Source organism: Crinia signifera, chromosome 2, assembly GCF_055691185.1.
Source record: "Crinia signifera chromosome 2, ASM5569118v1, whole genome shotgun sequence".
In the NCBI taxonomy this organism is placed as follows: domain Eukaryota; kingdom Metazoa; phylum Chordata; class Amphibia; order Anura; family Myobatrachidae; genus Crinia; species Crinia signifera.
Window position 1 is genome coordinate 367323762 of NC_139218.1, and position 72089 is coordinate 367395850.

The 72089-nt window shown below is 45.8% G+C and overlaps 1 protein-coding gene across 1 annotated transcript; it reads left to right on the plus strand.

Annotated features, from left to right (window-relative positions):
* Positions 1 to 13693: 13693 nt before the first annotated feature.
* LOC146059211 (thread biopolymer filament subunit alpha-like) lies at positions 13694 to 36068 on the plus strand. Its single transcript, XM_083171325.1, has 10 exons — positions 13694 to 14609; positions 18824 to 19035; positions 20240 to 20300; positions 21209 to 21304; positions 22195 to 22371; positions 23387 to 23512; positions 25089 to 25202; positions 26458 to 26564; positions 33835 to 34175; positions 35342 to 36068. Exons 1-10 carry the CDS (start codon positions 13995 to 13997, stop codon positions 35362 to 35364), a joined length of 1872 nt encoding a protein of 623 aa, XP_083027451.1. The 5' UTR covers positions 13694 to 13994; the 3' UTR covers positions 35365 to 36068.
* The last annotated feature ends 36021 nt before the right edge of the window (positions 36069 to 72089 follow it).

Consider the following 72089-nt stretch of genomic DNA (forward strand, 5'->3'; position numbering starts at 1 on the left):
TAGGGGGCAATACTATGTAGCGTAACATGAATAAGGTGCCCTACTGTGTGATGTGTTTAGGGGGCAATACTATGTAGCATAACATGAATAAGGTGCACTACTGTGTGATGTGTTTAGGGGGCAATACTATGTAGCGTAACATGAATAAGGTGCACTACTGTGTGATGTGTTTAGGGGGCAATACTATGTAGCGTAACATGAATAAGGTGCACTACTGTGTGATGTAATGTGACTAAGCTACACTACTTTGTGGTGTAATATGAGCTGGGGCACTTTATGTAATCTAATGTGAATAGGATTGTGTTAGTGTGCAGCATAATTTAAATTGGTACTATTGTGTGGCCATGTCCCCTTGTTTGTGAGACTAAACCCTTTTTTGCGATGGGGGGGGGGGGGGGGGGGGGGGGGGGGTGGAACACCTGTATATAGGTAAACAACTGGCCCTGTATATACTGTAGGTAAAAATCTACTACCTACTGTCTTCTGTTTCACATGTAACAAACAAATTAAGCAGGAAATGCCCTGAATATGTAAGAAATTCATTTGCTATACACACTTGGGGATGCGGTCATTTGGTCTACTGCATTATGGTCGACAGTCATTAGGTCGAATCCATTAGGTCAACATGCTAAAAGGTCGACATGACTCTAGGTCGACATGGGAAAAGGTCGACATGATTCTAGTTCGAAAGGTCATTAGTTCGACAGGTCATTAGTTCGACAAGGTCATTAGTTCGACATTGTCTATGTCGACATTCACAAGGTCGACATGGAGTTTTTCACTGTTTTTTGAGCCAACATGTGCCGACAGGCGGTATTTCATGCCCTACCATCCACTAGGGCGTGGTGGGAGAATAAAATAGTGTGCCGAGCGCAGCGAGGCACCGTGCCCGACGCATCGCGAGCGCAGCGAGCGATGCGAGGGGATGCAGTGCACTTTAAACTGTGTCCATGTCGACTGTGTTGACATTCAGGTAAAAAAACCAGTGAAAAACCCCATGTCGACCTTGTGAATGTCGACATAGACAATGTCGAACTAATGACCTTGTCGAACTAATGACCTGTCGAACTAATGACCTTTCGACCTAGAATCATGTCGACCTTTTCCCATGTCGACCTAGAGTCATGTCGACCTTTTAGCATGTCGACCTAATGGATTCGACCTAATGACTTTCGACCATAATGCAATAGACCAAATGATCCCAACCCCTGTGGTCTTCAAACATTGACCAAGAACCATTACTGAACTGAAGGCTGCTATACGCAAAGATAATATAATATCATTTTCAAAACCAATTGAAAAGAAACTGTATTCCATGCACTTTCAGATGTAAGAAGTACAGACAGCAGCAGTTTTGCAAGGTAGAATGCTCTTTATTCGCTCACAGCTGCATATCAAGGACAACCAGTTGGTATCTTTATGGTTACTGCTACCTCAGATCCTATTGTCTAGGCCTACTAGCACCCTGAGTGAGATTTTTTAAGCCCACCCCCCCCCCTAAATGTGGCGACCGTGCTCCATTATACATATGCCACACACCTTGATGCCCATTATACATATGCCACACACCGTGGTGCCCATTATACATATGCCAGACACCATGATGCTCATTATACATATTCCACACATCATAATGCCCATTATACATATGCCACACACCATGATGCCCATTATACATATGCCACACACCGTGATGCCCATTATACATATGCCACACACCGTGATGCCCATTATACATATGCCACACACCATGATGCCCATTATACATATGTCAAACACCATGATGCCCATTATACATATGTCCCACACTGTGAAGCCCATTATACATATTCCACACATTATGATGCCCATTATACATATGCCACACCGTGATGCCCATTATACATATGCCACACACTGTGATGTCCATTACACATATGCCACACACCGTGATGCCCATTATACATATGCCTCACACCTTGATGCCCATTATACATATGCCGCACACCCTGATGCCCATTATACATATGCCACACACACCGTTATGCCTATTACACATATGCCACACACTGTGATGCCCATTATACATATGCCACACACTGTGATGCCCATTACACATAAGCCACACACCATGATGCCCATTATACATATGCCTCACACCTTGATGCCCATTATACATATGCCACACACCATGTTGCCCATTATACATATCCCACACACCGTGATGCCCATTATACATATGCCACATATATATTCGTTGCCAAGGGGGTTTACATTGCTCCATGCCACAGGGAAGCAGTCTGACAGCCAGGCAGATAGCGGTGGGCTGCCCGTCTGTCTTCAGAGGGGATCCGCGGCTGTTTGAAATCTCATGCCAGGTTGCCAGCCAATAGGCGCTTTTGGCCTGGCAGCCAATCAGGAGTGGCAGTGGTGGTTACTATGAGCTGGTGACCCAGCGCAAAATTTCAAATTGTTGCAGACCGCTCTGAAGACAGCCAGGCCACCCACCACTCTCTGTCTGGCTGCCAGACAGCTTCAGATCTGCTGCAGACTGGGCCGGCTCCAGCACACCCTTTAATGCCTTCTGATTGAACGTGCCTGGTGCCGGCTCTGCCTATTGTTCACCTTGCTTGGCAAGGGTACCCTAACGCTAGCTTTCCATGGCCTATAGCCATTATCTGTTCCCAGAAACAGAGGGGATGGGGCCATGCCTCTCGAGCAGCGGAATGGAGGTGCAGCCTTTTGGGAGTTACACGGTTTGCAGACCACCATTGGCATCTGTTGCATCCCCTCAGCCACCCTCACTCATCCCCATTCCCCTAAAGTAACATTTTATTACATTTCTGCAATGCAATGGCTGCATCTGTTATCTATTGCTAAAATGAACCCCATAACCAACCTTTTTTTCTTTTATCACCAAATATTTGTCTCTGAGTCACCAGGTGTATAAAATAGAGCCCTGTGCAGAAAGAATTAGATGTGGTTGAATTATTTTGTTTCTGTGCAGGGTAAATACTGACTGCTTTATTTTTACACTGCAATATAGATCTCACTTTAAAGTAAAACTACACCCAAATCTAATTCTCTCCGCACAAGTTACATCTGCCCCACCAGCAGTGCACAAGGAATTTGTGCATAGCATAGCTCCCAACTGTCCCGATTACAGCTGGGCACTCCCACTAATTGGAGACTGTGCCGCTGTCCCTCCCATGGGTGCCAGTATCCCGTGGGTGGCAACATCGGAATCCCGACTGGGGGTGAGCGCAAAGAAGCCCCTTGCAGGCTCGCTGCGCTGCGGGCTTGGTGGGTGGCTTCGCTCGCCACAGGTTCTATTCTCCCTCTGTGGGGGTTGTGAACCCCCACGAGGGAGAATAGACCCCTGTCAGTTGGGATCCCGACTGTCAGGCATTTAAACAGTTGGGATTCCGATGTTGGAGTACTGACCTTAATTCCCATACTCACTAGGCGATTAAATGAGTGATATCGCACACTTTAGCACTCCTGAGCATTATCGTTCATTATGTCGCCCAATGTATACGGCTCCAACAGCATAGGGATGGCCATCAACCATCGATGTTTGAAGTGTCGTATAGTTTGACATTGAAGGGGGAGAACTAGATGGCTTCCCACCATCGATGTCAAGCTTAATTGAATAGCTTCGGTTTTCTTTTTTCATTAAGGGGCCGGGACACAGAGCATAGCTCTGCCCCCAACAGCCATGAAGCCCCACCCCGTATTTTGATTGGCCCACAGGCCAATCTTTCAAACCAAATGGATGACCATCGCTATGTAAAAACATTGATGGTCATCCACACCATCGATGGCCAGTTGCACTTTTGCCATCGATGGCAAAGGCAATGATGGCCATCCCTACAACAGCACAGATTGATAACGACCCCCTCCTTCATCTGTGCATGTCTAGATGAGGAAGCGGATTGGTGACAAGGGCCATGCTACCCCCAGCCCCCCATTCCCCCACCTCCGACATCGGCAAATGTGTATGCACTTGCTAATGTTGGCCCGCTGCCTGTGTGATCAAGCTCCGGCGAAACGCGCGTCACAACAGATCCGACCACATGTGCACACATGACCGGCAGAGCGCTCTCCTGCACGAAATTTAAAACTACCCGATTGCGGCTTCAGGAGACCTCACCATAACTTACAGGATCGGTAACGAGGGACCCCCTCCCTGTGGAGCTTCACTGTCTCGGCCATTTGGCCTGGCTCCTTATACAGGGCAGAGGTCCTTCATTTTTACTCATTTATTTACTATGTGGATATTTTGATCATAGTTTGTTTTCTTCCCTTGTGTGCTAATTGGGGCATTAGCTCTCTCGTCACTACTAGCAAAGCGGCAATACGTGTAGTAATATAACTGACAGGTGGTTGCCCCATTCTTTGCTCTCTCTCTCTTCCGTGTTAGAGAAACACAGTGCTGCAGACACTTACGGTGGTTGGTGTATCTGAACCCGCATTACTGCTGCTCATTTGATATGCAATGTGTCTTAGTGTTTGGGGGTTACCCAATCTGGTGCAATATTCATCTTCACTCAGCATAACGGTTTGTTGGTGCATCTTAACCCGCATTTGTCGCTGATTATTGATATGCAGTGTGTCTTTATGTTTTTTGTTTGGGGGCAACCCAATCAGGTGTAACATTCATCTTCACTCAGCATAACGGATGGTCTGAGCGTTAACAAATGCGCAGACTGATTTTTTTGAATGGCTGCGTAGCATTGTGAGAACTACATTTGGTTATATTTGAGGGTGATTGCTTGAACTTATTGGACTATCATTAAGCAGTTCTGTTCTTTATCTACATCCAAGTGTGTATGCTAGTGTGTGAATCGCACCATAGGCAATTTGTGAATGCTCTTCATCTGCATCCAAGTGTGTATGTTAGTGTGTGAACCGCACTATAGGTAATTGGTACATGCTCTATGATAAAATTACACAAACATATGTGCTTCTGATTTACTAGCACTCCAAGCCTGTGAGTTTGTATTACAACTAGGGCAATTAACCTTTGAACCCTTCTATTTATAAAATAAAATCTTTGCTACAATGTATGTCAGCAGATCTGCTATATAGCTGATTTGTTGCCATTTCAAGGCCACAGAGCAAATGCATTAATAATTGTACTATAAATAGCGGCCAAGGGAGAAAATAAAACAAAAAACTAAAAAATTAAAAGTTAAAACTGTACACATGTAAATGATTTTTGATATGCGTATTTAAGAAAGTTATTATTATTTATCTGCTTTTTCTGAAATTTTGAGTTATGCTGATCAATGATTATAATCCTTATCTCAAAATTAATTGAGACTAAACCGACAATGCCTCTTGGTTAAAGGCAATAAGGATATATGATGGTCAGCTTTTATAACCCAATGTATATTTACGCATACCAATCAGATGGATTCCTGTAAAAATCGAATAAATCGCCAGGATAGATTAAAAATTATTAATTATTAATTAATGATTAATTATTGATTAACTTTCTGGTTATTATTATTAATTAAGTTTTGGTTATTATAAACACTCAGCAATATATTTAAAAAAAAAAACACAACAAAAATGTATTAAAATTCTTAAAGTATTTTATTGAGTAACTTTGAGATTGGGGTATCAAGAGTGCACCCCACCCGAGTTTCTTTCTCTTTTTGATTTCCTTTTTAATGTTGGCCCCCACCTGGGGATCGTACAGTGTGGAATCAGGGGGAAAGCTCAGAAATGTGGTTATAGTTATATACTCTCCTCAAAGGTGAGGGAGACTCCCAATTTTTTGAACAGTCCCCCATACGCCTGAAAGAGTGGGTGGATCTCCTTCCTCCCACACACTTTGAATGTGAAGTCAACAGAATGGACAGATAATGCAGTATTAAGGGGGCAGAGTTACAATTATGCAAAATGTATTGGTTTTATCCCCACCTCCTTACCGCAGAACTGTGATTCGTCATGATAGGGGCGGGACCAGGTTCTCCAATCATTGCTCCAAAGTTGTCTGCTGCATCTTTATTTGAAAGAAGATAAGTGTGCTTTGTGGGCATTCAGGAAGTACAGTGAATACTGGATAGATTTTTTAATAACAGTTTGTGGTGATCTCACTAATGTGAAAATCAACTTTTTTCATCAGGAGGCAAATAGAGAGGAAAAGGTCATTGCCTCCCATTTATGTTCCACAAGAACACAGCCTAGTCTCCACGCAGCAGACATTCCAATATCATCTGAAAGAAGGTTTTGAAACGTGAGCATATTGAAATTCCCCTTCTTATATATTTATGGAGCGTAGAGTATAACTGAATTCAGGAAAATTAGCTTTCTAGCCCATAAACAACTCTGAACAGATTAAACGGCCTCCTAATGTATTTCGATCTATTTTAAATTCCGTTCAGCGATGAATTTGCAAATTGAAAGCAGATAATGAAGCATGTGCACTGAAACATAATGATTTGTAAGGTGAGAAGTTATGTGTGGAACAAGACAATTAATTCTCATACAATAGTTATCATGCAGTTGCTGGAGTGCTTTTCCTGTAATTGGAGCAGCTTGCGTAGCGGAGGCTGGATCAGTAGCAGGGCAGATGTGAATGACGACAGCATATATTCCCCGCGTTAGATATTAATGTATCTCTTGGTTATTGCCGTATTCTTTGATTTCGCTTTTTTTTCCTCTCTCCTGTTTGGATAACGTTACTGCATTTGCAGTTGTAGCCTAAGACATTGGGGGTTATTCTGGTTGAATTCGCAGGCTTGCAAGTCCACCAAACCCCGCCTTGCGAATGGTGGGCTGGCCACAGTGGCGTAACTATAGCTCCGCAGCCCCCACGGTGGCGGGGGGGGGGGGGGGGGGGTGCAGAGAAATTGGGGGCTGCGGGGGGGGGGGGGGGGCTGCGGGGCTATAGTTACCCGTGGTCTGCGTCTCGCCCGGCTCTCTGCCGGGACCTGCCTGACGTCACGGTCCCGGCCGGTTCCTGCTGCAATGAAAACTGACAGTTAGAGTCAGTTTTCATTGTAGCAGCAGGAGCCGGACGGGACCGTGACGGTCAGGCTGGTCCCGGCAGAGAGCAGGACAGGTACGGGTAAGAAGGGGGGGGGGGGGTGCCGAAAAAACTACGAAAAAAATGCGAAATAGTTAGTTACGCCCCTGGCTGGCCACCATCCATTCACACCCACTGGCTCCAAATGGATGTTTTACATAAACATCTGTTCGCAGCCTGTGGGGGAATACCCAAATAATTTGATGGTCGCCGACCATCGAATGATGTGGAGGGCACACGCACGCCTGAGGTTTCGAGGTGCGTGTGCACTCTGAAGGAAGTAGGCGGGCCTCTGACATCCGGTGATGTCATCTGCCCGCCCTCCTGCACCCGCCGCGTCATTGGCCCATTAGCATGAGAATGTCTAGGGTTGTCATGGGAACGCCCATGAAACCCTGGGCTTTCCCATATGCAAATGGCCCAACCTGCAGCCCCCCGCCCCTCTCCGCCCTGCCGCCTGCACACTTGGGAGCATGCACCTGGCAAACACCCTGTTTGCTGTGTATGCACGAACAGGCTGTTTGCACATGTGCAGAAATGACCCTGCGCGTACGCCCACCATTCATTCCCTTGCCGAGATTCTGGTCCGTGCAAGAATAAGGACCATTATCACTGATGAAAAAATGTAGTATTTAAATCACGGGAACGGGTCATAGGGTCGGTGGTAATTAGGTTGACCACTATAGGTCGACAGGCAATCGGTCGACACATAAAATTGCTTGACATGCACTGGGTCTACAAGGTCACTTTTATAAGCGTGTGCGTTCTCGCGGAAATCTGAGGATTTTCTCAGCTTATATCTGATGATGTCAGCTGCCCGCCCCGGGGCCCGCTTCACTGGGCCATTACCATGGGAATGCCCAATGTTTTAATGGAAACGCCCATGAAAGGCTGGGCATTCCCATTGGCGAGTATCTCTGCCCGCCACCCCACGCCCACTGGCCATAAGGTTGGGTGCGTGCACCCGGCGAACAGTCTGTTTGCTGTGGCTGCATGCCCCAAGCACATACGCAAAAATGTGCATGCACATTGAGAAAACATCGGCCCCACTAGCGAATGGACCAGAATAAGGGCCTATGACCACTTGCATAGTAAAGTATGAAAAGACACCTTTAAAAAAAAAAATGCATACAGTAAGAAACTCATGTCGATCTTTTCCATATCGACCTAATGCTTGTGTTGACCTAATGACCACGTCAACATAAAGCATGTCAACCTATTTCATGTGTAGTAAACCTAGTGACTGTTACTAGTGGTGGCCATAATGTCTTTCAAGCTAATGCTTGTAGGTCTATTGAGTGCGGCCCTAGGTCAGGAAATCTGAAGTTGCACAAAAAAGGTCACGGCATTATTGATGAAACTATAAGTTGTTTTTTTTATTTTTCATTTATTCTCTTGTGATATCTTAATGTACATAGAAACATAGAATTTGACGGCAGATAAGAACCACTTGGCCCATCTAGTCTGCCCCTTTTTTACCTCAAACCATATTTGATCCTTATTTCTTTGTAAGGATATCAATATGCCTATCCCAAGCATGCTCTTCACTGGCTCCCCATTCCTTTCCGAGTTCTCTTTAAACTCCTCACCACCACCTACAAGGCTCTCTCCTCCTCCACAGCTCCCTACCTCTCTTCACTGATCTCTATCCACACTCCCTCCCGTCCTCTTCGCTCCATCGCTGACCGCCGACTGACCTCTCACCTAATCACCTCCTCCCACTCCCGTGTCCAAGATTTCTCTCGCGCTGCCCCCCTGCACTGGAACAACCTCCCGCCACCCATCAGGCTATCTGATTCCCTTACCTCCTTCAAGCGCTCCCTCAAAACCCACTTTTTTCGACTAGCCTATCCCTCCTCCTAACCTCTTTTGATCCTCCTATCCTGCCTCCGTTCCCCTCCGTTCCTACTTATCCTATTGTATTTCGTTCGTCCACCCACCTATTTTTAGTATGTTAACTCTTATGAGCAGGGCCCTCCTTCCTCACATACTCACCCTACCTCATTACCTCACCTGTGCTCCTGTCCTGTTCTTCCCTTCCTCTACTTCATCTTCGGTCTCCTTGACTATTTTGACACCTACTTCTGAACTGATGCTGATTTTAGTTCTACCAGCTATACCCCTATTTATACTGTATCTTTCTACACACCCTGTACGTTACCTTGTAATTTGTTTTTTTTGTTTGCTATGTACGGCGCTGCGGACACTTTGTGGCGCCTTATAAATAAACGTACTACTACTACTACTACTACTGTACCACCTCTGATGGGAGGCTATTCCACTTAAGAGTAGTAGATAAGTGGAATAGCCTCCCATCAGAGGTGGTAGAGGCAAATACATTGGTACAATTTATACATGCTTGGGATAGGTATAGTGATATCCCTACAAAGAAATAAGGATCAAATATGGTTTGAGGTAAAAAAAGGGGTAGACTAGATGGGCCAAGTGGTTCTTATCTGCCATCAAATTCTAGGTTTCTATGTTTCTATGTTTTATACTTCAACTATATAGTGCCCTAACATTATATATCAAGAGAGAAGAAATGAAAAATAAAAAAAACAACTTATAGTTTTGTCAATAAAGCCGTGACCTTTTTTTGTGCAACTTCAGATTTCCTGACCTAGGGCCACGCTCAATAGATCTACAAGCATTAGTTTGACAGACATTAGGTCCATAGATGTTTCCAAAATGGGTCCAACAGCCCCATACTGCCCCCATACACCCACATATACACCCAAATCCGTGGCAGCGTCTCTGCACTGCAGACACAAGTCACTTGGAAATCACAGCTGTTTCCTAGTGAGGTTTCTCTGGGTGCCATGTTCCCGGAGACCTGCTCATGTGCATAATACAAGACTGTACTCCCCGTCAGAGAGGAAAGGGCCTGCGGGCCCTGTTTTGATGGTAATAGTTTTATCATTCGATATTTGAGCTGCCTGCATGCTTAAAGCAGGGCACAAAAGTAGAGGACGGCACCTAGAGGAACCTGGCGGTACTGCAGCCAGCAATTCTCAAGTATACACCTGGCCGCCAGCTCCTTAGATTTGTCCTCTGGTCGGAGATGCAGAGAGCGTTTCTGATGGCCAGCACTGATCAGCAAGGGGGGGTCTGGGTACTCATACTGTACCCTGGGCACTCCTTTGTCAGGGGGCCTTCCAGCTAGAGCACACTAACATCATTAGCTGTCCCTCTTATGCAGCAGCAAAACCAGGCAATCAGTAGGACTGTATGCAGTGCAGGCAGAGGAAAAAATTATGAAGGTTTCAGGTGCTCCTGACAGAGCTTTCCAACCAGAGAGATAGGTCAGGAGATAGGACCTATTCCAGGAGGTAAAACATGCTCTCAACCTGGATTTATTTCTTAAGTTATAATTCCCTTCACTTTTGGTAACACCTTTCTTATCACATTATATAGTTCAACCCAGGTGACACCAATAACACAGTAAGAGAGAAGTCCATGTACTGTAGACCATTTGTCCCTCCTGAAATGGGTCATTTTGGGAGGTAAGTACAATCTAATACCCCCCCCCTCCACACACACACACTTTTCAACAGGGCCCCCTGTCTTAAGTGCACCCCCAAGCCTTAATCTGCCACTGATTGTTTGGATGTCTCCTGGGACAGACAAATTGACTCTGCAACAGCAAGTGCTCTACATGACACTGTGAACCACACAGGTGCTGCTGTATGTACAGGTACTGCTGTACGTGCAGATGCTCGGAGGTAAGCATCTACATTGCCTCTGGGAGTAAACAGGTAACTTTTGGGTAGATGTATGAAGCAGTGATAAGGGAGGAGAAGTGATAAAGTGCCTGGTACTTGATCACCGACCAATCAGCTTCTTACTGTCCCTTTTTAAACCCTATGGAAATTAAGTGGCAGACACCAAAAGGTAACTGTCACTTTAAGAAGCGCGATCCTGCTCAGTAATTCAATGTCCATACGTTTATAATGAAAAAGTATAAATCAATTTATTAAAACAATATAATAAATAATATTATTATCCCCCAAAAACACAATTCATGAATTGCAATTACACAAAACAGATAGGACAAGGACAGACAACACATAACATATAGTATAAAAGCTGGGTAATAGCTGGGATTGGCCGATTGGTTCAGTCACTGGATAAATGAGGCTTTATGTAGAATATATCTAGAGGCAATTTTAGAACTTTCAATATAGTTACCAGTCCTGTACATTTGGTTCCAAGGCGATGCGCTGATAGTAGTGGTATTTAACCCTCAGGTCAGTCTCTCCATCTGTTTATTTACCAGAGATTGATCCGGAATTGCTGCAATGGGGACCTTTCCTGCTGGACCGGCCAGCTGGGTGGTTAAGATATTTGTAATCCACATATACTTGCGCTGAACAGGAACACTGCACATATACGACCAGCGGTGGGTATGGGCTCAAAAACGCGTTTCTCCGCCTGTCACTGGAGTCGGCGGCTTCCTCAGGAAGCCGCCGACTCCAGTGACAGGCGGAGAAACGCGTTTTTGAGCCCATACCCACCGCTGGTCGTATATGTGCAGTGTTCCTGTTCAGCGCAAGTATATGTGGATTACAAATATCTTAACCACCCAGCTGGCCGGTCCAGCAGGAAAGGTCCCCATTGCAGCAATTCCGGATCAATCTCTGGTAAATAAACAGATGGAGAGACTGACCTGAGGGTTAAATACCACTACTATCAGCGCATCGCCTTGGAACCAAATGTACAGGACTGGTAACTATATTGAAAGTTCTAAAATTGCCTCTAGATATATTCTACATAAAGCCTCATTTATCCAGTGACTGAACCAATCGGCCAATCCCAGCTATTACCCAGCTTTTATACTATATGTTATGTGTTGTCTGTCCTTGTCCTATCTGTTTTGTGTAATTGCAATTCATGAATTGTGTTTTTGGGGGATAATAATATTATTTATTATATTGTTTTAATAAATTGATTTATACTTTTTCATTATAAACGTATGGACATTGAATTACTGAGCAGGATCGCGCTTCTTAAAGTGACAGTTACCTTTTGGTGTCTGCCACTTAATTTCCATATTGTCTCTTAAAAGGGATCAGCACTCCCTGTGTAAGAAGCAGCGATACTCCTGCACAGCTAACTGAGAATAATTCTTTATATATATTTTTCTTTATATTGTTTTCTTTTTGCTGCTATTATTTTGGAGAATACTGTCCTTTAACTCTGTCTGCAAATACAGATCTAGCACGACTAGCGCTACAGAGTGGCCCTAGGGTCACTAACTCTCTTCTGGTTTTTGGTCCTTTTTAAACCCAGCCAGTTACTAAACAGTCAGGAGCTGATTGGCCAGTGAGAAAGGGCCTTATTCTAGTCCACTCTTTCTGACAAAATCCTTCTTAGATGGACAAAACCATGTGCACTGCAGGGGGGAAGATGTAAAATGTGCAGAGATAATTAGATTTGGGTGAGTTATTTTGTTTCTGTGCAGGGAAAATACTGACTGCTTTATTTTTACACTGCAATATACTGTAGATCTCACTTTAAAATAAAACCCCACCCAAGTCTAATTCTCTCTGCACAAGTAACATCTGCCCCACCTGCAGTGCACATGGTTTTGTCCATCTAAGAAGGATTTTGTCAGAAAGAGTGAACTAGAATAAGGCCCAAAGTACCAGGCACCTTATCACTTCTCCATCCCTTATCACTGCTTCATACATCTACCCCCTGGTTTCTCTGACCTGGGACCCGTTTACAGTATGGGGAGAACCGCTTTCCCAATGCAAAGTCTTGACATCATCTCAAACTGTCAGCACTGCAAAGTGCTATTCCCAGATCTGTGCTGCTTTGGGAATGGGGCTGTTCCGTGTGACCTGGTTTGAAACTGTGGAGGCTATTCTAAACTGGGGGCGGGCAGCAATGCAAACAGCGGGCAGCTTAAAATCCCACGCAGTGCTGCGTGTGAACCAGAATAAGTTCCTGTGTTCCAAAACTCGAGTCAAACCTGGGGATTCATCGTGCCTATTTTAGCTCTGTTGTATTCTATACAGTATATACAGTATGCCATCAAAGCCATTTCATTGCCAAATAATATGGAGCTGCAAAGTTATGCTGGATTTTAGTAACAACTTTATTTAAAGTGGGGGTAAGGGGGCTTTCCATAGGTAAACGAATGAAGCTCTGGCCCATAGCAAGGTTCCACCTGTTAAGTGTAGTTCAGAATTAGAAATAAATGTAGAACACCAATGCATTAGAGCCAGACCCAGATCAGGGGTAGCAACAATCTGTATTACTTTGGACAACAGGTATATATACACACACATACCATTGCACTTTTGTAAATCTAGCCCATGCAAATGTATTCATTTTCTTTATACCTACTCCAAATCAGCACCACTGTCACTCAAAGAAACCCTGCAAGTCCCTATCACAGGGGTACCATTGTCTTGTGCTGTAACATAAAAACGTTACAGTTACTAAAACTTTCTGAGCTGGAAACAAACTACTGTATCCCCTACGTGGCAACATCTCTCCGTGCCTCTGATCTAGTCATTACTGTAGCTGAACCCTGGACACTGTTTGGATGCGTGCTGTATACTATACAGTGTAAAAAAAAAACCTCGGGAACAGCCGGCTGAGGATGATGATTCTTTGCATATGAAATAATGTAGAATTACAAGTTAAAACAATTTCGAGCCTTGGAGCAGGTGGAAGGCAACGCTAGCCTTTGGCCATAAGCTTACATTCTGACACTGTAAAATGATTCACTCTGCAGCTTGCTCCTCTCCTGAGCTTGATAATTAAACCACCCCCCGGGCTACACGTTCTCTCTCTTGGGGAGTTTTCATTCCATTTTTTTGATGATTCGTAGTAAATGGAGAGTTGCCCAATGGGGAGCAGCGGTTGTGCGTCCCACCTGACACCAAGCAGCAGTATATAACTGCAGAGGGGCTCAGGTGGAACTTTGCTCTACAAGGTTCGGTCTTGGATACATCAAGTTCTCAGGATGACGGTGGAGAAGCAAGTGAAAGTCAGCAGCTCTGCTGTGCGTTATGGAGCATCCTATGGAGGGAACAAGCTCTTCTCAGCGGGCAGGAGCAGCGTTAGGGCCGGAGGTGGAGGTGGATTTGGGGGTGGATTTGGTGGTGGCTTTGGAGGAGGGATTGGTCTCTCTAGAGCGGCTGGGCTAGGAGCAGCAGGTGGATTGAGAGGTGGCTTTGGTCTGGGTGGTGGTGGTGGAGGCTTTGGGCTTGGCGGAGGAGCAGGCTTCGGAGGGGGCGCAGGAGCTGGGTTTGGGTTAGGTGGTGGCATTGGAGGAGCAGGAGGTAGGCTTGGAGGAGGAGCATCGGGGATCCTGAGGAGCCGCCTAGGGGGTAGAGGTTTCAAAATAGGCAGCTATGGCTTAAGCCCTGGGCTCTTGCTCGGCGGTGGTAAACCAGGAGGATTTGGGGGTCTTGGTGGTCTTGGGGGTTATGGAGGGCCAGGAGGTGCTCCAGGCGGTTATGACATCCCATCCATTGACCCATCCCTGCCCTCTGTGGACACCGTCCAAGTCACCCGCCTGAAGGAGAAGGCGGAACTCCAGAACCTCAACAACAAGTTCGCCTCATTCATTGACAAGGTACTTCCATGGCTGAACCTAACTCGACCATATAACGTGGATGTACAGTAACATGTGGTTTGAATCGGATCCTAATAACCAAGTACAGGTCATAAACGCAATTGACTTCCACACTGTTTTTTCTTGATTGAATTGTCGTTATTATGATAACTAGATCTGACTTTTTGATTACTTGTTTGTATATAATGAATGCCTAAAGGTGGAGCCACAACAGGTTGCTGCTTTATTTGGTTTTTCACTTCTTGTGGTCCATTGAATGTATGATACTGACTTCACAGCATAACACATAAAGCATTAATCCTGCATTGTCCTGTAATGATTACAGCTCTCCCAATCGGCAAATGGTTATTTATAAATAGATAACATTCAGCACGTTGCCAGGTTAATGCCATTGTAGTTAAACCACCGAATAGGACAGCACATGATTATTCTGTACACCCATGGACTGATACAGTATAATGATAACTAATTAAGGCGGACATAGGTTACATGTATGGTTTGGGGACCACAGCACCAGCAAGAAGAACGAATAATCATTTTATTTAAGGTTCTACTATTTCTGGGAATAGAATGGCACAGATACTGCTACCATTCAAGTGATATATTAAAACTTTAAAAATACACAATTCATCATACATACCCTAGATACAATACATTATACACACACTACACAAAATACATCCTACACATGCTAAACACAATACATAATATATACAGTATACTAAACACAAGACATCATACAGTACATACATTATACTAAACACAATACATCACACAAATGTGAAACACAATACATCCTACACATGCTAAACACAATACACCATACATACATTATACTAAACATAATACATCATACATACATTATACTAAACACAATACATTATACATACCCTAGATACAATACATTATACACACACTACACACAATACATCCTACACATACTAAACACAATATATACAGTATACTAAACACAATACATAATATATACAGTATACTAAACACAAGACATCATACAGTACATACATTATACTAAACACAATACATCACACAAATATGAAACACAATACATCCTACACATGCAATACACCATACATACATTATACTAAACACAATACATCATACATACCCTATATACAATACATCATACACACACTGCACGCAATACATGTTATATACCATAGATACAATACATCATACACATGCTAAACACAATACATCATACATACTGTACAGTATACTAAACACAATACATCATACATACTGTACAGTATACTAAACACAATACATCATACATACTGTACAGTATACTAAACACAATACATCATACATACTGTACAGTATACTAAACACAATACATCATACATACTGTACAGTATACTAAACACAATACATCATACATACTGTACAGTATACTAAACACAATACATCATACATACTGTACAGTATACTAAACACAATACATCATACATACTGTACAGTATACTAAACACAATACATCATACATACTGTACAGTATACCAAACACAATACATCATACATACTGTACAGTATACTAAACACAATACATCATACATACTGTACAGTATACTAAACACAATACATCATACATACTGTACAGTATACTAAACACAATACATCATACATACTGTACAGTATACGAAACACAATACATCATACATACTGTACAGTATACTAAACACAATACATCATACATACTGTACAGTATACTAAACACAATACATCATACATACTGTACAGTATACTAAACACAATACATCATACATACTGTACAGTATACTAAACACAATACATCCTACATGTGATAAACACAATAAATAATACAGATGCTAAACGCAATACACCCTACATATCCTAGATACAATACATCATACACATATTACACACAGTGCTTCCTAGATACTGTATGCTAAACACAATACATATTACAAATCCTAGATACTGTACAATACATCATACACATGCTAAACACAATACATATTACAAATCCTAGATACTGTACAATACATCATACACATGCTAAACACAATACATATTACAAATCCTAGATACTGTACAATACATCATACACATGCTAGATACAATACATATTACAGATGCTAAACACAATACATCCCATATGCAAAGTTCAATGCATCCTACATTTCGTAAACCACCATACAGTACTGTACAGTTTGCTAGCATTAAATAGATTCACAGAAAAATACTAACGTTTTAAGTACTTTGTTTGTTGTCAGTAGTGTTCTTATCTGGAATTTTAATTGGTACCCTACATGTTTTCTTTCTAGTCTTTATTACCAAGAATATATTGCATATTAGCATATTGTGCTGTCTCATAGGACTATAATTACAGATAGAATCTACAGTTTCCATAGGGCTGTGAGCTACACAATAACCATCCTTGCAGTTAGAGAAATGATTAGCCAGACTTGTACAACGGAGGCATGGCACTTTCTATTGTAAAACTTTTTACATAGTGTTTCTGCGACAACTTGGCCCATACAAAGTCAATGGGGAACTGTTTGTTGAGTACCCTTCTGGTATCAGTACAGTTCAAAATCACTGTGTCCAGATAATGTATAATCATAAGGTTTGAGCTGTATAGGTGATGAATTAAATATAATGATATCTGTTAATTATTCATGAATAAATGGATATATATATATATATATATATAGTGGGGCAAAAAAGTATTTGGACAGCCACCGGTTGTGCAAGTTGACCCACTTAAAAAGATGAGAGAGGTCTGTAATTTCCATCATAGGTACACTTCAACTGTGAGAGACAGAATGTGGGAAAAATTAACAGGAAATCACATTGTATGATTTTGAAACAATTTATTTGTATATTCTTGTGTAAAATTAATATTTGGACTCCCACCAAGCAACAAGATTTCTGGCTCTCACAGACCTGTTCCTTCCTCTTTAAGAAGCTCTTCTGTCCTCCACACGTTACTTGTATTAATGGCACCTGTTTGAACTTGTTATCTGTATAAAAGACACCTGTCCACACCCTCAAACAGTCAGACTGCAACCTCTCCACCATGGCCAAGACCAGAGAGCTGTCTAAGGACACCAGGGACAATATTGTAGAGCTGCAAAAGGCTGGGATGAGCTACTCCACAATATGCAAGCAGCTCGTGAGAAGAGATCAACTATTGACCCAATTTTTAAAAAATGTAAGAAAGACAAGATTACTGACAATCTCCCTCGACCTGGGGCTCCATGCAAGATCTCACCTCGTGGGGTATCAATGATCTTGAGTACGGTGAGGAATCAGCACAGAACTACATTGGGGGACCTGGTCAATGACCTCAAGAGAACTGGGACCACAGTCACAAAGGTTACCATTAGTAACGCACTACGTCATCATGGATCCAAATCCTGCAGCGCCGGAAAGGTCCCCCGGCTTTAAGCCAACACATGTCCAGGCCCGTCTAAAGTTTGCCAGTGACCATCTGGATGATCCAGAGGAGGAGTGGGAGAATGTCATGTGGTCACATGAGAGCAAAATAGAACTTTTTGGTATAAACTCCACTCGCCATATTTGGAGGGTGAATGATGAGTGGCATCCCAAAAACCATCCCAAAGCATGGGGGTGGAAACATCATGCTTTGGGGCTGATTTTCCTCAAAGGGGGACAGGACGACTGATCCATATTAAGGAGAGGATGAATGGGGCCATGGATCGTGAGATTTAGGGTAAAAACCTCCTTCCCTCAGTAAGAGTATTGAGTTTAACTTTTTGATTGTCCAAATATTTATTTTCCGCAAGAATATACAAACTAATTGTTTAAAAATCATACACTGTTTTTTCCCCCACATTCTGTCTCTCACAGTTGAAGCGTAACTATGATGGAAATTACAGACCATCTTTTTACGTGGGTCAACTTGCACAATCGGTGGCTGTCCAAATACTTTTTTGTCCCACTGTATAAACAGGTGATGTCCGGCACAGCCACTTGGGTAAACTGCTTGCTGGGTGCCCCCACTAAGAAGCTAGATACATGGATCCAATTTCTTTTCAATAAACTTTAATGTAACGTTTCGATGCTTAGAGCAGCATCGTCATCGGGCATACACCGTATGCCTAATATCAATGCTGCTATAAGCATCGAAATGTTACATTAAAGTTTATTGAAAAGAAATTGGAGTGCCGCACACCCTGTATAACATGGCTCTTCCTCTTTTTTTTCAGGTCCGCAGTCTGGAACAGCAAAACACCATTCTCAAAGCTCAAATCAACCTGTACAACCGCACCGATGGAAGCGGACCAGCCAACTCCTCCGTGGTCTCCACCACTGCCGTTGCTGGATACAAAGCCTACATTGAAACACTAACACAAACCAAAGCAGCATATCTGGCTGAAATTGATTACTACAAGCAAGTGATTGAAGAAGTGCAAGCAAAGTAAGTCAAGCAGAGGGTGTCAGCAGTATTCTCCAGTATGGTAAAAGAGTTCCTACGGTATATAGTCACCTAGCTCCCTAGCCATACACAACTTCATACACACACACCGGCTCCCATAAGCCCAATTTCTAAGTGGACAATTGATTATCAACTCAATGAACATGGCTCAGTTGCCAACTGGAACATATAGCAGGCACACCCTGTCATTAAATCTACACAAGTAAACAAGGCCATCTTAATGTATAGGAATACTGGGCAGCTGCCAAAGCTCTATTTTTCTAGGGCCTTCCAACAGGGATGGGCTGGTGTCCCCAGAACGTCATGGAAGACAGAAAATGCTATATAGAGCCAGGCAGCATTCTCTCAACCTCCCAGCCTGCAGTCCGGCAGCGAATGACTGTCAGTATACTGATTGGTGTATGGCTGAAGCAATGCACCAATCAGAGTCCAGTATTCTCTACCCGCCTCCCATCCTGCAGCCCGACAGTGTATGCCTGTCAGCATACTCACTGGTGCATGGCTGGAGCTATTCACTGATCAGAGTGCTGATAGCCATCCACTAAGCTTTAAGGATGTGGAGAAATGGTACTGGACTACTGGACGTAAATAAGTGAGATGCGGCTCCTATGACATTGGGGTAGATGTATGAAGCAGTTATAAGGGAGGAGAAAAGAAACCAGAGAAGTGGCCCATGGCAACCAATCAGCTGCTCTGTGTAATTTTATATTATGCAAATTATAGATGTTACTTCGGTGCTGATTGGTTGCCATGGACCACTCCTCCTCTGGCTCACTTCTCCTCCCTTATCACTGCTTTATACATCTACTCCATTGTTTCAGGATCTGTAGCCAGAATACAATTCGCATCTATACACATCATCAACTTCCATCCTGTTACATGGAATACTGTATGAAACATATGCAACATTGTTGCACTAGTTGTTAATTGACAGATGTATGTTAAATATAAAACCTAATCATCCATAATCCCTGTTAATCACCAACTATTTTCTGTGTAGTTAAAGCATTTTTTAAATAACAGATAAACATTCAGAATTGGCAATTAACACATTCATTTCTCTACATCCGGTGAGACTAGAGAGATTTGAAGGAGGTCGGTTAATCAATAAATGCATTAAAGCAATGGAATCGGTGTCAGAGTGATCATTTGTGGCAGTAACTTGCCCAATTCTTCTTGCCTGTAGATATGATGAAGACAGTGGAAGCACCAAATCCCTGGAGGCAGAATGGACTACACTTAAGGAGGTCAGACGCACATGTGGCTCACTAACAACCCAATAATCTACTCCACAGTGACTACCTCTTAATATCCTTTTTCTTATTGGTTACACACATTATGTAACCAATAAGAAACAGGCAACTAAATATATATATATATATATATAGCTGGTGGAGAAAACCGGCACTCCAGCGTGAAGAAGATATATAAGACCCGGGTGCTGAAAGGGGTGAAATGTAGAGGGGGATGTAGTAACAGCACTCTCTCGGATTTGCAAAGGAAGACTCAGGAGACTGAGCAGGGTCTACGTTTCGGATTTTACTCCGTTATCAAGACTTGATAACGGAGTAAAATCCGAAACGTAGACCCTGCTCAGTCTCCTGAGTCTTCCTTTGCAAATCCGAGAGAGTGCTGTTACTACATCCCCCTCTATATATATATATATATATATATATATATATATATATATATATATATATATATATAACAGCAGCACTCAAAGGGTCAGCTGTATAAAGCTTTAAATAGTAATAAAGTGGACAAACAACCAGCCAATCAGCTCCTACCTGTCATTTTTCAAACCCAACCTGTAACATGACAGCTAGGAGCTGACTGGCTGGCTGTTTATCACTTTCTGTAGCTTGATAAATCTGGCCCAAAGATTGATATGGCTGTAAAAATCTATTAAATGCAAAACATAAAGACCACATTTTGTGGTCTGTAACGCCCCAAGGGGAATAACCCCCAAATGACATTTATCAAAGACTCTAGCAGCCACCTTACATGTCTGGGACCTGTACAGAAACACTTGGCCTACTGCTTCTACAGTCTCCCAGAATTTGCCTGTGACGTCTAACATCCATATAATTTGTAGTACGGATTGCATTACCCCATGTATCTTTGTGAAGACATTAAATGTTTGTGCTTCTTCCAGGATGTCGATCACTTGTACCTGACAATCTTTGACTTGCAAACCAAACTAACAGGAGTTGAAGACCAAATAAGTCTCTCCAAACAAATATATGATGCTGTAAGTAAATGTTAATATACAATAGTCAACTTCATTTGAAGTAGGGAAATGAAATAAAAATGACAAGAACAGCAAAAATTCAATAAAGATATTTCTGGACATTCGATACTAATTATAACTGCGTTACCTAACGAGAACAATGTAGTTGTATTGATTTGTTGCGCATTGTTTAGAACCCTTTCCCAAATTCAGTTTTGATGCAATGGCCAATCCTTTTATAGCCTCCAACTTGTCTAGTGTGTGATCTGGCCATAAGTCTGTTATAAACAGTGAATATGTAAGTGACATATTGCTAACACGTCCCCTCTAGCAGGAGAAATCATTCAATGTTGAATCACCCCTAAATGATATCTATATGTATAAAAATCTGAGGTGAAGTACCACTAGTGTCCACTAGAGGCCACTCAAAGGACCAAATTACTCCTTAACAGAAAGTGAAAGCAAAATGATCTGTTTAAAATTTGCTGGATATGGACAGGGGGAGCTGTAAAGACAGAGATTGGAGGTAGAAGACGATAGAGGCTAAGCCGTCATTTTGACGGGTTTTTAACTAGTATTCATATATACATGTGGATGAACCACAGCAAGATAAGTTATTGCTTTCAGATTTTAATAAAATTGTCTAAAAAGCTGTAAGGGTCTAGTTTTTATTGGAAATTACCTAAAATTATATAAAAATCTGCAATAGCTAGTTTCCTATTATCATAGAAATGTATTTATTTTATTGTTAACAGTTTCTTATATAACACAGTATATTCAATTGCACTTTACAATTTGAACAACAGTAATAAAACAAAACTGGGCAATAACAGACATCGAGGCAGGTTGATTTTTGCCCATAGATGAATATAGTTTTAATATTGTCCCCTTTTGATGTTTGCAACTTGTAGAAAGTCAGAGAGGTCCAGACGCTGGTGACCGGTGGCAGCAAAGCAGCCGTTTCCATTTCGTTTGATAATTATGCTCAAGCTGTGGACCTGACATCCGCCATCTCTGACATGAAATCACAGTATGAATTACTGGTGGCCAAGACCAAGCAGGAAGCCTTTACAGCGGCCCAGAACAAGGTACTGCATCTTTATTGGCTGATATAATGTTGTAGTCGATTCTTATTGGTGCAGCAACCAAAAGCTATTTAAATCTGTTTGAAACCTTATCAGAGGCAGAACACTGGGAGGCAATAAAGTTATCAGCCGACAGGCTCCTGCGCACAAGGGGCACCTCTCCTTGCCTGCCAGTTTAAATCCATTAATAGTAAGCCATCAATATCGCTTCTGTGGCTGAATATATATATATATGCCTCTGGGGAACTGGCCCACTGAACCTAATATTTATATGTATTTGACATACAGTAGTTTTAATCAGAATCAGGACTGGGCATTGGAATGCTTATCTGTTGAGAGCAAACTTGCAGTGGGTAACAGCTAGTACTCAGGTTGGTAGTTCAGAAGAGACCTGTGACTGCCTTGAATTTATAGGACTCATTTAATGTGCAAGGATCATTGTTTCTGTTGCCATGACAATGCAACAGCATTTCCTTCATGTATAGAACACCACACGTACTCCAACTTGTCCTTGTCTTATGGTTGGATCTTCCTATGTGAATGCTGCCAGATTATTATGTTTCTGGCACATGTCAAGATTTATTATACAAGCTGATCAGTCATGAGGGCCAAAGGTTCCCCATCCCTGACTTAAAACGTATCCGTAAAACATATCTGTAAAACATATCCGTAAAACACAAAGTTGCAAACCACACCTTTAACACTTATAGACAGTGGTAGACATTGTTGTCTACTGAGCCACAAAGGTTGCCATTGGTTCTCTAGTGAATTGTTTTGTAATATAACTGATACCTATTTAAATGAATGGCTACATTTCCTCATTATTGGTCCATAGAGACCCCCGTGTGTAGGCAACAGCTGATTTCTTAAGAAAAACATTTCCAAGAGTACACCTCACTACCAGATGGAACAGACCTGAGTGTTGTGGGAGTTACAGTAGTTCCATCCACAGTAATTGCTATATTGCTATATTCACTTGTCTATCCAGCTTTTAACCATATATTTTTCTATCGGAAAGATTTACTTGGCAGCAGGCTCTACCCAACCATCAGTACAAGTGCTCACAGCCCACAAGGAAGAATACAGGACAGTCAAACTACAGGTTGACGCAGTTCAACGCGAGATTGAACGGGTTAAACATTTGGTGAGTTGAACTTTAGTCTTCACGTCATTAAGGTTCCGTGAGTGTATGTCAGGGCTTCTGTGCTTGCACGGTCACCCTGATAGTCATGTACAGGGGCCATATCCTGCAGAGGGTTCCTGGGGATCTCTGGCCGGTCCCCGATCCGTAGCCCATTCACTGCAGTAACTACAAGGGCCAATATCTGGCATTCCCAATATTGTTAAATCTAGCAGCATTGCATTTCACATAGAAACCTACTGTATGAGGGATGTTACTGCTGGCAGGAATTGAGTGGGTCTGCTGCAGTCTCCCCTTCATACATTTGGGGGAAACTTAATACTTGCAGTTAACCCCACAAAAACAGTTGTTTTTAACATCTGCTGGAGATGCAATGAAGAGGTTGGTTCTCCTCTTCATATATGGTGGGAATGTAGATTGCTTCGTCCTTTTTGGGACCAAGTCCTGTCTATTACAAAGTCTATAGTGGGTAAAGAAGTACCTACTACTTCCTCATTCTGGTTACTTAATTTGTATCCGGCTGGATCAGTGAGATCATATAAAAAATCCCTCCTGAAACTTTTTGAATGGTGCCGCGAAAGCTGTCATACCGGTACGCTGGCGATCTACATCTCCTCCCACGATTAAAGAATGGTTTGCTCGTATAGATTTTTATATGACAATGGAGGATTTGAGAGTGCCTCCTGAACGTACCCAGGAGTTTACAGCAATAGGGTTCCCGTGGATGGAGTTTAAGTCATCACAGGCCTTCTCAGCTAATAACAATTGATAGAATGAAAAACTTTTACAAACACCAACCGCACTCCCCCCCCCCCCCCCCACCCCCCTTACCATTTTATTATTACGCCTTCACTACATTTGATTTGTAATTTCTGGCTAGTTGTTCACATTACCAATGGATGCTATATTCTTGTTACAATTCAAAAATCAATAAACATATATTGCAAAAAAAAACAAAAAACAGGTGTTTTTTGGGAAATAGCCGCACATATTGCTTGATAAATACTGGGCCCCTAAATGTTTTGCTCCAAGTCCAATTTGTTAGAACTGAATGTAAATAAAGTTATTGAATAACAGAAAAGAAAGTAGTTACCCCACTAAAACCATACTTGCCTAGCTTCAGGGAGATTATAGTTGGTAGTATAATTTTGCATAGCGCCCCACTGAGGGTGTGTGTCATGCTCCACCCAAAGGGCGTGTCTAGTTCCATATATGGAGAGATTGTGAAAGGAGATTGACCCCCTAAGCAGTTAGTAATAGATACTATACTTGGTAAAATGCTGGAAAATGGCGCTGATGATTCAGTGTAAATGTATCTGTCTCTCATTCCTTTTTTTTTCACAAAAATGTAACAGTGTAATGTGGTCTAGCTGAAATGAGGGAGATTGCTAGACTAATGAGGGAGAGAGGGAGATTGCTGTTATTTCGGGGAGTCTCCTGCAGAATACAGGAGGGTAGGCAACTGTGACTAAAACCCTGTCTAATATAATTCTCTGTATAGCTATATTCTCTTTACATTTAATGTATGTCAGTGCTGGGGGGGATGTAATCTTTTAAAATCTCTTTTCCTGTTTTGCAGAACATTCAGCTGGAATCTAGCATAGCGGAGGCAGAAAGCAGCTCAAGCAGTGAAGTTGACACATACCAAGAACAGGCTGCAGCACTGAAGTCTCAGTTAGACGATATTAGAAAGGTACAGAACGACGAGCCTCATGAATGCAGTTTTCTGTTATAGCAGTGGTTCAGTTCTTTGGATTAAACCAGCAGCCAAGGGCGGTATTTACTGTAAAGGCTCCAGAGGTGGGCGCCTAGGGCTAAACTGCTAAGATAGTACTGTAGAAATGGTCTCATGCTCATTTGATCTTGGGTATCGTAAAGAGCAGCAGGGCCATATGGGGCATACAATTACTGCTAAAGGAGTGACACCAGAATGCCAGCTTCTGCTCAGTGACAGTGACGGCATCCAATCACTGTGTATGTGTATGAGCTGGGAAGTGCGGTCACAGATGTTTCTGAGGGCAACCAACATTTGCCGTACCCCCGTAGGTGGAAAGTGGGGGTTGCGGTACAAAGCCACGCCCCTTCTGTAACAACATGCCCCCTTTTTCAGCACGCGGCAGAGGAGTGTGCACATATTCCGCAACACCGCACTGGGTGACACTGACACCCCTGGATATAGTACCAGCCAATCAGCTCCTAGCTGCCATGTTATTGCTCTGTCTGATACATGAAAGAAGCTGATTAGTTAATATTTTATCTCGGTCCACTTTATCTCTCTCCAAGCTGTGATAAATCGGTACCTGCGTTCTTCCCATGTGAGGGGTGAATTTACTAAAGCTTCTAAAAATTAAAATAGGTGATGTTGCCGATAGCAACCAATCGGATGCTGCCTATCATTTCTGTACTGCATCCTAGAAAATGATAGACAGAAGCGGATTAGTTGTTATGGGCAACATCACCTCTATTCATTTTTAGAAGTGTGAGGCAAAGCTGTGTGGACTCTCCAGTGGGCAAAGCTCACACACTTATATCCCTTTCACATAGCACAAATGGGAGTTTTGAAAAAATCCCTGGTCCAGCAACCCTGCAATCCATCCCGGGTTAAAAGAAGGTTTTATCCCAGGTTGGACCCAGGTTGCTGTGCAGTGTGAACGGGTAACCCCAGGTTGCTCCCCGTTCACACTGTAGGGAGGAGGCAGCATCAGCTCCTCGCACTCCGCCCCCACCATGGCATGCCTTCGCTCCGCCCCACCCCCTCTCATTGCCGGTTCGCTGTGGGGAGCTTCACCTCAAAAAAGCCAGGTTGCTCCTGGGACGGACCCATGTCCTTACCCGGCATTTGCGATGTGAAAGGGGTATTAGAGGTTTATTTACTTAGATGGGAGTTCTTTTTAAGATTGGATGTTGCTAACATTGTATTTATTATTCTCCCCTTCCTTCCTTATTAGCAAATCGCTCACTATGGCCAAGAATACCAGGAACTCTTGGCAGTGAAGATGGGATTAGATGTAGAGATCACAGCCTACAAGAAATTAATGGACAGTGAAGAGTTAAGGTAAGACATACAGTATCTACAGAAAGCAGATATGGGACAGACACACAATGAAATATGGCAGCATGCAGTGACAAACTTACGACTATTTATTAGATTAACAAGAGCAGTTCGTTCGCACTCCTTTAGAATGATAAATATGTATTTTTTTCTAGTATATTTTCAATTAATAAAGTGTTCAGCTCACTTGCATTGGACGTAGGTCTTTTGCCTTTTTCCCCACGTTAGCACCAGCGCTGATGTCTAGGGTACCTGTTATTGTATTTTAGTCTCTTTTTAAAAAAAATGGATGGCGCAGCCTAGTTGCAAAGTCTGCTACTTGGCACAAACAAGGCTGTTTAGAGCATTTTGAGGCTAATGTACAGTAGGTGTATGTGATTCCACCTGCATAATGGGGTCATATTCTCAAATTGTGATATACATTCTTCAAAATACAGTTACATTTTGCAGTGTTTTTGCACAATAACGCATGGAGTAAATAATGGGTTTCTCCTGCAAACTGCTGTGTTTAGAAATACTTTACAAACTAGTTTTTAGCTGTTAAACGTGGAGTTATTACAGACTGGGTTATGTACCTTACATGAATCAGTGTGAATAGTACAGTAGTGTCATAGCCAACTTCCTGGTTGGCTCAGCTAGAGGGTGGTACAGGGTTTGACCCCTCACAGGGGGCGGAGTGGAGGCGTGACAATGAAGGAGGCGGTACAGGGCGTAATGGCCATAATTGTGTAATTGTAGCCACGCCCCTGCTATACAATTCCAAGATTACCGGCAATATACACCATGGGGTCTGGCTATGATGACAATGCAATTCAGAAAGAAGAGCAGGGGCAAAGGCTGAAAAATCAGGAAACCTACACCTACTTCCAGAGGGCCGGGAGTGCCACTCGATTTGTAGGAGCCTCCCGGCTGTATCAGAATAGTAGGCAGGTAGGAGTTGTATGAACCAAAAAATATGATGAAACCCCACAGAAAAAGGCCTCATATAACAACTACTTCATGTATTTTTATACAAAGGTGGCTAACGTTAAAAGAACAGAGGTGATAAATGCTGGGCTGTAGCCGCAGTGAGTGTCCTCTGTCCATTCAGAAAATACTGCCAGTACTGACCCGATGGCCTGCCTTCCCACGAACAGCTGTTTCCATGATCCCAGCTGATTGATGGCCAGTTGTGCTGAGTAATGGGGTGTAACAGACTGTAAATTAGAGAGTTCTGCCCAACCAACCCAGACACATACAGTAAGACCGGGAGGAATTAATCAGACTCTGGACGGGTCAGGTAGAGTGACCATTCGGTAAATTTAGAACACCTGCTGCTGAGCTAGAATAAATGCATCTTTTTATTGTACACTGAGTAAGCAGCGGTACAACACCGCTCCTGTGTTACAGCGCTCAGCAGTGTTTAATGGTGTACAGCACATTGCACATTGCAAAATGCTACATTCACAACTTTGGCCCCTGAGCTACACGAACGATTCATTTTTGAGCACAGGTGACTTAACTAGGAACTCAGTTATTTTGATTTAACCATATGTGCTCAAGCATGGATATCCTTAAAGCCTGGACTGTGAGAGTGCCTTGAGGATGGAGGTTGGAAAACACTGGTATATACAGTATATCATGAGGGGAAAAGAGATGTATGTAACCAATACTGCAGATTTCATTCATACGCACTATAACGTTACTGTGCAGTAAAGTTATAGTGGGCCTAGTTGTTGAGGAGGGTGATGGGCGGCCCGGCTGTCATTTTTCTTTGGGGAAGCCAGGTTTGCCAGCTGACAACCTAAAAAGTGGTCCCTATTTATCAGTGTAGGGAGGGGTAGGTGCAGTTATGTCATTGGTTCTCTCATTAATTGACAAGCTGCATTGTTATTATCAGTATTTACTCAGAAACAAAATGGCTGCCTCTGTTGTGTGTAGAAGACAGGTGGACATGGAAAAATCATGCAACTGAACAAAACTATAAATACAAACTGCATTGTATTGTAACATAATAAAATAATATGAATACAATGAAAGCAGATTATGTAAATAATTATGTTTACATTGATATTTTGGTATTACATTTTTTGTTCATTGTTGTTTTTTTTAATTGGATGATTTTCCTGCAATTAATATTTAGAATAAGTTAATATAAAATGAACTGATCAAATTGATTAGATTTGCATTTTGATAACTTGAAAATGTACTTGGTTAATGTCCTGAGTCTGCGAATGCATGCAGTCATTGGCCAGCTGACCTAACTGTGCTCGGTGTGGCCAATGACGTGGACGGCTGGCCATAGATCCGGTCACTCGCTCTTCAGGCAAAGTCATTGGATAGAATCCATTATGTGCAGATTACAAATGGAGCGCCTGTCATTCAGCGCCAGATCTCACCAGATCCCCTGCGCTGGCGAGATCTGGCGGAGAGGTTCTCCATCTGACTGGCACGGCTGAGCGTCTCACACGCACGCGCTTCCCAGTCACTCAGTGTCGGGAGCGGAATCATTACCTGTCTCCGCTTCAGGGAGACGGGCAGGGTTGGGGGGTGCTGGGGGGCTGCGGGCGCCATCGGGGAAGTGGCGGAGGGCGGCGGTGGGCTCAGAAGGAACAGGGAGACGCCTCATCTGTACCTTTTTTTTTTTGCATACTGGCACTAACAATAAACCCATCAATCAATCAACTGATGCAATAGAGAAATGATACAAAGAATCTGGTTGGTTGCTATGGGAAACATCACCTCTTTTCACTTTTTAGAAGCTTTAGTAAATTTATACCATAAAGTGAATGTTTTGAACTGAAATCTTAATTGGCAAAATACAAATAATAATAATAATAATAATAAATAAAGTATAGCAATCACTGCTCTGCCTATACTGTATCTAGAACATTTCTCCCACAGAAGCGCGCACATCTCTTGTCGGAGAAGTAATAATAAAAATAGCTTAAACTGAGCCATTTATTCAAAACCCTGACACTGTCTCGAAGTTTTCTGGTATAATCCATTTTAAATTATTTAGCAGAGCAATTTAGAGTAGAGAGGGACGTGTCATCTGAAAATAAGCAGAGATAAAGAGATGTGAAAAATATACTGGAGAATCAAAATGTGAGTGATAACATTATGTCCTCCGTAGTCTGTCATAGTATGACAGGTATATTGCCCAGGAGGTCAGGCCGCACTCTGGGGGGCAATGTTTTAAACTGCAGCGACAGGCGGATCTGGCGGTGTATCCGTCTTTTTCCTCCTCGACAGATTGTTGCTGTGAAACCAGATGAGAGAACAGTAAGTGGATTCTCACCAACGTGCTGCAGCTTATAGGCAGTGCCTCTGCTCAACCGAAGATACTGTCTGTATGCAACATGTGAACACTTTAAGCGTTCAAGAAGGCAACTGGTTGCCATTGCTAAATTTCTATAGCAAGTGCCCACCCTGCGAGATAGTAATCAGTGAAGCCTCAATTTGTTTTTATTTTTTATACATTTAATGGTGCAGATGTATTAAACCGGGTGAAGTGATAAAGTGGAAGATGATAACTCTTCACTGCCTGCTCGGCCATGCATGTCATAAAAGAGTCATTGACTGACAGCTGCCACCCGTAATAGGTGCCGCCCCTAGCTCGTGCCCCACGGGCCTAGTGACAAATCCTGCTTACCACTAGTAACAGCAATTCAAATGAACTTGAGCATCACAGATGTTGTAATGGTTAGCATTGCTGCCTCACTCCGGTTTCCTCCGGGTACTCCAGTTTCCTCCGGGTACTCCGGTTTCCTCCCACAAACCAAATATATTCTGGTAGGTCAATTGGCTTCCAACAAAATTAACCCTAGAATCAGCGGCGTAACTATAGCACCGCAGCCCCCACCACCGCGGGGGGGCGCTGTGCATGTGGGGGCGCCGGGGGCTGCGGTGCTATAGTTACACACCCCCCCAATCCCCCGCAGACTTACCTATCCTCGCTGGTCCCGGCGGCTCCGTTCTTCTGCTGAGGACCACCACAAAATGGCCGCCCCCATATAGCACACAGTTCTCTGAAACTGTCTGCTGTACGGGGGCGGCCATTTTGTGGTGGTCCTCAGCAGAAGAAGAACGGAGCCGCCGGGACCAGCGCGATAGGTAAGGCTGCAGGGGATTGGGGGGGGGGGGGGTTTGCATGGGCGGCGGGGGATTGGGGGTGCTTGGCGGGGCGGCGGGGGGGGCCCTCCTAACGGCGGGGGAAGGGGCGCCCAAAACTTAGTTACGCCACTGCCTAGAATGTCTGTGTGTGCGTGTACATGTGGTAGGGAATATAGATTGTAAGCTCCACTGGGGCAGGGACTGATGTGAATGTTCAACTATACTCTGTACAGCGCTGCGGAATATGTGTGCGCTATATAAGAAACTGCTAATAAATAATAATAAATGAACTTAAACAACCTCTACTAAATGCTCTCTGCAAATCTTCCCCTTATACACAGTCACAACTAAAGGGTCCCTACATGATAATAATAGTAGCATGCAGTAACTGTGATCCATTACAATAGTGTTTAGCCGCAGAGATTGGGCGGACTTTAGGTATTCTGATCTAATCCTCTAAACATCAGAGTTCATTCCGCATAATGCGAGACACTCGCTGTAATGTGTTTCTCCGCTGCGCACTTGTTAATGGGTAGCTAAAAATAGCCGTGCTGTATTCCAGTAAAATATTACTAGTGAAATAGAGCGAGGCGCAGAGAAGCCGAACGCATTGTCTTCTGTGCAGCTACTGTGCGGTTTGCTGACTTGTGTCTTTTGTGGGCTTACAGTATTTTCCAATGCAGAGAAATAAATACGTCTGGTTCCTTTGTTACAGAAGGTGAAATAAGATGGAACAAAGACGTAACTTGTGTTGCATAACAGAGCGATGTGTCAGCCGGGCAAAGCTTCATGCTGAATATATAACCCTTTATATAATACCGGGAGAGCAGATTCTATCTTTACTGCCCCTTGAGTGTGACATTTGTATACAGCTTCAAATTGATTTGCTTGCTGCAATCAATAAATCACTTGCAATATACAGTACTGCCTGCTGACCTACATAGAGGTTATTTAAGTTATGAGAGCCACTTGTAAGTGTATACTATAGAGGCACCTCAGCCATACACTAACCCATATTTACATCGCCCTAATTATCCTTCTTTCAGACAGCGAAGTCCATACAGCATGTTGGCATTGTAAAAGGATCTTGATCCTCCGAAGCAGAGGGATTTTATTTAAGTTTATTTATCACTTGATAGAGAAAGAGAAGCAGCTCTCAAACATTTCTCTACATAGTAATTGGTAGTCCGGGTCTTGACACCCTGAATTAAGGGATTAAGTAAAAACCGGAATCGGACAAGACCCCAGAATGGGGGGTGTCCTGTCTGGGGGGATGCCTGTGATAGCTTTCACCAGGGATATATGGTGGGGAGATTACAGCCCTCCCGTGTGGTCCAGACCGTTTTTTGCTACATGCCCGGACCATACAGGAGGCTTTATTCACTCCCTCCTCCTCTCCCGGGTGACAAGTGTCAGAGGCATCCCCCCCCCCCCCCCCCCCCCTGGTAGGACACCCACGGACAGGCACACACACACCCCTGGACTGGAAACTACAAGCTCCAGAATGATAGAAATTGATGACTGGAGCCTGTCCGGTCCAGCGTTCTGGGGTCCTGTCCGGTTCCGGTTTTTACCCATACCCAGATACCTCGGGACTAAGTAAAAACTGAAACCGTACCTGACCCCGGAACGCTGGACCGGACAGGCTTTGTTCATCAAATCCTGCATTCTGGAGCTCGTAGTGTCCGCTTTGGGGGGTGTCCCATCCGGGGGGTATCTTGTCCAGGGGGAATGCCTGTGACAGCTCTTCACCAGTAGCACAGTAATGGGGAGATTACAGCCTCTTAACCACAGAGTGAGCCTTTATTCTCTCCCTCCTCCTCTCACTGGTGACAGGTGTCATCCCCATACCCCAGACAGGCACCCCCCGGAGCGGACGCTACAAGCTACGGAATGATTGATGAAGCCTGTCCGGTCCTCTCTGTTTATCTTCACTCAATTTTTTCCCCATCACAGCTGGATTATAGGGGGAGGTGGATGTGGTGATCGCCCTGGGGACACCCCGCACTGGAGGCAGCATTGTGTATAACATAAATTATGGTGCTTCAGAAAGGGGCATAGCTGTGGCAGCAGGTGTGTGGACAGGGGGAGGTGATTTTATTGGTGGAGCCACCACAGGCCTTAATTCAGAGCTGCAACACATTGGCAGGTATTCAATGCCGGTGCGAGCGGCCGGCGAGGAGGTTAAACTGCGAGGAACACAGAAAACCAGTGATCCTCGCAGTTTAACCCCCGCACCGGCCGCTCGCACTATGCAACGTTCCGGGGGAATCCTCGCCGTCACAGAACTGCGAGGATTCCCCTAAACTGCGAGAGCCGCGGCTAGTGCAGCAAACTCGCTGTAATTAGCCTCAATTCTCGCAGCTTTTGGAGGCACATACGCCAATTCTCCCTCGCTCAAAAAACGGAGCGAGGGGGAATTTGCGTATGAGGGGGGGTCAGTTGAATACTGACAGGGTGAGCGGTGACTGCGAGCAAAAAGTCCTGCTCGCAGTCACCGCTCGCCCACAGCAATGGCATATATTCAATATGCACTAGCTGCTGCACTAGCCGCGGCTCTCGCAGTTTAGGGGAATCCTCGCCGTTCTGTGACGGCGAGGATTCCCCCGGAACGTTGCATAGTGCGAGCGGCCGGCGCGGGGGTTAAACTGCGAGGATCACTGGTTTTCTGTGATCCTCGCAGTTTAACCCCCTCGCCGGCCGCTCGCACCGGCATTGAATACCTGCCATTGAATATATGCCATAGAAGTGCCTAGGAAAATGAGCAAATATTCCTTGCTGTAATTTTACAGTCAAACACTTTGGGGTAAATTTACTAAAAAATTAAATGAAGTGATGTTGCCCATAGAAACCATACAGATTATGTCTGTCATTTCTCCATTGCGTTCTAGTAAATGTCTCCCATCTGTGGAAAATTGAATTGCCCCCTTAGAACTGGACAGAGTTGAGGTTGGGGCAGTGGGGTTTTTGGCAAGTACAGTGCCTAACGGTTCAAATCTAGACCCAGTTGTTTCTGCTGAGTGCCACATAGCGAAAACGTAATAATAATAATAATAATAATAATAATAATAAAATGTTGCTGTAAAAAATTGTTATAATATTTATATAAAATGATACATTAATGCTGTGTGCAAGCTCTTCATTTAATGCACTATTTCAATCATCTTTTATCTTGCAGACTCAGCAGTGGAAGTGGCATCACAGTACATGTGTCCAGATCTGGCGGAGGAGGTGGCGGAGGAGGTGGACTTGGAGGTGGACTTGGTGGCGGACTTGGAGGTGGTGGAGGCGGATATGGTGGCGGCCTCGGAGGTGGACTTGGTGGCGGCCTTGGCGGTGGACTTGGTGGCGGTTATGGAGGAGGTCTCGGTGGTGGCCTTGGCTTGGGTCTCGGAGGTGGTCTTGGACTTGGAGGAGGACTCGGTGGTGGCCTTGGCGGTGGATTAAGCCTGGGTGGTGGCGGTTTTGGAAGTAGCTACGGTGGAGGATTACAGTTTGGAAGCCTGAATTCCAGCTCATGTAAGTTTCCATACAATAATAACATCCAGAATAGGGACCCAAAGACTCCATCAAAATTCCTCTGAGTCTCTCAAACTTACTTTTATAGATAACATCCATGCAGCTCTAACTCATTCATTTGATATACTGTAAAAGTAAAGTTTGCCTGTATTTTGCTTTGAGCAGTGAGCTGTTATAATATATGTAGATCTAAAAAATGCAATCACGTGAAAAATGTTTTCCTAACAATGTATATATTTAGCGGATCTCTTCTTAATATGATATTCATAGGCCTTCCGCAGACATTTTTGGCTCTGATGGTTGGATTTAGACAAATTATCATTTTAGAACTTTGGGTAACAATATGGGTAACATAGGCCCAGACATTGATCTGTTGGAGTCTATCCTTATGATATCTTTAGCTTGTAGGGTATTCAGACTTTGCTCATACACATGTAAGGTGGGGAGCCACAGTTCAAAATCCAAATAGGGGAGCCACACCAACTGCCAATGAGTCAGTTTGGAATGGCAGGCAATGGGAGTGGCTCCTCTATTTGAATTTTGAACTGTGCTCCAGCACCCCCTCTGGAACCACCACTGACCACATTAATCCACCAGGAGCTAACGAGATACTGTATCAGTGACATAACTGGCCTATTTAGAGCTGATATACTGCATTTTGCATTTTCATTCAAGTAGATTTCTATCCCCACTAAAATTCCTGTGTAGGTGACATATGAAATCAATTAGACTCATGACATAGATCTTTTTTTTATAGAAGTATCAAATTAAAAATAAAACACTATTATTGGGAATTGCCGCCAGTGTGTGATGATACGCATCTTATGCTAATCAGTTTATTAATAAACTCCCATAAATCATTTCAATAATGATTTATAACAGGTGAGTATTATACGATTATTCAAATTGGAAACTGGTGAATTATTAATGATTCATCCTAGGGGGAATAGGTAAGAGGGTCCAAGTTGAGGTAAGAGGGTCCAAGTTTAGGTAAGAGGGTCCAAGTTTGACGAAAGTGTGGGAAGACATCCGATCTTGGATGTTTTTTTTTTAAAGCCGAATTATTAACAGGGCAAAAAAGTCCAAGATTGTGCATATTTATTATACATTACTGTGGGTTATGTTGCCGCTCTGAATTATGGGTATTCTATCTACTTTCCTTCTAGTATCCACTTCCACATCTTATTGAAGAGCAGGAACCTGCTATTGAAGAACCGCAGCCGTTGTGAATATCTGAGAAATCCCAACGTACAACCTACTGTAGCTGAGATAACATGAACCCAGCTGGATTTCTCTCCATGCAAAAATGTTATATCTGCACTTAACGAGCTTCCTGAGAAGACATTACTGCTTTAAGAGTATCAAATTTTTACTTCTAACCATGGGATTTTTTTTTATTTTTATTTTTGTAATTGTGTGCTGCAGTTTTTTATTTTATATATATTCTTCCTGTGCAAGCTTGTGGTGATTTAGGATTTTGCGCTATTGTTTTACATATAGTTCCTGTCCCTTTTCCATAAACTAGTAAATTATACATGTAACCCCCACGCTTGCCACGTGAATCTCTGATTATGGATCTGTCGGACGTTTAGCCCAATCTGGGATTGATCTCTTTGGACTGCTGAACAGACAAGGGTAGATCTGTATTCTGCATGCCAGGCTGACAGTGTGCAATAGTATAAACGCAGTGAGCGCGCCATGGCGCTGTCAAGACTTAAGCATGCAACTTCCAGAAATATGCGCCATGCATTGTATTAAATAAAGAAGTGGCTCAATCCCACGCAGAGTCCTTGTATCGAGTGCGTTTAGCAGATTCCTGAGCGATATAAGGGCTTTATGTTTAAAAACACAGAAATGTTAAGAACTCAAAATAAAAAGCATTTGTTAAACAATTCCGTCTGTGAGGAGTCAGTTCTGTGTGTGCCTAGAATGGTAGCAAGCTGAAAATGGCCATGACATATTGTACTGTGGCCAGGGCCGCCGAGGGGTGTGCTGGGCCCCAGTAAAACGTTTGGGGTGTGGTCTAATTGCAGGAGGCGTGGTCATCTCTCGCTAGTAGTCCACACCCCCAAAATGCTAGGTGTGTGCTGCTGTCCAGGAGGAATGGAGGGGGAAGGGGGGTCGGACCAGGGCCCCCGCCGGGCCCCTCCAGCAAGCCCGGGCCCGGGTAATTAGTACCCATTCCCCCCCCCTCTCAATGGCCCTGACTGTGGCTCATCGGGGTAAATTTACTAAGATGGGAGTTCTATTGAAGATGGGATCAGATTCTATCTATCATCTTCTATAACAAGGATTGGGGACTTCGGCCCTCCAGCTGTTGCTGAACTACACATCCCAGCATGCCCTGCAGCAGTTTTAGCATGACCAAATAGCACAACTGTTGTAGGGCATGCTGGGATGTTTAGTTCAACAACAGCTGAAGGGCCAGAGGTTTCCCATCCCTGTTCTAGAAGGTGTTAAATAAATAAGAAGTAGAATCTGGTTGGTTGCTATGGGAAACATCCCATCTTTGATAGATCTCCCATCTTAGTGAATTTACCCCATCCAGTCTCTCGTGTGTCCGTGGCCCTTATTCTGATCGGTGCGGATTTTACCGCATGCGGACGGCCCGCCGATGTTGATCGTCTGCGCATGTGCAGAGGTCAGTCTGCGCATGTGCAGGCGATTTCGCCGCACGTATTCTTTATACGCCGCACAGGGGGCGTAGAGGGGCGTGAGGGGCTACTTAGCCTCATTACCCTATGCATACGCCCTGCGTTTCATGGGCGTTCCCATGCAAACGCGGGGCGTATGCATGGTAATGAGGCCGTGACGCGTGTGTAGGGGGCGGCCATCTGACATCGCCGGATGTCAGCTGCCCGCCCCCATACATGATTTCACACGGACAAGTGTCCGTGTGGTCTTGTGTGGCGGGACCTGGTGGAGCGTGCGGCCCTGCATTCGATGTTCGGCGACCATCGAATGCAGGGGCAGCTCCCAAGACGGAGGAGGCGTATCCCCGTCCAATTTCATGCGGATCGCCACATATCCGCGTACGGACGGAGGTGGCGATCCGTATGGAAGGCGGGGATTCGCCTGCACGGACATGACCGCATATTTCTGATCGGGCCGCACCGATCAGAATAAGGCCCCGTGTGAGGTGCATAGAGTGCTGGCCGCTGCTCAGAGACAGCCAGTTCCTTCTTACATGGGAATATATTGTATATATCCATACAGCACCCTTATGAATTATTTTAACCCTTTGAGTGCCAACATCTCTGTCAGAAATATCTGCTAAAAATGCCGGTGCCGCTCACATTTGTTGTATAGATAAAAAAAAAAAAATGTTGTATAAAAAAAAGATGATATTTCCTATATAAGGTGAACATTACAGGTCATTATGGTTAATAAAAATGTCTGCTTGCCAATTTTCACACCTATATTGACCAATTCACTTGGCACTCAAAGGGTTAAGCAACCATATTCTGTCCTGGTTTTGTTTCTTTTTTGTTCCACAAACCATTTGTTACTAAACAGGCATTATATATAAATACGCACAATTCTGAATACATTGTGGTAGTGATACAACCTGTGTCCTCTTCTAGTCGCCATCGGGCGGCTTATGGTACCCATGGGGCAGCACATACCACCCGTTGCAGAGGCCGTGATGTATCTGTCCCACAATGGAGTCTGCTGGACTCTTCCCTTCCCTTAAACAGCGGGACAGTCCTCTGATTTCATAAACGGATCCCATTGAAGCCCCTTCCCCTGGTCCTGTGCACACGCAATGTATCATTAATCGTAGCTATGCAACAAATGGTGCAACGCACAAACGCATCGGGTGTCAACCTTCCAGGGGGGCAACAGCAACTCCTGCTCAAAGAGAGGAGCAGATGTCTGGTTGGTGCCTCGTCTCCTTGCATTTGTCCGCCTGTCACCTTTCCACCTGGTGCCTCATTTTTTAAATTTCCCTTCTTTGTAACATTCTTTTCTAAAAAACAAAATACTTTTAATTCAAATGTCTGTCTGCCCCTTCCCTGACTGTGCGAATGCATCGGCAAGTGTGACACTCACCAAATGCGTTTGCATAGGGGGTTTGCACATGTGCATATTTGCGCATGCGGAGACACCCACCATCGAAAACGGGGCTGAATTGAGTCGACATTGGGAAGGCCAACAGGTCAAAAGGTCGACATGTTTTTTGTTTTTTTTTACCGACATGTGCCGGTATTTCATTATCATCCACTAGGCCGTGGAGGGAGAATATAATAGTGTGCGCGCCGTGCGAGCAAATGCAGTGCACTTTTTTGCTGTCTATGTCGGCTGTGTCGACATTGGTACAAAAATGTGAAAAAAACATGGGTACTCTTTACCTAGCACGGCGCCCATCGCGGGCCTCGCGGCCATCAAATGCACTAAAAAACGGGTGCGACGCGATGCCCGCGATTTCCCATAGGGATCAATGTTAAAAGTGTGATTGGACGCGATTTTACTGTTCAATGCCTCAATGCCCGCGATTTTTCCATAGAAAACAATGTTAAATGGGCCACAGAGCCCAAATAGTCCCCCTGAAGTGTGAAATGGCCCCCACAATTGTTAACGCCACCCCACGATCAACGTGAACCCGAAGCGTGGCGAGCGCAGCGAGCCCGCGAGGGGCGGCGGTACGCGTCCTCTGACCTTTTCATACCCCCACTATCCACGTCGGCGTGGAGTTGAGAATAGAATAGTGTGGCGAGCGCAGCGAGCCACCGAGCCCGAAGCGTGGCGAGCGCACGCGGATACCTGTGAAGCCCGCGAAGGGACGCGTTTACCTGTGAAGGTATCCGCGTCCCCTCGCGGGGCTCGCTGCGCTCGACACGCTTCGGGCTCGGTGGCTCGCTGCGCTCGCCACACTATTCTATTCTCAACTCCACGCCGACGTGGATAGTGGGGGTGTGAAAAGGTCGGAGGACGCGTACCGCCGCCCCTAGCGGGCTCGCTGCGCTCGCCACGCTTCGGGTTCACGTTGATCGTGGGGTGGCGTTAACAATTGTGGGGGCCATTTCACACTTCAGGGGGACTATTTGGGCTCTGTGGCCCATTTAACATTGTTTTCTATGGAAAAATCGCGGGCATTGAGGCATTGAACAGTAAAATCGCGTCCAATCTCACTTTTAACATTGATCCCTATGGGAAATTGCGGGCATCGCGTCGCACCCGTTTTTTTAGTGCATGCGATGGCCGCAATGCCCGCGATTTTTTACCCCCGATGACCGCGATGGACATCGTGGGCGCCGTTCTAGGTAAAGAGTACCAAAACATGTTGACCTTTTGACTATCGTCCTCCCCAATGTAGACCTAATGCTTGTATCGACCTAATGACACTGTCAACCTTAAGCCATGTCCACATTTTTCATGTGTCGACCTAAGGCCTGTCAACTTTCAGTGGTTGAACAAATGCATGTTGACCTTAGTTTGGTTGACCTAATGATGCACACCCTCCCAAATAAGCAGCTCCAGAAGACCCATTTTTACACTGGTAATGTATGGGTCAAGGAAATGATCCTGGATCCCAAGTGTTATAATCCATGGATGGGTAATTTACCACATGCTAAAAACACGCTATTGGGCTAAAATGCCCATTTAAATTATTTAGTAAATTACTGCATGTAATACAGGGTTGCCCTGAAGGAGCGGCAATCGGGTCCCCCTCCCGGCCCCCCAGAAAGAAGGGCAACCCTCCAGCAAAGCCACCCGGCTCCCTTAACCTTACCCCCCCACACCCACTCCCCCCCCCCCTCTGTGGGTCAAATTACTCGAATCATGCCGTTTTAGCCCGCCCACCACAGTGCAATGCCTCAAAAATGGCATTGCACGTCGGGGGCATGGCTAAAATGGAGGCCCCCCAGAAAGAAGGGCAACCCTCCCGCAAAGCCACCCGGCTCCCTTAACCTTACCCCCCCCCCCACCACCACCCACTCCAAAATGGCATTGCACGTCGGGGGGTGTGTGGCAAAAATGGCCCGATCGTTCTAGTCATGCCCACAAGCAAGTAGCCACCCGTGTGGCTCTGCCCCTTCCCCCTTTTCACTCCCCGCAGCCCCGCCCCCCCCCCCCCCCCGAGCTGACTGCCCTCTCCTGGAAAGGGCAGCCAGGATGTAGGCAAGTATGATGTAATAGGATACCGGTCTTAGCTGCCTAAGATGTGGGTGGGGTGTCTGTGGCCCAAAGCTGCTTCGTGTTGTTCATATTAATGTTTCCAACAGCGTTAAAGGCGGTTTCTAACAAAACAGATCTGACTTTAAAACAAGTTGGATCTTTTTGTCAGACAGGGCAGCGGATTGACAAATTCACGGCAGTTTTTCGACAATCCGCTGCAGTTTTTGGCAATCCTCAGACTTTCCGACACTCGACAATGGGAACATTGAACCCAGACTGTTGGGACGTTCCAGATTGAATATCCCTCTTAGTAGTGAATCATTTTGATTGTAGGACATTTCCTTCTCTTTTTTTGCTTTAATTTCTAGCTCTTGCCACTATAATTTTACAGTTATTTGTATTTAATATTTTTTATATAGGTATATCTATTATAGTCACCAACAAAGTTGTTTTATAAGGCACCAAAGCTTTTTTTTTTTAAATATTTTTATTAAGGATTGAGCATTATAATATTACAGTCAACAAGATGCAGTTGTATTAGTTACAATAATACAGTATGAAATCAAGGTACATTGGATTATATTGTCATTTCTTATCTATCTTTGCCAAACAGACAGATATCAAAGATGTGGACGAACGTGGCCGGAGGGCCAGCAAAGCATAAGACAGTTATTATTACAGTAAAAGATCTATCGGGGCATCCCCCAAGTGATTCCTAGTTTCAGGCACCAAAGCTTTTGCAGCACCGTACAAAGTGATACAGATAATGGAATACATATAGATGACTGGCAGAAGGGATGCTGAAGGTCAGAATGCTGACGCCGGCATCCCGAATGCCAACAGGGGCCCGGTAAGTATACTTACCTCCAGTGGCGTAACTATCGTCCTGCAGCCCCCACGGTGGCGGGGAGGCGCTGAGGGTATGTGGGCGCCGGTGGGGCTGCGGGACTATTATTACTCACTGGCTGCCTTCTGCCGCCGGCGCTTTTATGTGCACCGGGTCCCAGCTCTCCCGGCTACTGCCGCAGCGCTGCTAATACAAAAAGTGACTTAGAAAATGGCTGCCCCCATACCGCAGACAGTTTTTCGTCTGCGGTATGGGGGCAGCCATTTTCCAAGTGCCACTTTTCATTAGCAGCAGTAAACGGGAGAGCCGGGACCCGGCGCAGACGGATGTGGCCCGAGGTAACACACACACAAACACACACACACCCTCCGCCGCACCCCGGCTCCCCTCTGCTTGTTTTTTTTACCCGGGGGGGGGGGCGCCCCCCTGCATTTTCGGCAGGGGGGCGCAGAATTACTAGTTACGCCACTGGGCGCAATGTGAAGCGCTGCTTACAAACTCCTCCAGCCACCTCAGCGAGGGGAGGCTATCACTTGCATTTTAATGTCTTCTCACACCATGGCTGAAATAAAAATGAATGTTATCACTACCAGTGACATTTATTTCAGACTTCTAAATAAGGTTTTGATGAATCAGTGTATTTTTCCCCTCACTGGTGCGCTTTGTAAATGTTGTGTCTAATAAACGTATGTATTGGATTTTATGTTGCTGTTCCTAATAAATATGCGTGTTCACCTTTTAGCTTCCAGCTTCCATGCAGAGAATATATTACCTACGGTAAGAGAATGTGCAGGGAATTCTGAATGTAATTGCGGTTTATTCACAGGCTGGCCTTTCTGGTAACCATCACACTCCGAGAGTGAGGCGCAATAAATCCTAAAAACACTTTCACCAACTTTTATGCCGTCATCCCATAAATCTTCATCAATAAAATGTAGTAAGGAAATGATATATTTAACTAGTAAAGCCTGCTCGAAGCAAAAGCTTCGAAAGCGAGTCTGCTACCTTCTGTGCATCTGTGAGAAAGAGGTGTAGTTTCACTCTCTGCCAGCAGATGGCAGTTTTGGAGACTAACGGACACTAGACATATATATATATATATATATATATATAGAAAGAGAGATATCCTGGCTCCCCTCACAGCACGGCACTGGGACTCCAAATAAATCAGGATTATATCACCGGAATACTGACAGCCGCGATCCTGTGGCTAGCTAATGGGTTTAGGAACTATTGGGGGGACTCAAGGTAAGCTGCGGGGAGGGGTAGGTTAAAAATAGCTGTTTTTGTCCCATTTAGCCATTGCCCCGTGATTTTACCCTGCTGTATGTGGGCGGCACTATGGCATCTATCTTCTGAGTAGATAACCTTATGTAACCCAGGGGCGAGGGAAAGGGGCACAATTATCATATAATATTTGCCGCTGTATCACCAGATATACCCATTTTCGGGGGTTTGCCACAAATATTAATTACCTCCAAAATGCATGACCAAGGGACCACAGCAGGAATCTCCAATACCTGCTGTGATGCCACCTGCCCCGCTCGCAGCCACATCCCCCATAGGTTTCTATGTGGGATGCAATGCTGCCCGATGTACTAATGTCAGGCAGCATCGCAGCGAGTTCCGCAGCTACTGCCATGTGCAGACTCTCCAACACCTGGCTGAGCCCATGTCCCTGCCTCTGCTGGTTACTGTATACCACCGATAGGATCTCATATTGCAATGTGATCCTGTGCGGTAAGATCCTGACCAGCCCGCATTGTAAATGTGATCCTTAGTAAAGTGTTGATGCATCAGTCACCTCTGGGGCTCAGTGTAGCTGTACAGATCCTCCTAGCCCACAGTACTGCACCAGCCTACCATATACTTTTATTACACATTACATTCCCACAGCTATTATTACACATGGATATAGGTCAGACCAATACAGTAGTACAATGGGGAACATTCACATTAGTGGGAAATAACACATCAGACACTGATTGACTTGTGTTACGTTTTATTGTTGAAACAACAGATTCATATAGAGGCCGCTCAGCGACCAAATTACTCCCCAGAAAGTGACAGCAAAATGATGCTTCAAACTTGCTGGATATGGAGAGAGGGAGTTGTGAAGACAGAGATTGGGGGTAGGGGGTTACCCGTCAACGGGACAGGTTTCGGTAGGGGATGAGCCGTCAACGTGACTGGCTAGGGTATGGGGATGATCCGTCAACAGGACAGGCTTAGGTAGGGGGATGAGCCGTCAACGGGACTGGCTTAGGTAGGGGGATGAGCCGTCAACGGGACAGGCTTTAACATAAAAGTAGCATAAACTTCAATGATTCAAGTTTGATGCATTACACAATAAATATAAACTTTGAAAAAACATATTAAAGCTGCAAGTTCCCAAATTCTGGGACATGCAGTATAAGATGGAATGACTCAGTGAGTCTGATGTCCAGGTTCTGGTCTTATATATCCACCCTGGGCATCCCATCTTCCTCGTCCTGGCAGAGGAAGCCCACAGAGACAGGCTTGTAGTAGATGATGTCCTTCCTATAAATAAAAACTTTGATCAGTGACTGTTATTGTGAAGACACAAACGTTTGCCATGTACAAGTCATCTCATTATTCCCTGGCCTGCTGCTATCTAGCACCTGCACCAGGTCAGTGGCCCTTACTGACTACATTTATCTGTGTGATTCCTCTTTGGACCAATAAGGGCGCTGATACTGTGGGTGTGACATGACAAGGACGGCCCCATACAGGAAGCACAGTGCACAGTGATGTGAGATCCCTCTAATGGGGTGACACACCCAGAGATTTTCGAAGCGATCTGACTAGATCACTTAGAAATGAAGCACACAGCGATGTGTGTGTGGGGCCCATAGCGATAATGAGGCGTGACCCCATGCATCGCTATCATCGGGAGATGTAGGTACTGCATGCAGTATTAATCTAGTCATCGCCCGTGTTCTCCCTATTGAGAACATGGGCAGTGACATATCATCTCTGTGTGCTGAACGTTGTGTGCTGAACGTTGTGTGCTGAGCGATCTGTGCTGAGCGAGCTGAGGGATCTAGCATCGCTAAGATCACTGACAATATCGCTACATGTGTGTAGGCCCCATAATTTACATGACTTAATTTCTCCTGATGTAGCATTTCTCTTATTATATTGTTACATTCGTTAGTATAACATACCTCCCAACTTCTATCTTTATGAAATAGGGACGCCAGAAAAGGGGGCGGGGCGTATGCAAATGAGGGCGCGGCTTATGCTAATTAGCCGCAACCTCATTTTCATACGAGAATAGACGCTGTGCGCATGCGCACAGCGTCTATTCTACTAGATTGGGGGTCTCCCAACTGTCACCCCCCCGCAGCGGGACAATGCCTGCCGCGGGTGGGACAGCGGGACAGGACCCGAAAATCGGGACTGTCCCTCCAAAATCGTGACAGTTGGGAGGTATGGTATAATGTCAGCACCACCTGTGCATGTGCCCGAACAAAGCAACACTACAATTAGACAAGTGATCAGAAACAAGCAGCCCATGCATAACACCTGGGGAACCTTACATCCAGCCCGTACATAACACCTGGGGAAGCTTACATCCAGCCTGTATATAACACATGGGGAAGCTTACATCCAGCCCGTACATAACACCTGGGGAAGCTTACATCCATCCTGTACATAACACCTGGGGAAGCTTACATCCAGCCCATACATAACACCTGGGGAAGCTTACATCCAGCCCGTACATAACACCTGGGGAACCTTACATCCAGCCCGTACATAACACCTGGGGAACCTTACATCCAGCCCGTACATAACACCTGGGGAAGCTTACATCCAGCCCGTACATAACACATGGGGAGGCTTACATCCAGCCTGTATATAACACCCAGGGAACCTTACATCCAGCCCGTACATAACACCTGGGGACCTTACATCCAGCCTGTATATAACACCCGGGGAACCTTACATCCAGCCCGTACATAACACCTGGGGACCTTACATCCAGCCCGTACATAACACCTGGGGAACCTTACATCCAGCCCGTACATAACACATGGGGAGGCTTACATCCAGCCTGTACATAACACATGGGGAGGCTTACATCCAGCCCGTACATAACACCTGGGGAAGCGTACATCCAGCCTGTATATAACACCTGGGGAAGCTTACATCCAGCCCGTACATAACACCCGGGGAAGCTTACATCCAGCCCGTACATAACACATGGGGAACCTTACATCCAGCCTGTATATAACACCTGGGGAAGCTTACATCCAGCCCGTACATAACACCAGGGGGGAAGCTTACATCCAGCCCGTACATAACACCTGGGGAAGCTTACATCCAGCCTGTATATAACACCCGGGGAACCCTACATCCTGCCCGTACATAACACCTGGGGACCTTACATCCAGCCCGTACATAACACCTGGGGAACCTTACATCCAGCCCGTACATAACACATGGGGAAGCTTACATCCAGCTCGTACATAACACCTGGGGACCTTACATCCAGCCCGTACATAACACATGGGGAGGCTTACATCCAGCCCGTACATAACACATGGGGAGGCTTACATCCAGCCTGTATATAACACCCGGGGAACCTTACATCCAGCCCATACATAACACCTGGGGAAGCTTACATCCAGCCCATACATAACACCTGGGGAAGCTTACATCCAGCCCGTACATAACACCTGGGGACCTTACATCCAGCCCGTACATAACACATGGGGAGGCTTACATCCAGCCTGTATATAACACCTGGGGACCTTACATCCAGCCTGTATATAACACCCGGGGAACCTTACATTCAGCCCGTACATAACACATGGGGAAGCTTACATCCAGCCCGTATATAACACCTGAGGAAGCTTACATCCAGCCCATACATAACACCTGGGGAAGCTTACATCCAGCCAGTACATAACACCTGGGGAACCTTACATCCAGCCCGTACATAACACCTGGGGACCTTACATCCAGCCCGTACATAACACCTGGGGAAGCTTACATCCAGCCCGTACATAACACATGGGGAACCTTACATCCAGCCCGTACATAACACATGGGGAGGCTTACATCCAGCCCGTACATAACACATGGGGAGGCTTACATCCAGCCTGTATATAACACCCGGGGAACCTTACATCCTGCCCGTACATAACACCAGTGGCGTAACTAGAAATTTTGCGCCCCCCTGCCAAAAAAGTTTAGGGCGCCCCCCCTGCGATATATTAATTTTTTTTAACCTATATGCTCGTTGCCAGGAGTTGCAGGCACTGTGCGCACTGAGCTCCCCTGACAGAGAGGGGGGGGGGGGATATGGTCAGAGATGAAGGGCAAGGAGGGGGGAACAGATGGTGGGCAGGGAGAGGGGGATAGATGCTGGGCAGGGAGAGGATGATAGATGCTGGGCAGGGAGAGGGTGGTACATATGTGTGGAGAGAGAGTGGTGCAGATATGGGCAGAGGGTGGGGAGGAGATAGATGCTGGGAAGGCGGGGACAGGTGCTGGACAGAGAGGTATTGGGGGACAGATAATGGGCAGGAAGAGGAGGACAGATCCTGGGCAGAGAGGGATGGGGGACAGATAATGGGCAGTGAGAGGGGGTACATGCTGGGCAGGGAGAGGAGGAGCATAAAAGTGCTTGCTGCCCATGGGTCTGCTAGTAGTTTTATGCAAGATCCCCACTGCAATAAACTGTGCAAGTGTCACACGGATTCACCAGGCTAATCCTCCTGGCACCTAATTAAATTCCCTGGGAAGTGTTCAGCATCCTGGCGTTTAACATACCAATGCTGGCATCCCGGCACCAGAATCTTAACATTTATTAGAATGCCGACTACTGGGATGCCGAACGTAAGTATACTGGGGCGGGTTAGAGTCATGTTGAGGAAGGGTGTGTAATGTTTTGGCACTAGGGGGGCAATAAGGGTTAGCCTGCGGGTGGGGAGGTAAGGCTACAGGTGGGGGAAAATTTGAGTTAGGCTGCAGGGAGGGAGGGTTAGGTAGTGAGGTACAGGGGTTAGGGTTAGGCAGTATTTGGGATGGTTAGGTCTAGACACATATAAGGGGTCACTTAAATTTAGGATGCCCGGGCGGGGGTGGGGGGTTAGGTTTAGGCAGCAGGTACAGGGGTTAGGGGAAGAATTAGGCTGTGGGGACAAGATTCCCTCCTTTGGGATGCTGGTGTCGGTATTCTGACTGCCGGCATCCCAAATGCCGGCCATCTGTCTGTATCCTGAATTCCCCCCATAGTCTACACATATTCTAAGCAAAATGACACCCCACACCAGCAAAGCTTTCATATGTCACACTGACACATATATTGTGTGATAGATAGATAGATAGATAGATAGATAGATAAGATCTCCCCTCCCCCGAGACACTTACCTGATTAATGAAAAGGTGGAGTAGGCATGCAACAGGGTCTTCTGCTCTCTGGAGTATCTTCACCCTGACCTCTGTGTCTCTCATCCCAGCCTCAGGCTCCTGGGGTTCATCAAAACTTCCTCCTTCAGCTCCTCTGGCCAGAACTGAGCACTCCTCCGTTAGGCCCCGCCCCCTCTTCCTCTCTCTACCCGGCTCTAGTGTTTCTATGAAATGAAACTTTGGCTCCTGATTGGAGGACGGCGGCCATCTTTTTGTAGCCCTATGGGGGCAGCCATTTTTATTAGCTCCGGCTACAGCAGCTGCCAGCTACAGGAGCAGCAGGACCAGCCTCTGCCTAACAGGCAGCAGCCACGATCGTGAGTGTGGAGGGGAGGGTTTTTTTTTCACTGACATACACAGTCACACACTCACTCAGTGATGTGCCGGCACCCAGCGCCCACGCAGCCCCTGCTCCTCCAAGCAGCAGCGGGGGCTGCCTTACTGTATCTACGCCACTGATTGCGCCTGATTCAGAGCAGGGTTGCCGACTCTCTCCGGGAGAGGGCAGCCAGCTACAGCAAGTAGGGGGCGGGGCCGGTGGGCATAGCACAAAAGGGGGCGGAGCCGTGGGTGGGACTATCTAAATGAGATTGAAAGCAGCACTCACTGCTGCTGCTCCAGCCGCTCACGCTGTTGCTCCCGCTCTCCGTGCTGCCAGTCCAATAGAGCCTTGCAGTGGCTGACACTCACCGCTCCCATAGCTACCGCACACGCTCTCCTCTTCATGCCGCCAGTCTCCGCAGTGGCCGTCATACAGGACAGCTGATGCTGCAATCAATGTAGCGATAGTAATCCCTTGCCTTGTCTTGGAGCGCAGCACTCAGATCTGAGATGCTGGCAGTGGAAGTCCTTTGGCATTGCTATATAGGCCCTTTTTATAGTAGACTCGCAAGGCTGTTAAGTCCACCAAGGACCGCTGTACTCATGACCGCCCACTCCCCCCCCCCCCCCGGACCCACGAAGGCATGCGGATGGACGACTTTGCATATTCGGTGACCACTGAATGATTTCTTCAGCGCTCGCAGATCGGAATCACTTCTATGGTGTCAGACATGCGGGCGCGATGTGCGAGGACAGGGCGGGAAGCTGAAATCCGCTAATGTCAGCTGCCACACCCGCGTCACCAGGTAATTTGCATGGGAATGCCCAGCATTCTCACGGGAATACCCATGAAACGCTGGGCGTTCCCATATGCAAATTGCCTAGCCCGCCACCCCACTCCCCCCTGCCCGGAGTTTTGCCCGGAGTGCGGTGGGCGCTCGCACACACAGCGGCCCCACATGCGCATAAAAACATATTCGCAGTTACAAACAATCGCCCCCCATGCGAACGCGTGGGGGATCGATTGAATCTGAATAACCCCCATAGTCATGTGATCTCCGTCATGTTGCAGGTGTGACATAGCCGCTGCCACACTCATTTGTCAAAGTCGAAACCGTGACATGAAAACCGCAGGCGCAATTAATCCATCGTGCATCCGACCGCGCAAAACAACTTTCCAGAAATGAAGAAGCTGACGCGATCTATCGCATTAACCCACTGCGATTAGATACAACGCCGCTACAGCAAAAGTCTCCTTTTTATTTGGGCACACCTTATAGTAGAATCTGATTGGTTGAAAGATCCCATCTTCAATAGATCTCCCATCATAGTAAATGTATCCCATTGTTCTTGTCTACAATATTTCCTCCCCTTCATGTATTTGTGAAGTGCTATTCATTGATTGGAGAGAAAGGGTAGAAAAGGAACAATTCAGAGAGAAGAAGGGATCTAGAAAGATCCCTCTCTCATTTCAACACTGGGAGAAAGCCTCTGTTGTTAACACATTCTGAAGACAACGTCTCTCGGGGGTAATTATACATCTCTGAGGTACGTGGCATGTACAGGATCGTTCTGCGGGCACTAGGACTGAGTCACAGCTGACAATAGGAGCAGTAAGGGTATGACTAATGACCCATGCAGTTACACAGATTTATTCTGTATGCTTGTTTCCACGGTACGCATGGCTCAATCTCATGCTCAACACACCTCTGAAAACACATAAAAGCAGAGTAAGGAAACAAATGACATTGGAGAGCGTTTTAGAATAGTATAATTCTTATAGGAATGATTCCATATAGGAATTCAGGCATAATACAGCAAAGCTAAACTGTTTTTATGATCACATTTCTACTTTTCATCCTTCACACTCATCATCACAGTGCATGAAAGCACATGCTGCCTCCCAGCCGGCCATTCCTCAGTACGGGATTGCTAAATGGGAAGAACATGATCAGCTATAATTCCAGCTGCTTCTGGATCCAGGTGCCAGACATAATATTTCCCCATTGATTTGTCTATCTCTTTGGCCCTTATTCTGATCGGTGCGGATATTCCCGCTTGCGTACGGCCCGCCGATGTTTATCGTCTGCGCATGTGCAGAGGTCACTCTGCGCATGTGCAGGAGATTTCGCCGCATGGATTCTTTATACGCCGCACAGGGGGCGTAGAGGGGCGTGAGGGGCTACTTAGCCTCATTACCCTATGCATACGCCCCCCGTTTCATGGGCGTTCCCATGCAAACGCGGGGCGTATGCATGGTAATGAGGCCGTGACGCGTGGGTACGGGGCGGGCATCTGACATCGCCGGATGTCAGCTGCCCGCCCCCATACATGATTTCACACGGACAAGTGTCCGTGTGGTCTTGTGTTGCGGGACCTGGTGGAGCGTGCGGCCCTGCATTCGATGTTCGGCGACCATCGAATGCAGGGGCTGCTCCCACCATGGAGGAGGCGTATCCCCGTCCAATTTCATGCGGATCGCCACATATCCGCGTACGGACGGCAGGTGGCGATCCGTATGGAAGGCGGGGATTCGCCTGCACGGTTGCGGCCGCATATTCTGATCGGGCCGCACCGATCAGAATAAGGGCCTTTGTGATTTCATAGTCTCCTTTCTTTAAATGTAACGCAGTGGCAGAACTAACATGGGTGTAAGTACCTATTCCCTCTAAGGAGACCTGTGTACCCATTCCTTCTAAGGAGACCTGTGTACCCATTCCTTCTAAGGAGACCTTTGTACCCATTCCTTCTAAGGACACCTGTGTACCCATTCCTTCTAAGGAGACCTTTGTACCCATTCCTTCTAAGGAGACCTGTGTACCCATTCCTTCTAAGGACACCTCTGTACCCATTCCTTCTAAGGAGACCTGTGTACCCATTCCTTCTAAGGACACCTGTGTACCCATTCCTTCTAAGGAGACCTGTGTACCCATTCCATCTAAGGAGAGCTGTGTACCCATTCCTTCTAAGGAGACCTGTGTACCCATTCCTTCTAAGGAGACCTGTGTACCCATTCCATCTAAGGAGAGCTGTGTACCCATTCCTTCTAAGGAGACCTGTGTACCCATTCCTTCTAAGGACACCTGTGTACCCATTCCTTCTAAGGAGACCTTTGTACCCATTCCTTCTAAGGAGACCTGTGTACCCATTCCTTCTAAGGACACCTCTGTACCCATTCCTTCTAAGGAGACCTGTGTACCCATTCCTTCTAAGGACACCTGTGTACCCATTCCTTCTAAGGAGACCTGTGTACCCATTCCATCTAAGGAGAGCTGTGTACCCATTCCTTCTAAGGAGACCTGTGTACCCATTCCTTCTAAGGAGACCTTTGTACCCATTCCTTCTAAGGATACCTGTGTACCCATTCCTTCTAAGGACACCTGTGTACCCATTCCTTCTAAGGAGACCTGTGTACCCATTCCTTCTAAGGACACCTGTGTACCCATTCCTTCTAAGGAGACCTGTGTACCCATTCCTTCTAAGGACACCTGTGTACCCATTCCTTCTAAGGAGACCTGTGTACCCATTCCTTCTAAGGACACCTGTGTACCCATTCCTTCTAAGGAGACCTGTGTACCCATTCCATCTAAGGAGAGCTGTGTACCCATTCCTTCTAAGGAGACCTGTGTACCCATTCCTTCTAAGGACACCTGTGTACCCATTCCTTCTAAGGAGACCTGTGTACCCATTCCTTCTAAGGACACCTGTGTACCCATTCCATCTAAGGAGAGCTGTGTACCCATTCCTTCTAAGGACACCTGTGTACCCATTCCTTCTATGGAGACCTGTGTACCCATTCCTTCTAAGGAGACCTGTGTACCCATTCCTTCTAAGGAGACCTGAATTGTATCCCTTGGGATAGAAGGGTAACGGTTAGGCACTAGGGGGATGGTAGAGTTAGGATGCATGGGTGGGGGTTCGGGTGTTTGTTTTAGCCATTATAGTTATTATTTATTATGACATTTTATTTATAAGGCGCCACAAGTGGTTTGCAGCGCAGTACATAGGTCACATAATAACTTTGGAATAGACTTCGGCACACTCCTGAAATTTTGGGGTGTGGCCAGCGGCTCTGTAAGTTGCTGGCCTTGCCCCCAGCCCCTCTGGCTGCAGGAATAGACACTGTGCGCATATTCTTGGGTGACCGGGCGGACTCTTAACTGCCACCCTGCTTCGGGACATTGCCGGACCAGGGTAAATTGTAGGAACATCCAAAAAAAAGTGACATTCCCACACGCATAACAGAGAAACTGAAGCAGGAGAGAGGAAGAGAGACCAGCAGACACTGCTGATTCCATTGGCTCCAACGCATCCCAGGCCGCCCTAGCACGTCCATCCTCCCACCCATCCTGTACAAAGTAGCCAATAGCCGGCTCTGTATACAGTCAATTGAATCAGTGGGGAATTTGTCATCTCTGCCATGGCCCCACCTGCGCTGCAGCTGACTCGCGTCCAGTGCTCAGTCAGTGGGCAGCGGCAGGCAGCAGCATGTCAGTGTGTTGAGTGGGTGCCGGCGCCCACATAGACCCTGCTGCTGCTTGCTCCCCCAAGCGGCTGCTGGGGCTGCCTTACAGTAGTTACGCCACTGACTGTACTATAGATACATCTAGGCTTAGAAGGAAATTCATTTCAATGGATTTGATCTGGCTTGGAGTTAAGATTGGACAGGATACAGTTTTCTAACGATACTTAGGACAGGTGACTATTAAATCCTGAAGGAAGGAGTTCTGTTACTTTTACACGAAAAAAAATATGTTGTTAGTTTAAAACTGGAAAAGAAAAAAAACATTCCAAGGTTAAATTAGCTGCGATAAATGTAGAAGACTTTATGGGCACTGTCGCGGGAACATTGCCTTGTTCGAGATGTTTCTAGTGTCTAAGGATGAAGTTCCTTTTATTATACACAAAGTACTAGTCACAAAAACAAGGGCACATAAAATTAGCTTCCATAGCAAATACAGGGACGTGCATGGCAGAAGGAGACATAGAAAGCATAGGGTTGTATTGTCTCTATCTCATATATTGTACTCATTTATTATAGATAAAATGTATGTTGTACTGAGAACGAAGGACAAATGTAAAACAAATAAAACCCTTAAAAAGAAAAGGCTTTTTCTTTCCAGCGAAACACTTTTAAGCTGGCCATACACCAGAACGACCAGCTTGCCATTCTGATTGTGTCACTATTTCCCTTGAACTCCCCGGCAGCCCCGGACTCACGATTTTGGGCATTTTTGACACACAATGTGTTAACGATGTGCTTATGGTCCATCGTACGATCCAGCTGCCGCATACGATTGATCATCTCACGCACCAGAGGCGGTGGGGTGGGAGTGTCTGAGAAACTGCCAGTCAAATGAGGCCGGTCGTACGATCCATCCAACAACCAATCGCATGTGCAAAAAAACAACTCACGACTGATCAGATTTGCAGCACGTACTGTATGATCTTAGGATCAACTGTTTGACCCGTCGAAATCGAGCGTTCGAACACTATATCAGTCTAGTGCAGGGGTGTGCAAACTTTTTGCGACGAGGGCCAGATTTGGTGAAGTGTAAATGTGTGGGGGTCGACCATTCAGGCTGACATTCTTTTAATTATTAATCACATCAGAATGGTCCCCCACTCTGCCCCCATTCACTCTATGTCCCCCAGCCTGCCCCTTCACTGTACTTCCCCCAGCCTGCCCCCATTCACTGTATGTCCCCCCAGCCTTCCCCCATTCTCTTAATGTCCATCAGTGACTCCATTCTTTGTATGTCCCCAAGCCTGACCCTCCTTCACTGTATGACTCCCATTCACTGTATGACCCCCATTCACAATGTACCCCACTCTGCCCCCATTCACTGTATGTCCCCCAGCCTGCCCCTGCTCCCCCTTCCCTGAATGGCCATAACTGCCTCCATTTACTGTATGTCCCCCAGCCTGACCCTCCTTCACTGTATGTCCCCCACTCTGCCCCCTCCCTTCACTGTATGTTTCCCAGCCCCATGTGTGAGCCAGAGGACGGAGATGCAAAGCAGGAACTGCAAGAACAGGAGATGCTTGGGCTCCCGCTGCTGCCCTCTGCATGTTACGGGAGCAAGCTTCCCCCTTGCTGCCCCCCTCCCCAAACACTGCTGTCACTGTGATTGTGGAGTATGGTGATATATGATTGCAACAGCAGCAGGGGTAGGACGCCAAACACATCTGACTGTGGCGGCCGGCACCTCCTCACTGCAGCAGACAGCAAGACACACTCGCCGGGGACCCACCTTTAGTGTCCTGTGCTGTGCTTCCCACATCTGATGCTCTGCCAGCTTCCAGCTGGAGGCTGCGGGCCGCTTAAAATGACAGCACGGCCGCAATTGGCCCCCGGGCCTGACTTTGGACATGCCTGGTCTAGTGTATGGCCAACTTTAGTGATGGGCAACATTATATTCTGACAGCCTCCTGTAAGTTGGTCCATTGGTTCACAATAGAGAATACTGTACATTATATTACCCTTCTAGAGATGCATTGTGGTAAAACCCTCCACTGCCTAATTGAAAGGGGTGCGGCCTAACGAGAACCTTGTTTTTGCCATGCCAGGGTCATGTCCAACATCCCCTGAGATGCTGGCTGCCCCCTGGAGACTGGGCTGTCTGCAGTACTGTCTTTTTATCTGTGACAGGAGCCAAGTACTGCATGAGAGTGTCACACTGCAGCATCAGGCTGCTGTCTATGTCAAAGAGCCAGCACTTTGGAGGCCGCACCCCCCGCACCCAGCTATTGACACTCTGGTCACCTCAGATGCAACCACATTAAGAAATCCCAGCCTTGCCTGCAAATTGTTTTGAAGAGGCTTGCTGTTTTATGCTACCTGGAGTGCTGGCACAATGCAAGGTCTGACTGTGCCGTTGTCAGGGGTGTCATGATTTCTGGCCCTGGTCACAGTGCCCTGCACACCATGGCATGATTGACATTCTGCTGGAGATTGAGGGCATGCCAAAACCAGTTGCTGCATTCTCGGACATAGTTTTACTGGACCCAGCAGCTTAGATTTGCCTCCTATGCCATTCACGTCCACCTCTGAATGATCATCACCCCGGAACTCCCAGTACATTGTTAATATAGGCGTCTTCTGTACACCTCAACTGTAACTGCTTTTCTGTACACAAGTTATCTGTACACACAAGCAGTGCAAAAATCACTTTATTACATCTGAGATTGCCACTGTGGTTGAATATGGCTTGGAGAGTGTAGATGTAACACCTTTGGAAAAATGTAATAGTCTCAGAGTTTGGTGTTTGTGTGGGTTGCATTTTGTGGCTTGACACAAGCGGTCAAATATTATAGCCTAAAGGTTCGGCAGCTGTGCGGGATTTTGGCCAAACTCAGATTTTTTTTTTTAAACGGGCAATCATTTACCAGGCATGGTTTTGCCAATGATTGCCCCTTTAAAAAAGTTCGGCCGGAATCCTGTACAGCCACCGAACTTGCAGGCTATTACATTTGGCTCCTTGTGTCAAGCCACAAAATGCTTGGTTGGATACAAGTTGATAAAGTATGCACAAGAAAATATTACGGGCATTATACAGGTAGTAAAAGCATAAATATGGGCCATGTCTAGTAGAAGCTGGCCACATGCGCAGTATAGAGGTTTGTACTGAGCATGCGCCAGTCCCAGCGCCTGACATCAGAGCACAGGCGTCGGGAACTCACTGCAGGGACCGGCGGCAACAGGGGGAGGGGGGGTCGCCTGCATTGCGGTCAGATGCTCTCCACAAAAAGTACGGGCCGCCACTGGCTATGTCACCCTGTAGCTGTTCTGAAACTACTAGTCCCAGAATACCCTCCCACCAGTGGCGGTTTTTACCTATGGGCTGAAGGACTGCAGGCCCAACAGGTAAAAGTCACCACTGTGCGCAACCTTAGTGAAGCCAGATGCAGTCCGTGTGACTGGCAGGGACTTCTTATTGGATGTACTAACTGCCAGTTCCCTACCTCCGGGACTGCCAGTAGGGGTTGCGATAGGCAGAGAGCTGGCTTCCGCTATGCCTCGCTGTGTAGCCCTAGCCAGCTTTAATGGACTGCAGCCGATGCAGCCCATAAAAGTTGGGGATATGTGCATACGCATGCTGGAACTTGTAGTTACACAAAGTTTGGAAGATCATTTTCTATGCTTCCTTGAATCAGCATTTTATATATGTTTTCACCACCTCCTTCTATTTACTCCTCTTTTAGTATGTTTGTATTTGTATCCTCGAGACCTGAGCGATAGAATTTAATTTGCAGGTCACTTTGTTACTCACCCAGTTGTTCAGGATTTTAATGAGCCAATTAATGAACCGGGGAACGTAGCAAACTGAAGCTTTTTGTGTTCTATAATTAAATTTGATGTCATTTCCCTTTGTGAATCAGATGGTTATTTACTAAAATTGCTGAAAGGTGAGAACGTGATGTAACACCATAGCAACAAATCAGACAGTATGCTTGCTTATCTCTATCTACTGCAACAGAGAATATCAAAGCAGGAATCTCTCTGGATGCGATACTTTAGCTATACTGCAAATACGCAGCTTCCAGAAAATATTAGTAAATACTTTTCAATTTCATCTGCCAGGATTCATAATGTAGAAATGAGTTTGTACTATTGGTGATGCTATGACAGAGCAATACTGTAGTTTACACTAGTGTATATCTCAAAGTCACCAAACAGCCCAGTACCTAACTAGTGCATAGTTGCCTACCCTCCTGCCTTCTGCAGGAGACTCCCTGAAATAGCAGCAATCACCCTCATTAGTCTAGCAATCTCCCTCATGTCACCTAGCCCACATTACACTGTTAACTTTTTGGGGGGAAAAGGAAGGAGAGATAGACACATTTACATCATCAGTAGCATTTCCCAGCACTTTACCAAGTATAGTATCTCTTACTAACTGCTTTGGGGATCATCTACATTTGGATATAAGTCATTTTAAAAGTTTCCTCTCAGATGTAGCAGTACACACCCACGCTTCTAGGGGCCACGTTCACAATCTCTATTCACAATCTCTCCATATATGGTACTAGATACGCCCTGTGGGTGGAGCATGAAATGCCCCCTCATTAGAGCGCTGTTCAAAATTCGGCTACCAACTATAATCTCCCTGAAACTGGTTTTCAAAAGTAGGCAAGTATGAACCAGTGTAGTGGTTTATGAAGTAGTAATGTGGAAGTACTCACAGTTATGCACATAACAGACTCTCACTCAGCATGAAACACAGCATAATATAGGGGTGATTCGATACCTCTCGCTAAGCAGTGGTCGTTTGCTGCTTACTGAGTGTCTTAACGCCGCCCGAACCTGGCCAAATACCCCCACTGAATCTCCTCAGTACCATGCAAGGGAATGTACGCAAACACATCCCCTGCAGCAGCCCCCTGCCCACCCTCCCCGCAGCGAACTCTTTCGGTGCTTGGGTTTGCACATGCGGAGAAATGCACATGCGCATGTGCAAATGGGGCTGAATTGGTCCCATAGATTGGTAGTATTCTGCACCGCTATCTGTATGTCGGTAGGGGATGCAGTTAAAATCCCGGCGGTCGGGATCCCGGCGTTCAGAATCGCCGAAATCCCGACACTTTCTCCCTCCGTGGGTGTCCACGACACCCCTGGAGGGAGAATAAATTAGCGTGCCGAGCGTAGAGAGGCACCGGGCCCGCTGCGTGGCGAGCGCAGTGAGCCCGCAAGGGGGGGTGATCCACGTCCCCCCCTTGTCGGGATTTCGGCAGTCGGGATTCCGGCGTCGGGATTTTGAACGCCGGGATCCCGACCGCCGGGATTTCATACTGAATCCGTCGGTAGCAATGCAGAATACAAGCAGTGAGTAGAGGTGTGGAATGCAGTATATAGCAGAGTCTCACTGAGTTAAGTCGAACACATCTGTGTCCCACTGTGATGCTCTTTCACAGTGACTAGATGGTGCCACAAATGCACAGAAGAACCATTGGCTACCATCTTTGTTTCAGCACATACTGTATACACAGGGGCGTAACTTCAAATTTTGCGCCCCCAAGCCAAACAATCTGTGGCCCCCCGGCCACGGCACACAGCCGCCATTGTACCTGGTCACAGGGCTCCTGCGGCGAAAGTAGCTCCAAGTCTGGACCTGCGCCTCCATGTCCAGCCCGCCGCGTATCACTGGCAACGGGTCCGGAGTCTTCTTGACGCGACAGTGAGGTCCTCAGGGAGGGAAGGGTTTCACCCCTGCTTCCTGCTGCTGGCGCTGCTGCCTGTCAGTGTGAGAAGTGCAGAGGCGGCCGGCAGCAAGATCAACAAGGTCCCTCTCTGCACCTTGCTGATCTTGCTGCCGGCCGCCTCTGCACTTCTCACACTGACAGCACCTGTACTGCATCGAACCCGCCCCCCCCCCCCCCCCCCCGCAGCGCTTGCTCCTCTAAGCAATGGCGGGGGCTGCCACACGGTGGCTACGCCACTGTGTATACAATCTACAGTACTTGAACCATGGTTCCTTGTGGCCTAGCTGGTGATATTTGACATGACATGATGTTTGCAGTCCATCTAAACATGGGAGCAGATGTACTAGGCCAGCGGTTCTAAAACTCTGAGGCCTGACCCCAAAGTGGGTCCTGACCTTCTCAGCCTGGGGTCACGACTCCATGATGCTGACCATCAGGCTGATGACTTTTCTAATCTCAGTCAGTGATTCCAATCTGTTGAGTTGTCTGTTATTTTAGAATCCTCCCATCATATGCTGCCATGTACTGTGTGTTTACTGACCACATATTTGACTTGCGGTGGGGGAACTCATTTCTCTATGCCAACTAATTACCCCCCTCCCCTCCCTCAATTTGGCAGAGACAGGGTCAGTTGTAGGGTTTTTGGCATCCCCCAGCATACTAGAATGCTTTTCTGTGAGAATTACTGTGCAGGGCCAATGTGGAGGTAAAATGTTCCACCTCACCATTAGAGGTGGTGGAACTCAGTTCCACTGCGTTCCCCCCTCACTTCTCCCCTGCTTGCTAGGGTTCTGTCATTATTTTTATTGTCTGATGGGATTCCAGAGCAAAATAGTTTGAGGTCCATGTACTAGGCCATATCTGCCAACTTTGTTCATGCTTAAATCAGGAGACCTGACGCCCGGACGGTGCATACGGAAGAATCGTAGCGCACATGTTCAAGGCCGAACAGCGACAAAAATCAGCAAATACAATTTTCTCAAGCTCCTCTCAAACTTTACTGAAAGGATGCCAGCATTTAGGGTGGTAACCGGACGTTTTATGAGAGTATCAGGAAAAACGTAGGTGTGCCCAGGCGTTTTCAGGGAGGGTCTGTGACATGTGTGGTGGCCTCGATCAGCCCGTCTCTGTTGCAGAGTTGTTGAAGGGTCAGCATTATGCACACTTGCACACACTGGGAATATCATACGATGGTGAGGGAGTTGCGAATGGATTTGCAAATGGGCGCAGATCAGTGATATTTCACAGGGCTCTGCAAAATCACCCATCGGCGATCAGGTCTGAATAAACCCCTTTATCCCTCTGCAATGCTTAGTACATCTCCCTAACAGTAACAATTGTTCAGTGGCGGTTTTTACCTCTGGGCGGCAGGGATGCAGCCCCCCCCGCCAGGTAAAATCCGCCACTTTCCCTGCCTAAGTGTACCTAGATGCAGTCTGTGAGACTGCTCTGGCTTCACTGTGACTGGCAGTGACTTCCTATTGGAAGTCCGACCTGACACTCACCCAAGGCAGTCCCATTGGGAGGTGTTCCCTTCCTCCGGGATGCCTCTACATGGGCTGATGATCGGCAGCCCATAAAAAATGGATACTATGCATGCGCCAGTCCCGGGAACCGGAATATGCCTCTGGGGGCAGCTGCAAAAGCAGCCCATAGAGGCTGGGGGCCAGCGCAAGTGCAGTACCGAAGAAGCTACTGCGCATGCTTCAACAGAGGGGATCGGGACAGATGGCTGGGTTAGGGACCCTGGGACCGTGATTGGTGGTGGCAGCGGTGGGATGAGCACAGTGGCGGTAGCGGAAGGGAGGCCAGCATCGCGGCAGCCCCCCTCCTCCACAGAGGCAAGATCCACCGCTGCAAATGTTCATTCTGTACCAGCTCTAAAATCCTTCTAGACACAATCAAAGACAACCCTTCATTTATACTGTAAATGCGACTTGAAAGTTTTTTTTTCTTAATTTCCACTTCTTGTTTCGAATTCCAATAGTATCAGCCATCTATTGTGTTCCAGATATGTTCCAATCAGGGACGACTTATTCTCTATCACATTTTAGAACTCAGTACACTTGACCCTTTTAGCTCTCTTTTTGCGGAGCTATTCGTCTTCAGGAGCACATTATATAAAACTACTAGCACTCATTCAGCATGAAGTCATCACACAAATTGGTCGATTAAATGAACAAGTAATGCTCACTGTATAAATTCCCAGTCAGCTGAAGGGTGACCTCAGTGTCAGCCACACAGGACATACAGAACCCAGGGCAGTGACTCCTAGATTTGTAGTTAAATTGCTTAGCCTGCGAAATGCTCTGTATGTACAGAATGAGCGACCGCCATCTACGTCACCCTGAACCACTACCCGGCCTTTTTGGTTTTGCTTAAGTAAAATCGCTTAGCACAAATCTCTGCATGTGTATGGGCTCTCTATGGGCGATCAAGACTCCGGGACACAGCCTAGCCTAAATACCTTAGCAAAAACGCTTAGCACGCATCTCTACGTGTGTATATCTCTTTATACAATTTCTTTCTAGACTACATCTGTCATTTTTCCTTCAGACGTGAGTACAAAAAGATTATATTTCTGTAATACACAAAAGGGCCACATGAAGTTGGCCACGGTAAAAACCTTCCCCACTTAGGTCAACTTTGGCAACATTAAAGACCTCATTCTGGTCTACATGCAACGCTGCGAAATTCACAGCGTTGCATGTGGATGAGTAGCCGCCCGCCCCCTCGCTCTGAAAACTAACCAGCATGGCTGCTAATGGATGTTTTGCATAAACATCCATTCACAACTTTGGGTGCGGGGGCCAAAACATTTGATGGTCAGTCAGCGGCGTAGCTTGGTTTGGGGCGCCCCCCCCGCCGTTAATGGGGGGGCACCCCCACCTCCTCCTCCTCATCCTCATCGCCGCAGGCTTACCTGTCTACGCGTCCCGGCTCCCCTCCTGGCTTCAATTAATTCTATGCAGACGGACCATGATAAAATGGCCGCCCCCATACCACAGACAGTTTCAGAGAACTGAATGCTTTATGGGGTGGCCATTTTATCGTGGTCCATCTCCATAGAATTGTTTGAAGCCAAGAGGGGAGCCGGGACGCGCAGACAGGTAAGCCTGGGGGGCGGGGGCATTACTATAACACCGCAGCCCCCCGGCGCCCCACATGCACAGCGCCCCCCCGCGACCGCGGGGGCTGCGGTGCTATAGTTACGCTACTGTGGTCAGGGTCATCGAATAACTTCGAAGGTGCACGCAAAACTAAGTCACTCTCTGGTGCCTTAGCTTTGCATGTTCCCTGTACGGAAAGAGGGCGGGCAGCTAACATCCGGTGATGACAGCTGCCCGCCCCCGGCACCCGCGTCAAGGCGCCATTTGAATAGGAACACCCAGCGTTTGCATGAAATGCTGAGCGTTCCCATGGGTGCAGCCCGTCACCGCCGTCCCCGCCCCCACTGGTAGGTGCGAATTGGAAGGCGGACTAGCAGTTTGCCACACCTGTCCGCACCCAGCTTCTGCACATGCGCAGAAATCATCGCTCCCCCTTGCAAGCACGCGCTGGAGCGAGTGAATCAAAATAAGGCCCTAAGTGCATGACCTTGTGCTTTATTTATGGTCATGGCAAAGCAAACTGTTATTGAGAACTGGACTCCTTTAAAATTTAAAAGTAAATTTGAGGGAATCATTGGGATTCTGGGTATTTAAACAGTTTCTCCAGTTCCACAGCCAGTCAGATAATTACCCTGTACATTTCTCAGGTTTTAACTTGCAATCGTGGGATGTTGTTACCGGAGTGGGCTTGAGATCCACAGCACTGAGCAGAATCGGCCCTGGAACCTGCAGGATGCAACCCTGTGGCATGATGCCGCAGCAAGAGCATATGTCATAGGCAGGTTACAGGGTAGGGTTACCACCTTTTAGTTGAAAGATTCCCGGACAGTGGCCCGCCCCTTTGACACACCCACTGCCCCACCCATACCCCTCCCCCAGCTCCGCCCTTTGACCCGCCTTATGTTGCTTTTTTTTAACCTTTGCTTCAATTTCATTCTTGATTTTGCATACCATAATGCCAGTTACATGTTACATCATACACAGTAATGCTCATTACACGATATGCCAGAACTGTAAAAGTTTTTTGGTAAGGAGGAATAACACAGACAGTGCGCGCCGCAGGCGCGCGTCAAAAAAATTCTACATAATGCTAATTACATGTCACACACCCATTACATAGTGTACAAAATGCCGTAGTATACCACATGCCATAATGCCCATTACACGTCACACAGCGCGATGCCCATTACATGTTACGCCATACACGGCAATGCTCATTACAATATGCTAGGACTGAAAACGTGTTTTGTAAAGGAGGAACAAAATAGACAGTGCGCGCCAAAAATTTTCAACTTAATGGCAATTAAACATCACACACCCATTACATAGTGTACAAAAATGCCATAGTACACCATTATTATTTTGCAACATAATGTGTTATTTTCCAGTGTCACTGGAGACGTACAGAATGTGTCTTGGGTATAGTCCAGCTCTTTAGATGTGACCAACGGACATTAATTTTTATAAATAAAAGCGTCAGGATGTCAGGAGGCGGGGGGGGGGGGGGGGGGGGCTGAGATGCCAGTACACGGGCAAAAAGAAAAAGGACCTATTCTGAAAAAGCCTAAAATCACAGTTGTGCTGCACATTCATTTACACAGCAAGTGGCAGCAAACACAGGGCCACAGAGAAGTCCAGAGAGGCGAGTGCTTTCCCCACCAGGGGCAATAGCTGGGCGCCTTCAACAATGACAGCAATTATGGGCACTGCATAGATGGGCACAGGTGCACTCATTATTCACAGACACATTTTAAAAGATCCACAGGTGGAGCTAATTATTTCACTTGTGAATCTGTGTGGAGACCTGGAACACAAGAACTGTTGGGGGTACTTGAGGACTGTGGTTGGTAACCACTGGTCTACACTTCTCACAAATAAAGCTATTAACCATACTGCACCAGCATATACTGTATTTCTTTAATTATCACAAAATATCTCCCATATCGACCACTACAATACAGAAGATCTGCGTCTCTTTTTAGCACGGATCACTAGCTCCTATTCACTATTACAGCACTTTTATCGGGCTGCTCCCACCTTATGGAATGCCCTTCCACGCACAATAAGACTCTCTACTAGCCTCCAAACTTTCAAGCGTTCCCTGAAAACTCACCTCTTCAGGCAAGCCTATCATTTTTAAGTTCAGGGCCGGTGTAAGGCTACACAGCACCCTAGACCAAACTTCAACTTACTGCACCCCCCTCTCCCCCATATTGCCACCAATATCCACTTTCCAACCCCTTAAAGCATACTTGACAAACATTCTGGAATGGCAGGGAAGCTCCCAAAAAATTGGGTGGTGCTCCCAGCCCCTCCTCGGGAAGGTGGGCAAGTCCCCTACTTTCCCTGGAGGCCCCCTTTGCCACCCACAATGAGGAGGGGGAAGCAAAGTAGGGAAGTATGCCTCAAGGGAAAGTATGGGGGTACTTAATGCCACCTGCATTAAGTACAACAAGGATCCTCATAGACATCCTTAATAGACTTGGTGCCCCCCCCCCCCCCCCCCAGATCTTGGCGCCCTAGGCAGCTGCCTAAAGCTGCCTAATGGTAGAGCCGTCCCTGTTTAAGTTCCATACGCATTACCCTCTGAGACACTTATGTATTATATAGCTTCCCTTCTGGACCTACAAGCTATGCTATTATTGGTGCCTGTCCTTGTGTTTCCCTCCTATGTCCCTATAGACTGTAAGCTTGCAGCAGGGATCTCCTACCTCCACGTCTGTCTGTTGTTACCCAGTTTGTTCTATCACTGTCTACAATTGTAAAGCGCAACGGAATCTGCTGCTCTATATAAGAAACTGTAAATAAGTAGATAAATAAATAAATAAATAAAAGAAGAAATTCACAATATGGGCCAGATTCTTTTACTTACACACAGAGCCATAAATCAAACTACACCAACATACATATCTTCTCTTATCTCAAAATATCATCCAACACGACCTCTACGCTCCTCCCAAGATCTGCGTCTCTCATCCACACTCATTACTCGCTCCCATTCTCGACTGCAGGACTTTCTTCGGGCTGCACCCACTCTGTGGAATGCCCTCCCAAGCACAATAAGACTCTCCTCCAGTCTCCAAAGTTATAAGCGTTCCCTGAAAACTCATCTCTTCAGGCAAGCTTATCAAATTCCAGAACCAGTCACGGAACCTTGCATTCTGGTGGAATTGATGCAATAAAGAATACAGTATCTATCCTTATGTATCAATGCCTATTTCCCTATAGATTGTAAGCTTGCGAGCAGGGCCCCCATACCTTTTGACTGTCTGTAAATACCCTGTTTGTTTTATCACTTTGTAGAGTGCAACAGAATATGCTGCGCTATAAAAGAAACTGTTAATAAATAAATAAATAAATAAATAAATAATGTACTAAGCCTTGAAAAGTGATAAAATGGAGGGTGATAGACCACCAACCGATCGGCTCCTATCTGTCATTTTTTTAAACCCAGCCTATGGCATGGCAGGTAGGAGCTGATTGGTGATTGATCACTCTCAATGTTATCACTTTTTAAGCTTAGTACATCTGGCCCTGTAAGTGCAGCATCCTGTGATAAAAATCAATGGCAACACATCTTTTTAATGTGCACTTTATTTGTTCATTTATTTTCTGTTGTGTCACTTGTCGCTGAGCTATTACGGTGGCTTTGCAGGGTCATTTAACCTACATGGGTAAAAAAGGTAAACGAGACAGTGCGTTTACAAGAATGTGTGATACTAGAGTAGATTAAAGTAACTGATTATATTTAATGTTCAAAATAGCTCTTTTGAGTCAGATAAACATAGTTAAGTATGAAAAAAGTCCAACAGCCCTTCTAAGGAGCCTGGCTCAACGAAGCAGCCGGAATTAACGGGCTGTTTGTCAAAATGTAATTTTGTGTAATATCCTGCATAATAACAAGCAGTTGAACGGGAGTCTTATCTGCCAAGGAAATGGATGGCGAGGGATAATTCTGATGCATTATGGCTTGCTAAACAAGGGATATTTATTTTGCAAATACAGATAAAGCAGTATCTGCAAGGAACAGTGTGCTGAATGCAATATGTGGACAATAATAAATGACTATACTTTAACGTTCTTTTAACCCGTTGTTTTGCTTAAGGCTAGTTCATCATGGCCAAGAGGCTGCTGTGAAGTAAGTCACTGTAATTATACTGGTTATATATCAACAGATTCTAAGAAGGAAGAACAAGTGGCAATAAATAATATGCAGCGATTATTCTGTGCACGATCAGGCTATTGTGTGTATCAGGCTATTGGGCTTTGATTGCTCTGCATCTCTGTTTAACTGTAGTTGAAGCAACTCTGCTCTCAGGACCTGATTCAGTGACGTACCCCCTGACGAAGTCCACCTGCGACAAAACTAGTTGGGTGTGCCAGAGGTCCAAACATACCATTGCTGCTGATCCTCCAGCGTCTGACATACGACATCAGTGTGGGGAGTGAATTTTCCTGGCAAGGGCGCCGTTTCCAGCGGTGTCTGTTCCTGTGAGGTTCCACGACAAAGAATAGTCTTTGGCGCTAGAGACCAGAGGGGTGTATCTTGTCACCCTGCAGCCACCGCGTTAGAGGATTGCCAGCCTCTAAAAAACATATACAAATAACAAAAATAACGTGGGGTGCTTGGGTAAGACAAGAATGAATTACAGTTTATTAAAAAACATGTAAACACAACATTACACACATATATTCACTCTAAAAACTATAGTGTCAATGACCATGGGGTGTGAGCACTGGTGAATTAGGCCTTTCCCTTTTGGGATGGGAAGGGAGTGAAGGTACAGTTAATATCAGTCCAATGATCCTTCAGACATAGGGGGGAATTTACTAAAGGAAATTTGTAAAAAATAGGTGTATTTGTATTCAGAAATACACTTATTTTTGACATTTACAATCCCGAAAATACGGCAATTTGTATTCGTATTGATAGCACATCAATACGAATACTAATTGCCATATTTTCGGGATAGTAAATGTCAAAAATAAGTGTATTTCTGGATACAAATACACCTATTTTTTTACAAATTTCCTTTAGTAAATTGCCCCCATAATGTCCTTTCTCCTTTTCAGGACAAAAGTGGTTCACAAGGGTGAAAAGGGCTAGTGTGCACATTTATTCAACTCCAGCATTGGTGCCTTGCTTTAGGATGAAATACAATAGTCACAAAGTGCAAACAGGACTTCTGTTACTGGGGTGTATGTAACAGTGTCCGTCCTGTTGCCAGAGGCAGTTCTTACCGCTCCGTGGCGTGGGCAACAGTCCGATTGGTATACAGATGGATCTGTGCTGCTGCGCCTGATAGCTCCGTACCTCTCGGCTGACTCAGAATGGAGTGGTGCGTGCAGCCGGCTGTATCTCCTGGCAAATGCCGTCTCCTCGCCGCGGCTTTTTCTCCTGATGCTTTTCACCCACGCGACGCTCTGCCACAGCGTCTGTGGTGGGGGGAGATCTGCGGCTGGTGGAGGCAATCTTCCGGCTCTGTAAACAGTAGTGAGCGGGTAACAGGAGCAGGTGGTCCAGGTGTCTCTTGGAAAGCGTTTCGCCGCACACTAGGCGGCTTTCTCAACCAGGTATGGGGTTCATTCTCCATATCCAGCTTAAGTAGCTGATCTGTTTGGTTTCTACAGGTGTTTCTCATTGAATAATCACCTCAATAGTCTCAAGTGTGGCTGTCTCATTCAGAGTGCTTAGGATTTTGTTTTTATAAAAGTATTCCATTACACTCTTGTGCTCATACAAAAAATCTTTATCATTTGTAAGGAAGAAGAGGTCATTCCGCATATTTAGCTCTATGCAGTTCTTAAGATCACATACATTCTTTAAAAAACATTTTTACATTTAAATTTTTTAACTTTTTAACTTTCTTGCTATGCAGGACAGATTCGCAATTCTAAACTATAGTGCAATGCTAAAACGTTTCTATGCAATGTTTCTAAGCTTATAGCACAGAGGATACTTCTTGATCCAATTGATAGTTACTATTTGGCTATACTAAAACCACCATGATAATATGTCATTTTACGCATGTTCTATCGGCACTGTTATACATCTTGTTGGTCTAGTATCCCAGTGCTAGCAGTACCGTTATTGTTATCGGACTTTATAGCAAGATCTAAACATGTTGCACAATGTAGGGATATCATTTAAAGGTACAGGCCGCACTGTCCAATTAAGATCAACACAGCATTTGTTTTCAGTATGTATACCATAATTGATAACCCTGAAAACACTACACAGGATAAAACAGGAATAGACTATCACTAGTGAAAATAATGTACATATAAAAAATATAGATTTTTATTATTATTTTTATTATTATTATTATTTAGGAATATTTATTATTATTTATTCTTTATTATTGCTTTTATTATTTATTTTTTGGCGATCAAAGATAAAAAAAAAGGGAATTTATTATGTTATAAAATAATAGTGAAAAAGAGAGGAAGTTAGTGTGTTTATAGTAAATCAATAAGAAAATATTAATTGAAATTACATAGTAAACCCAAAAATAACGGTCATACTTAGATTTAAATAATAATCTAGAGTTATATAAATGTGTGTAAGTATATTTGTACAAGCATATCCTCGCAAACAGCTGGATTTTTTCCTGCGGAACATGCACTATACATCTACACCGATGAAGTATCATAACATCAAATTGCATAACCAAGCAGAACAGGGTGAAAAGGGGGGAAGCGCTAGTTATTTTCTATTCACTGCAGGGACCCCGCCGGCCGCCGCCAGCTTTATACACAATGACAGCGCCGCAGGTTCTCCCGCGGCACGGACACCCCTGCCCGCTCCAGCACTGCAGGGACGCCGGCGCCGCAAGTTTTTTTACACAGTTGGCTAACCCTCCATGCTGGGGGTGAGGGGCGAACTGCCGCCCTCCAGGTGCCGGCGCCCTAGGCAAATGCCTAGAGCTGCCTAGTGGTGGCGCCGGCCCTGAATATGGGGTACCTGTGGAAGCAAATTATACTTACAAGTGTCCTCCGGCATAAATCGGTCCTCTTGGTTCCAAGTAGGCACCAGGGACTTGGCAAAAAAATAAACCACAAACACCCGAACCACCATCTGTCAGGAGAAGCCGCACTTCTTTGTTGGCATTGTGCAGCTCCTCCTCCCGAATGCTGCTATTGGCTGTCTATCGGTCTAGCGGCTCCTGATTGGCTGCTAGGCGCCGCTAGCCGTATTCTTAGTAAATTTCTCCCTGTATACAGTATCTTTAGAACTCTCTTTTCATTGAAGTTGAAATCTCCATGAACATTTAATTTTTAAATCCCCTAAGTAGAAAATCAAACATTTGGATTGGAATGGTATAAAAGCATGTACAGTATTACAGGGTATCAATTACAGAATGGTGTTAGAACTCCTCACAGGAATGAATAGTGTGTGCTACCTTCTATCATGAATGACCACTAAGTATGAGTCACTGTTCTGTAATTGATCTGCGTTTCACCCTCCAACCTTCGAAGCATCATTTCCATTTTAATACATCTATTACTATAGAATACATAATCAGCTGTTGAATACAACCTAGCATTACCTCTGCTTTTCATTGTATTTTACTTACTGGGTATGAAGGCATTTTAATCTCAGCACTGCAATTAAATATATTCTTGTGAGTGATAAATGACAGAAGGGCCGTACTTAGTGGTGATTCATGTAAGGTTCTAGGATCACTTCATCATTTTTATAGTTTTTGTAATAACTGCTAATGGATTGGTGAAATCCGTGCCAAATCGCCAGTGTTTTCACTGTTGGCACTGTTAGCGAGGAGTTTTCTTACTGTTATTTTTCTATAACACTTTTTAATTTTTTATTTTTTTTTAACCTCTGTTGTTCGATCTGGTTCTAAAGGGGCCTACACGCGGGGAGATATGCTGAATGTTCTGAGCGATGCTAGTTAGCTCAGAGCGCTCAGCAAGATTGCTAAGAACACAGCGATGTGTCACTGCCATTGTTCTCCGATGATTATTATCTAGCCTGCTGTATATTAATCGCCAAGCGGTAGCGATGCGCGGCCTATCGCTATGGCCCCTACACACGGAGCTATGTAGGGGCATCAGCCAGTGTGTAGGCCCCATAAGTTTCAGAGGGTTTAGGGGACTACACACATAGCCATTTAGGGCTATGTACTAGCGATCTCACCAGATCGCTTAAAAAAGGCCCCTACATCACTCTGTCGCTATCGCCCCCACAATTAACAACTTCGGTGGTATGCCCAGAAATTTTCCGGGCTCAGCTGCACTGTAGGTAGATGTGGCCTAGTGGTGCCTCCAGCTGTGCACCACTGGTGCACCACCTCTAGCGGCACCCTCCCGTTTCTCCGCCCCTGACCACCGCTCCCCTGCAGCTGCCGCCATTCGCACTGCATCAGTGACCAGGTGGCAGGCCTCACTCGGGGAGTTTGGGGCAGCTCGGGAGGACTTGGGTGTCTGAATCCTCTGCTTCAATGGCGGCCGGGAGCTCTGGTGTAAGATCACAGGAGGGCAGAGGTCAGAAACAGGGGGGGGGGGGGTGACAGGAGGGGGGGTAGTCTGTACTGGCTGCTGCCCTTGAGTGGTGAGTATTGGTGGGTGACAACCTGCCCTGGTAGGTTTGTCCTGCCCCAGAAAATCCCACCACTCAAGGGGTTAATATCCAACATGCTGGATATTGATCTCTTAATTGCCGGTGAGGGCCAGTGTATCACCGGAGAACACTGGCCCTGTCAGATCGCTCAGCACACAGCGCTGACACATCGATGTGTGCTGAGCAGGGCTTAAAGTGGTCCTGGAGAGGTGGTGGAACGCCTTTACCCTAACCCTGAACCCCCCTCATTAGGCAGAGCCTAGACCAGTGCCAGGGAATTTGTGCAAGGAAGGGGTGTGCTCACACAATAGTAATGCCAGTTAAAATTACAACACACAGTATCACAATCATATACACATTACACCGCATGCTGTGCCCTTGATTCATAATAAATCACACAGTAGTGCCCCTTATGCACATAATGTCCACAATTGTGTTGCTTATAGACATCTCTCTCTGTCACTTCAGCAGCTCACTGTCTATGTCCTTCAACAGCTTCATACTCTGTGTCTCTCCAGCAGCTTCCTCGCCTCTGAGTCCCTCCAGCACCCTCTCTCCCTGTCTTAAGCATGCACAGAGCCTGTTCCTCTAGGTGGCTCTTCTTCACCTCAGCGGCAGTGATGGCATGACATCACATACGCCGTGCCAGAAGAAGAAGCCACTGGGACAGGCTTTTCTGTTGGATTTACTGTTCAGGGTTGTGGTAGAGGTGGAACTCAGTCCCCACTATTATTATAGATGATGGAACTCAGTTCCCCCTATTATTAGAGGTGGTGGAACTCAGTTCCACCCCATTCCCCCTCACTTTAACCCCTGGTGCTGAGCAATCTTGCTGAGTGTTCTGAGTGATCTAGCATTGCTCAGAACGTTCAGCAGTGTTACTACATGTGTAGGCCCTTCTGCAGGAGATAATACCTATTCACTGACCAATGCTCCAATTCATCTTACAGTAAATGCCAAAGCAAGACTGTTTTTTCTTTATTACCGCACCAAACTGCACCTCCCTAAACTGGTTCCCTGGTACCAGAATCCAATTCATAGAACTCATTACACACCCATAACTACAAAGTCATCCACATCTTTAGGATCACAAAACAAGAACGTTACGGAACTGGGAGCTGGGTCTAGTGTATTTGACTGGTGAAGGAATGTGCGGTAATAAATATATTTTAACATATACTGTAAACCTTTGCATTTAAGTTCATATGCAGCTCTGCCACCAGTACGGGGCTGTGTTAGGAAAGCCCAGAGGATTGCTGATAAAAATGTTTATTTTATTTTAACATTGTATTTAATATGCTGTATAGTCAGTTGCATGATTGCTAGATGTTTTAATACAGTATATGGACTGTGAACTATAATGATTTAATTACTGTTTCCTTTGATAAGAAATTACCATTTTGGATAATCAGTGAGAAATGATATGGTAATTATTATCCTGGCCTTAGCAAACGTTTAATATTCAGTGACCAATTTTTAGATTCGGTGCACTCCAGGGGGGATTCTTATATTGTTAAGTTATCTAAGAAGGTGTTAAGGAAAGACAGCGTTATGTGCTAAATCAGATTCTGTGTAGACTAAATGATTTGGGTCATAGATACATCAAGAGAGGAATACAAGTCTCAGTTCCTGTAAAATGTATTGTACTAGTCTTTGAGGAACAGTATATGGGAAAAATAAAGGCCTGCTGTATTATGTCATGTTACAATATAAAGTGCCAATGTGGCTCTGTAATACCCCTTTCACACCAGAAAATGCAGGGACTTACCCAGGAATATGGTCCCTGGATCATGCAGGGACATTACCTGGTTGCCCCCTTTCACACCACCCTAATCCTTTCATTTTCTGGCGTGAGTGGGGAGAGTTAGTGCAGGCAGCGGGGAGGTGGAATGAGTGGGATTATGCTGGCGGGGCCGGCCGGCCGGGGATTGGCTCAGGGTGGAACTATACCCATTAGTCACCCTGGCGTCTTCCCCCCCAGTGGCGGGAGGGGCGGGAGATCACAGGAGATGCATGACATTACTGCAAGCAGTGACTTAACGCTCTCCACCAAGCCGGCGCCGCACACTCTCCACCAGCAGCTACAGGCCGGACCCCCCTGACCGGAACCTGCCCCCCATAGGCCTGACCTCCTGAATCAGCACCCACACCACCCCCACACGGACGGGATCCCCTGAGTCCAGCACCCTGGCTGCCGCCATCTCCTAGACTCCACAGACCGACTCCGGTGAGTAGAAGCAGGGAAGCCGGGTCAGTAGCTTTCCCACCAGCCAGTAACCTGGGCTGGTCGCGGG

Excerpts from the sequence above, each read along its gene's own strand:
- LOC146059211 (XM_083171325.1), top strand. The coding sequence starts at position 13,995 with ATGACGGTGGAGAAGCAAGTGAAAGTCAGCAGCTCTGCTGTGCGTTAT. Across the intron at positions 19,036-20,239 it reads ATTGAAGAAGTGCAAGCAAA|ATATGATGAAGACAGTGGAA; the intron begins GTAAGTCAAGCA and ends TCTTGCCTGTAG. Across the intron at positions 23,513-25,088 it reads TTGAACGGGTTAAACATTTG|AACATTCAGCTGGAATCTAG; the intron begins GTGAGTTGAACT and ends CCTGTTTTGCAG.